The 70742-nt window shown below is 39.2% G+C and overlaps 5 protein-coding genes, 3 long non-coding RNA genes and 1 pseudogene across 15 annotated transcripts; 3 read left to right on the top strand and 6 right to left on the bottom strand.

Annotated features, from left to right (window-relative positions):
- Positions 1-5445: 5445 nt before the first annotated feature.
- LOC133728011 (uncharacterized) lies at positions 5446-9950 on the top strand. 5 transcript variants are annotated; one of them, XR_009855506.1, is made up of 5 exons: positions 5446-5586; positions 5687-5849; positions 6486-6555; positions 6685-7956; positions 8455-9950. It is a non-coding gene; the product is annotated as an uncharacterized LOC133728011 (long non-coding RNA). The 5 variants fall into 5 exon arrangements; XR_009855503.1 differs by having other exon boundaries at positions 6486-7956; XR_009855504.1 differs by having other exon boundaries at positions 5687-6555.
- Positions 9951-16927: 6977 nt separating this feature from the next.
- Positions 16928-17816, top strand: LOC133731681 (uncharacterized). Its single transcript, XR_009856757.1, has 4 exons — positions 16928-17152; positions 17306-17349; positions 17474-17604; positions 17748-17816. It is a non-coding gene; the product is annotated as an uncharacterized LOC133731681 (long non-coding RNA).
- Positions 17817-28328: 10512 nt separating this feature from the next.
- On the bottom strand, positions 28329-30120 carry LOC133733759 (cytochrome P450 71AU50-like; annotated as a pseudogene).
- A 4766-nt stretch (positions 30121-34886) lies between these two features.
- Positions 34887-38584, bottom strand: LOC133732923 (uncharacterized). The gene is made up of 9 exons (XM_062160534.1): positions 38577-38584; positions 38405-38435; positions 37800-38013; positions 37356-37695; positions 36908-37000; positions 36637-36753; positions 36215-36556; positions 35545-35583; positions 34887-35128 (listed from the first exon to the last, which is right to left on the bottom strand). The coding sequence occupies exons 3-9, from the start codon at positions 38009-38011 to the stop codon at positions 35087-35089; spliced, it is 1185 nt and encodes a 394-aa protein (XP_062016518.1). The 5' UTR covers positions 38012-38013; positions 38405-38435; positions 38577-38584; the 3' UTR covers positions 34887-35086.
- A 67-nt stretch (positions 38585-38651) lies between these two features.
- Positions 38652-39837, bottom strand: LOC133732924 (uncharacterized). Its single transcript, XR_009857382.1, has 3 exons — positions 39699-39837; positions 39486-39599; positions 38652-38831 (listed from the first exon to the last, which is right to left on the bottom strand). It is a non-coding gene; the product is annotated as an uncharacterized LOC133732924 (long non-coding RNA).
- Positions 39838-40115: 278 nt separating this feature from the next.
- On the top strand, positions 40116-41919 carry LOC133727761 (uncharacterized). The gene is made up of 5 exons (XM_062155167.1): positions 40116-40374; positions 40482-40793; positions 40877-40967; positions 41055-41622; positions 41719-41919. The coding sequence occupies exons 1-4, from the start codon at positions 40262-40264 to the stop codon at positions 41619-41621; spliced, it is 1083 nt and encodes a 360-aa protein (XP_062011151.1). The 5' UTR covers positions 40116-40261; the 3' UTR covers position 41622; positions 41719-41919.
- A 4738-nt stretch (positions 41920-46657) lies between these two features.
- Positions 46658-54288, bottom strand: LOC133730747 (desmethyl-deoxy-podophyllotoxin synthase-like). Its single transcript, XM_062158281.1, has 2 exons — positions 53733-54288; positions 46658-46752 (listed from the first exon to the last, which is right to left on the bottom strand). Exons 1-2 carry the CDS (start codon positions 54271-54273, stop codon positions 46658-46660), a joined length of 636 nt encoding a protein of 211 aa, XP_062014265.1. The 5' UTR covers positions 54274-54288.
- Positions 54289-55959: 1671 nt separating this feature from the next.
- Positions 55960-57828, bottom strand: LOC133728050 (uncharacterized). Of its 4 annotated transcripts, XR_009855570.1 has the most exons (6): positions 57588-57828; positions 57323-57448; positions 57082-57126; positions 56566-56723; positions 56138-56201; positions 55960-56071 (listed from the first exon to the last, which is right to left on the bottom strand). XR_009855570.1 is itself a non-coding variant. In XM_062155471.1 (4 exons), exons 1-4 carry the CDS (start codon positions 57739-57741, stop codon positions 56692-56694), a joined length of 357 nt encoding a protein of 118 aa, XP_062011455.1. In that variant the 5' UTR covers positions 57742-57828; the 3' UTR covers positions 56231-56691. The 4 variants fall into 4 exon arrangements, 2 of the variants coding, with proteins under 2 accessions (XP_062011455.1, XP_062011454.1); XR_009855569.1 differs by having other exon boundaries at positions 56034-56201; XM_062155471.1 differs by lacking the exons at positions 55960-56071; positions 56138-56201 and having other exon boundaries at positions 56231-56723.
- Positions 57829-67291: 9463 nt separating this feature from the next.
- Positions 67292-70375, bottom strand: LOC133734681 (cytochrome P450 71D11-like). The gene is made up of 2 exons (XM_062162297.1): positions 69091-70375; positions 67292-67969 (listed from the first exon to the last, which is right to left on the bottom strand). The coding sequence occupies exons 1-2, from the start codon at positions 69997-69999 to the stop codon at positions 67322-67324; spliced, it is 1557 nt and encodes a 518-aa protein (XP_062018281.1). The 5' UTR covers positions 70000-70375; the 3' UTR covers positions 67292-67321.
- Between the last annotated feature and the right edge of the window lie 367 nt (positions 70376-70742).

Here is a 70742-nt window from a genome sequence, read left to right as displayed (position 1 = left end):
GTTTGTTAAACGCCATAATCATAGACTAATCCATGACGTTTATAAACGTCATACTAAGAAATAATAAACGGCGTCCGTTAGACGCCATAATTATAGGCTAATCCATGGCGTTTGTAAACGTCATACTTGAAAAAATTTGATTTTTTTTTAAATTGCCCGCCCGCACCCAGCCTATTTTCTTGTTCACACATTCCAATCAACTTTAATTTTCTTTTTCTTCTATTTTCTTCTCTGTTCTCTCTCCGTCGCTCCCTCCCATAACCCTTTTCTTCTCGATCTGGAGCAAGAAGCAGAAACAACTCGAGTTTCATCCTCGGTCTCAATCCATCGTCTCTTGCTTCCTGAAGATGTTACGGCGAGGCCGATCCCCATGTCAAGTCACTGTTCTCTTGCATCAAGCAGAAGAAGAGGCTGACTAGCTCTCTGTCAAAATTTCACAGGTTAAATCTGAAATATCTCTTGGGTTTTATTCCTATTGAGTATTTTCTGTGATTGGGTCTATTTGATTGAAAATTTCTCACATTTTCTTCACATTGAAAATCCCTATGTGATTGGGTCTATTTGATATCTCGTTTGGTATTTTCGAACTGTGATTCTAAAAAGGATTTCGATGGGTTCCAGGTTCAGACAATTTTCAGGTTGTAGAGGTTTTGATTTTGAGTATTTTTGGTTTTGGGTATACCATATTTTAAGGCAATTTTGTCCAGTGACTCCATTAGGATGATTAGGACTGGGAGGGATCAAGTTCAATTACTGCGCACCATGTGTTTGAAGTTATGCCTCAAAGACAGCACCCAAGCTGAACCAGTGGGCTATTCCATGATTTTCGAAAACCCTATACTTCTTGTTTTACTCTCGGTTTTTGATAGCTTAAAATAGACTCTTCAATGATCATTTTGAGCTTGGTTTCATGAAAAACGGAGTTAAAATGAAATACTTATGCCATTTTGAAATTACTGCATTGTTTCAGGATTTCTGCAGAAATCAGTATTTTCTGCTACTTTGGACTCTTGTTTGACCACTCATTTGAACTGCGAATGACCTGAAATTTTGTAAAATAGTAGCTTTACATGTCTACTTCAAATCTGGAGAGTTTTGCATGAAATCACTGAAAGAGTAGTTGTTGGTGAATTTTTCTTTCTTGCTACCGGTCTTATGAAATTTTCTCAAATTTGCAGCAACCTTGTTACAAAACAATCTGTTTGAAAGGCTTTCACACCTTTATCAGTCCTTGAATTTTAGTATGTTAAAATAGACTGAATATTAACATTCTTATCTGGATTTCTTGTTAACATTTAAGCAGGTTTGTACAGAAAACAACAACCATGGGTCTAGAAGAATGCTATTTACATCGATATGTAAGTCTAATATCACGAGTGTAATGTAATTGGTGGAGAGGTGGACCAAGTGTTTGTTCCTGTATTGCATTATTCTAATTATTCATGCTTCTTCTAATGCTTATACATAAGTTTTGAAACTCAGAACTCTAAGCCGGCCGAGATCTACTCCTGTTATTTATTTGTAAGTTTGCCAGGCAACCCATTGTCAATGTAGCAGAAAGCAACTTCGCTACCACATTTTTACTTCTTGAAATATCATGTCAATCTTGTTTGATAAAGCTCTTTGTCTAAAGATGTTATTTGTTATTCTTTAGATTAGCTCTTTGTATATGTGCTTGTTACGTGCTTGTTTCTCTGTTTTCATGTTTTTCAGCATGATTAATATGGATTTTTGGGTTTTTAAGCTGCTGGTAAATATCCTTACTTTCCTGGCCAAGAACCCACTTTGCCTGGGGATATCGATTTGTTGCTTCAGGTATGGCTTTCATGAACCTCCCTATGTGTTTCTTGCTTAATCCAATGTACTTGAAGTTGAAGTTCTATGGTTTTTGTCTTGTCATGTATCTCCACTAGTATTCCAATTATGTCTTACCCTCTAGTATTTTTCTTTTCAATTTTGTTTGTTGCTCATTTAGAAAGCGGTCATTCTCATAAGTAAAATTTTTGTTGTAATTCGATTAATTGATGTCATTCTGTAGGTAGAAGTACACATATTTCAAGTGTAGTTGCTCTTTGAGAAATTATTTACGTTTGACAAATAAACAAAGTTTTAGTTTTCTTTCCTGTACATTGATTAAGATTCAGGAAATAGTCCATCACCAAACTTTGGAAAGAAGCCCAGATATGTTGCGAGTAATGTGTGTTTTCTTTGTTGGCTTTCTTGCCTTGACTATATATTTTGGATGCAGGGGGAAACAAGCTCACTGGGAGAGAACATTTCTTTGTCTGCATCAGGGAAAACTGGTGAATACAGCATGCTATAAATGTCAAGAGCAGTTGCTATTCTCCATTCCATATACTCTGGTTTAGACTAGCTAAAGCAACATGTGTTATCTTTTTTTATTTTTTTTCCCCTAAGCTTACTTGTTTGAGAATTTATTAATAAAATTTACAATGACGGAAGTATTGTAGATTGGATATTTCTGATTTTATTAATTCAGAGTTACATAGTAATAGAATTTTATCATAGTGAGGTGTAATATTCTAGCCAATACTATAATTGATTTTCTGCATTTAATCAGAAAATCAATTTATCTAATTTTTTTTTTAAAAGTTGGAAAAAATTTCATGGCGTTTAAAAAACGTCATGGAAATATTTTTAATGGCGTTTTTGAAACGTCATTGAATATCTTTGATGGCGTTTTCAAAACGTCATTGAATTTTTTTAATGGCGTTTTCAAAACGTCATTGAATGTTTTTAATGGCGTTTTCAAAACGTCATTGAATGTTTTTAATGGCGTTTTCAAAACGTCATTAATTTGCCTAGGAAAAGACGGCGTCGGTTATTACGGCGTCTGGGGATGGCGTTTAAAAACGCCATTAAATGGTTTTAATGACGTTTTTCAAACGTCATTGATGTAATCTTGTGTAGTAGTGTTTGGAGTTTCTCATTTTTAATCAATCTCTTTACCTTTACTTTCTAGATTTTGGAAGGAAGATCATATAGACTTCAGTTCCCTTGGATTGGTGCTGTGAATCGCTCCCAAGCTGATATAAACAAGAGTGTTGATATGATTGCTGCTAGGCGCAGGGAGCGTGAATATTTTGCTAATAGCCCCGAGTACAAGCATCTTGCGAGCAAGATGGGGTCTGAGCATTTAGGAAGGTATATGCTTATATTATAGTTGATATAAACTTTAGTTTAATTATAAATAGCGCGTTTACCCGATGATTATGACTTACATTATGAAATACATTCCTAGTGGGCAGCAAAGACTCGGAAATGATACACCCAACAGCAACTTGACGAGGTGCGCATTGAGGTGGCTGACTATTTGCAAACTTTGCTATAGATGCTGACTAGCAAAGTGATTTTGAGTAAGGCTAGGTAGATTTTTCGTGAACCATTTTGGAGTAGTACGTTGTACTGTTGCAGCAACTGTGAACAAAACTACATGTACACTTATTGCAATGGTATGTTTTAGGCTAGCCTTGAAGTAGGTTGGGTCTTTTTGCCTATTTTTTGAACTATTAACATCTTTGATGTTGGATACAAATTAATGCAATGCCCCATATTCAAATTATTTGGGATTTCATGTTGTCAAATGTGGATTAGATCGATTTTGTAGCAGCAATTACAAAGTTAGTGGACATCATGCTCATGTAAAAGACATGATGTATATACGTCTATTTCAAATCAGTATTACACTTCAAAAACGATGTCATTAAAGAGATGATACATCAGATTGGAAACAAAAATCGAATTATTAAGTAAGAAACGATGTAAAACAACTCAATGGACATCGACTTAATAAGTAAGAAACGATGTAAAACAATCCAATGGACATCGATTTATTAAATGAAAAACGATGTCTAGTATAAGTATGAACATCGATGCCAACCTCAAAAACTGATGTTTAATAGAAAAATGGACATCGCTTCATAAAAGGAAACGATGTTTAATAGATTAATGAACATCAGTCGCGTAATACAAAAGAATATAGATTCAATCTTAAATAGTGTGATATATGGCAAGTACTCGTAAAACTTATAAACAGCAGGCAAACTTCAAAAACACCGATGTGTAAGAGAATATAACACATCGTTTTAGAATGAGTAACGATGTTAAAATGAATACTAGTGCTGTTGGACCTATATTTCGTTAAGCATTAAATGGATAAATATGAAGGTTTAACAATATCTAAAAACACCAATTTGTGATCATAATAGCAGTTTAACATCGATTCTGGAACATAATCCGATGTTTATTATTATATGGGACATCGGTTTTTAACCGATGTATATGTTTTGGCGATCTTTTACATCACCCACTAACACATGTGTACAAATTTTTTTTTACATCGGTTTCTGGCCGATGTATATGAGAAAAATTTTAGTAGTGACCCTAAACCCTAAGTACCACATGCATAAAAATAATATGCTCATAACCGCTCATTTGCAACTTCGTTTTTTCGATCTGTCAACTTTCACACTCTTGTAGGTATGAGCTATAGCAACCAATATAAAAATATCGGGAAGTTTATCTACTCATGATTCAACTCCCCTTAGGGAAGTATAAACATACAAATGGTTGACCGCTTTATTTGATATAGAAATGAAGGCGAATCGGGATAATTCTTTTACAGAGTATCTAATAATATGCTATAAATAGATGAGTAGAGTCAAATTTATCCATTTTTAGTTTCAATTTTTTTGGATCACAAAAAATCCTTATATGCCTACTTATGTGACATAACTTGTTTATTAGTTGCATAAAAAAATATACCTTCTGTAACAAAAAAGGTGGAGGAAATAGATTTTATCAAAATCGACCGTTGGATGTTATCATGACAAGAAGGAATGGTGAGGTTAAAAATTTTAGTCATTTTCATTGTCATTTGGGTCTCGATCTATTAGGTCAACCACAAACTCTAAATATCATATAAAACTAATATGCTCATAACTGCTCATTTGCAACTTATTTTTTTCGATATGTCAGCTCTCACACTCTAATGAGTATTCGCTATATCAACTAATGTAAAAATTTATGAAAGTTTATCTCCTCGTGGTTCAGCTCTCGTTAGGGAAGTATAAACTTATAAGGGGTTGACCACATTATTCAATGTCGAAATGACAGCGGATCAAGTTAATTTTTTTTTCACACAATACTTGTTACTACGCTAAAAATATATGAGTAATGTCAAATTTATCGATTTTCAGTTTTAATTATTTGGATTGCACAAAATCCTTATATGTCTACTAATGTGGTCTAACTTGTTTATTGGTTGTATTGTAAAGTATACATTTCTTGAGCAACAATGTAGAAGAAATAGACTTTATCAAAATCAACCGTTGGATGTTTTCATGATAAGAAAAAATGGTTATTGTCAAAATTTTGCCTATTTTCTTCATCGTTTGAGTATTGATCTACTATATCAACCACAATGCCGCTCATAATTCTTCTTTTCTCCAATCGTCTCTCTCGCAGTTTGCCAACAGTCAGAGCCTCGTGAAGGTTGAAGTGGAAGCATGAAAGAAGCGAAAGCCAACTGTCAGTACCAGCAGCCGCAGCAGCACCAGAACGCCGGTGCCCACTTGTCTCCTTTCAAATTCGCCGCTAAATTAAATATAACGTCTTAGATTGTTTTGGTTCGAAATTTGAGTTTTGCTTTGTGTTTGTTGTGTAGGATCAATTGGGAGATGTCTTGCATTGGATTCGACAAGGCATGGCCCTTGTGTGCGGGCTACTTTGGGGTGTAAGTTGATGACTACCCTGAACTAACACATTTATTGCTGCTAATCGTCTTAATTCAATCAAGTAGATTTTGGGCGCTTCACTCTTCACTGCAAGTATGTTCTTCTTCCTTTTCCGTTTGGTATTTATTCAGGATATAGCTGTAATCAACTTCAACATTTCTGATTTCTGAACTATTTTCTTGGTTGCCACTGAGTTATGTCTTTGACAAAATTAAATGATAGTTTATTTTAAGTTCTGGGTAAGTTGAGATTGCTTGCTGTACGTGGTTGCTCTTATGTGATTGTTGATGTTATAGCCCACCCCAGGTTCAAATTCTGGTTTCATCAACAGGGTCTTTCGATGGGTGTTTATACTTTTGAAGGGGTTTTTGTCAATTTGGTTTTGTAGATGCAAGTATTCTGATGCAATCAAAAAAGTTTTGAGGCATTGCTCTTTTCATTCTGGCAATCAGTTTCTGGTTCTCTTGTTTTGTCCAATCTTTAGTTTTTATTGAAGACATCAGTGCCAAATTATTATTTTCTGTTAATATGTTCACACATGAAAAAAAGGGCACATTTTTCATTTTGTTTGGTGGCAAATTACTGAAATTAGGCTTGATACAAATCGCACATGCATTTGCAGTATTTCACTCGAATGAGTTGAGTTGATTCTACCGTTACAGACAATTGTCTATTTTGGTTTTGCTATTTTCTGATCTGTTGCCTCTCTCTCTTTCTCTCTCAAAATAGATGACATCTCTTGGAGAAAGAGAACCCCAACAATGATACCCTTATGATTATGGATCTTGCTTTAGAACAGGTACTGTTTAGACTTCTCCCAAGTAGGCTGTAATTTTAAACCGTTAGGTGTTTTTCTGATTAATTACTTTCAGTTTAAGAACTACCTACAGGTTTTTATATCGTGGATTGTAATTGGCTTGGATTTCAGGATAGTGAAAATTTGTCTATCCCTGACAAACACCCAATGTTGATTTCAATGATGGACCGGTCTGGTTAAGTTACTGTCTGCCTTTCACTGAGGTTTCTGTACAGTTCTGAGACCTCAGCAGTGCAATTTATATTTTCTAGTCCTTTAATAGTATGATCGAGTTTGTTTTTGTTGCTTATCTGATGTTGTTGGTGCTATTGGTAGTTCCAATAATCTGACTGAGATTTCCTATCAATAAAAGAAATTTCCTTCAGATTCAGCTCTAGTCTTCATGTGGATTGCCTCTCTTTACTTTATTCTGCTTGATATATATATATTTTCCTTCTTATTCTGGTGTTAAGTTTGCTTCCATAGCTGATATTTAACTTCTATATTTCTTACTGCTTTATCTAGGCAAAGCTAGCTTTGGACAGTCTTGAAGTTCCTGTTGGGTACACCATTTGTATATCTTATAAATTTGTTGTGCGTTGCCTTTTAATATTCTATGCACATTTCGTTTTAAGTTCACCTCTTACCCCTTTTCTTTGTTCACATAACTTTTGGATTTATCCTATTAGTCATATAATTCAAGATCTAGGCAAAGCTGCTTGATATGTTTATGGCTGATTGAATGATGTTGTATGATATCATTACTTTTGTTGCGCCGCTTGAGAGATGTAGGTCTGTGAATATTATTCTCCATAGATAGCCCACAGAAAGTTGATTTGGTAAGTCAATCACCTATAGCATTATAATATAGGTCTTCACTACACATATATACGTACTACATTTAAAATTTTCATCAATGCTTTCCATAATTCTGAATACGATTTTTTTGGTACTATGTGTAGCACACAATTTTGCTTGACATCATACCTATAGCATCATAACATGTTTCGGGTACATTTGTAAGTGTTGTACGTTAAAGCGTTCATTTTCTAGAGGAGCTTGAAATATGGGAAAGATCTATACAATCTGCAGAATAGAACAGGAAATGTATGAGTTCATGTTTATATGCAATGCATATCTATTTGTCTTGACTTAGTCCTTAGTGCACATTTCAGTTTCAAACGGCATTTGTTACTAAATAAAAAGTCATTGACATGAAAACTGAGGAATTGAAGCCAATATTTCTGTTGTTTTCATTTGGAGAATTCCAATTCCTAACTGTCTAAGAAGATTCATCAATTTCATCTGATTTGAGTTCTTTTGTATGTGCAGGATTTTTGATAGAAATAATTTAACTGGCAGCTTCCCTTCCACACTTGGACTGGTGCAAAATCTAGAGGCAGTGTGAGTAAATTTTAATCCTCAAGTGAAGCTATACCAAGACTATTAGAGATGTATGAGTTATCAATTTTATTTTGGTTTTTTGTTGTATTTGGAGAAGTCTAGGCATTATGCCCCCTTCTCGGTACTCTTTCTACTAGTGTTTAGTAATAATATTAATGAATATGAATATTAGAATTCTATTGCTTGCCACATATATTTTCATTTTGTTACTTTTCTAGCGAGAAAACTAATCAAAGAAGTATAGATACTGGGTATAGAACTGAGTATAGATACTGGGTTTAAAAATGAGTCGATCTCTCTGCACATCTCTTGAATGATTATGGAATTTGATATTGGTTTGGAACTGTTGTTTGTAACTGTGGTTTGGAAGGAAATATGTTCAAGTTCTGGGTTTAGAACTCTCGAAATTGTTTCTGCTTATGGTTTAGAACTGAGTATTGTTTCTTCCGCTTGTGTACAACATCTGAGGCTGATCTTCTTGTGGATTTTTTTTTGCAGATGATGGAAGGAAGTTAAGGAAGTCAAGGAACTGAAACCGATCCACCCCGATTCAGAAATTCGGTGCAACCGAAAATTTGGCCCAACCTATTAAAAATCTGGTGTTCGGTTTCACAAATAGACTTTCCGATTTTTTCGGTTTGAACTCGGTTTGGGCCTGATAACTGACCCGGCCTGACTATGCCCAGGCCTAGGGAATTTTAGTCAAGAACTCTCAGTTTTGGACTTGCATATGAATAAATTTCGTGGCAGGATCCCTTCAACATTCCCGAAGGGAAACATCTTGAGGAATCTTGACCTTCATTGAAATCAGTTGGAAGGGACTCTGCCAGTCTCTAATCAATTGCAGAAAGATGGAAGTTCTAGACTTGGGAGACAACAAGCTAAACGATACTTTCCAGAATTGGTTGGAGTCTCTTCCGGAGTTACAAGTTCTCATCTTGAGATCTAACAGACTGTGTGGTCCAATTGGCAGTCCAGAAACAAGATTCCCCTTCTAAAAACTGCGAATCATTGACCTCTCCCTCAATCAGTTTGGTGTCCCTTTTCCAACAAAGTACTTTCAGAAATTGGTGGCTATGAATTTGCAAGATGATGAGCTGAAGTACATGGGAGAGTCCTATTACCAAGACACAGTCACAGTGGTAATGAAAGGCTTGTATCTTGAGCTGGTCAAAATATAAACCATGTTCACAACCATTGATTTTTCAAACAATGTGTTCAGAGGAGACATTCCCGGGGTGATCCGCGAGCTCAAATCATTGAAGGGGCTTGACTTCTCTAATAACACGCTTACAGTCCAATTCCAACCACCTTAGTCAAGCTACTGAATCTGGAATGGCTCGACATCTCCTCAAACATGCTTTCTGGTGAGATTCCAAGGCAACTAGCTGATTTGACGTCGCTTGCGAAGTTAAACCTTTCAGGAAACCAGTTGGTTGGACCAATACCTCGTGGAAATTTGGGCTTGTGCGGATATCCACTGTCTAAGACATGTATCAACGAGGAAGCACGTTAACCACCTCAACCACCATCGTTTCAGCAAGATGGTGATATGAATGGATTTGATTGGAAAATAGTATGGATGGGTTATGGATGTGGAATGGTAATTGGATTGGCTGTGGGATATATTGTTCTTTCCATTGGAAAAGTTGATCGGCCGGTAAGGGTCATGGGAAGAGAAATAAGAAGCAGAATGGTGAAAAGGGCCAAGGAGACTAGTGTTGGAACTTGGAACTAGAAAGTGGTGATGGTCTGCTCCTTGTGGTTGGTGTTTTACATTTGGGTCTTCTCTAAATTTGCGTCCACCGGTCCACCCACATATCATATTCTAGCCCATGCTACTATGCTTGTTTCATTTAGTAGTGTTTTTCTTATTTTAGAGTTGTTTTTTGTCTCACTTTTCAGGGAGGGGTTTTGGTCAATGTTCGCCTCTCTTGACTTGTATTTTCTCTTTCTATTTTCAATAAATAAAAGAATGGAGGGACATGTGGTGAGATTTCGGGTGTAATGGTCCTCTTTCTATTTGAAAGAGTTGGCGTATTGCGCGAAGACCGCTATCAAGAGAATAATATCACCTAATCCTCTATTAAAAAAAAAAAAAAAAACCCTTCTTTTCAAAGAAACAAAAAATTTGCAATGGTTTCCTAATAACATAATATATATAGTATATAAGTGTTAGTTATTGTTATCTTGATATTAACTTTTTTTAGTAGATAAAGAAGTTATTGGATAACATGGGTTTCGTACTTTCTAATGGACGCACCCTCATAGTGGCAGGATGAAACGAAGTGTCGTCAGGTATATTCCTGTGTAGCAACATAATAGGAAAGCTATGTTATTTGTTATGATGCTTCTCCTTACTAGAGTTAACTTTTTGTTATGTCATCGCTTTGTCAAAGTAAATAGAGTAGTCAGTCGTGCACTATTTGTTAACTAATGCATGTTAGAATATATTAATTATTGTAATATGGGGCTCAGGCTCTATATCCCCCTCCCCTTTTGTATTCTATGATTTCATTAATCAAAACTTGAGGGCAAGTGGGCAGTTGCACCGGCTATTAAAAAAAAAAAAAAAAAAAAAGTTATCGAAGAACATGGGTTTAAAACTCAGACAAACTCAAGTGTTGTTCATTTCTAAGTTTTGTTCCTAAGAGCTAATGTTGTAATTTTTTCTTTTTGATCCGGAATGTTGTAATTAAAGTAGGGCAAATATTGAAAGGGTCTTTTTAAATGTATCCAGCAAATATCCAAGTCACCCAGCAAAATTTTTACACCCAGCAAATTTATAAAATCTCTAACCACACCCAGCCAATTTCGCTATAATACCCTTTGTTTTTCTGTAGTATTTTGTGTGCGGCGTTAGATCTCAATTTTCATCAAATGTTGTGAAACTGATAAAGAGATGAAATTTGTTTCATGAAAATTACTTGGTGTTTGGTACTCTTCGTCAGGGTGTATGAGTTTTCTGGGTTTAACTAAAGAAAATGGTATTATAGGAAAACTTGTTGGGTGTAGTTAAGATTTTATAAATTCACTGGGTGTAAAAAATTTGCTGGGTTTACTTAGTGTACTTACATGAGCATTGCCAAACATAATTAGCTATAATGAGCTACGCTCACACTACCGCCAGCGGTACCAATGACCATCAACGGTGTGACCCACGGAAACACAGCCAAGCAGGCTACAGCCTGAGCCCCGGCTCACCCCCAGATCACCGCTGAGGCGCCGCGCCAAAATAGCATCAGAAGCTCCTGAAGCTGGGAACCTGAAGCATATCAGTCCCACATCGAAAACATGGAAGAGGTCAGTCTCTTCTCTACCTATAAAAGGTCCATTCTTCTCTCCTCATTAACTATGCATTAACTACTTGTCTACTGTTATTCTGTAAACATAAATACATTGACTAACTTAGGCATCGGAGAAGTGAAGACCACCCAGCGCGGTCTCCCTTTGACGCCCTTTGTATTTCATTTGACAGATAGCGGAAGTCACCAGATCATCTGGGTAGCGGTCCACCCATCGGACCAGCGTTAGTAAAGATTTGGCCATCGCCAAATCTTAAGCATTAACATTGGGGCCGTCTGTGGGAATCCTTGAACGAAAGGCCACCCCACCACAACAATCACCATGACTAACGGTAGCGGGGGAAACGTCGAGGAGCAAGCGGATTAATCTGCCAACCCCCATACCACCAACCCCGCGACCAGCATTAACCTAGCGGTTAATGTTAACCTTGCATTATTCAATACTCCGGTCAACCTTAGCGTGGATCCCTAGGGCTCATCCCAGGTCCCGCTGACCCAAACCGCAGCGGAAACCCGACCCGGCAGCAGTCGCCCACCAGGCCAAGATCTCGCCGCTATGTATGAACTGGCACTGGCGGACCTCCACAAGGAAAACAGAGAGCCCGAACAAGAGCGCAGAGAGAAGGCCGACACTCAAAAGCAAGTGGCCACACTAATGACAAAATTCGACGAACTGAAAAGGGCGCTGGAGGCAAACGCTAGCCCAGTGCAGAGCGGGCAATCGCGGAGCACCAGACGTAGTCGACCCAATACCGGCGGATTGGTACCCGCATCAATCATACAGATGCAGGTACCGCTGAACCCACCATAACTACTGGGAATGGGCCCACCTCCGCCACCCCAACTAATGTTAGAGCAAGAAGCGGAATCCGAACCGCACACTACTTGTTCCGCCACCAGGGCTAGAACAGAAGGCAATCCACCTGCTCCCAGGCGAGAGATGGTCCAGCGGAACCTCCAGGCGGAATCCGTTGACGGGACAACCGCCCTAATCCTCGAAAAAATGTAGCAACTCGAGCAAAGACTAGCCAGGACAGAGGCAGGCGCCCCAGCGCCAACTCAAAATCCGCCTCAGTACAGAGGCAGGCGCCCCAGATGCAGAACCCTGAACACTCGGGTCGCCTCAGTAATTGGGCCATCAAGCTCAGCGAGTTCGACATCAAATACAGGCTGACCGCCATGAAAGGCCAGGCAGTGGCAGATTTCATCGTTGAGCTCACCGAGTGTCAGGATGAACCCAACCTAGGGGCGCAAGAGGCCAGCACAGAAATGATAACCACTGAGGAACCAGCCCCCCAGCAGCAGTCAGACTGGAACCTCCACGTGGACGGCTCCGCATTCGCCCAGGCCTGCAACGCCGGAGTCATCTTGACTGGACCAGGGGGACTAAACGTGGAATATGCGCTGAAGTTTAATTTCACAGCCTCCAACAACATGGCGGAGTATGAAGCACTCATTGCAGGCTTACTCCTCGCCATTGACTCAGGCGCTGACAACATCAACATATTCAGCGACTCCCAGCTAGTTGTCAACCAGGTCAACGACACTTTCCAGGCCAAAGACAAACAGTTAGCGGCATACTTGGGATACGTCAAGACACTTCTCAGGAAATTCAAATTCCACACCATCACACAGATCCCCAGGGAAAAGAACGCCAAGGCTAGCTCATTGGTAAGATTGGCAACGGCCCAACCACACCAAAGCCCGGCGGACACAAGAGTGAAATGCCTTGACAAGCCAAGCATCACAAAAACTCTAGCGGAAATCTTCAACATTGAGGTCAATCCCAGCTGGATGGATGAAATCATCGAATACAAGCGCAATGGGACACTCCCAGCTAATAAGGTCGAAGCACGACAACTCAAGCGAAGAGCAACCCGCTATAATATCCAGAATGGCAAACTCTACCACCAGGGGTTCACCCATCCCAACCTCCGGTGTCTGATCCCAGAGGAGGGAAAGGTCGTGCTGGCAATGATACATGCTGGGGAATGTGGAAACCACTCGGGGGCCAGATCTTTGGCCAATCTCACAATGCGACAAGGCTATTTCTGGCCCACTCTCGGCGACGATGCCAGGAAAGTCTCCAGGTCTTGCCACAAGTGTCAACAATACACTGACCTTCCCCATGCCCCTGCAGAACCCCTGTCAATCATAATTGGCCCATGGATCCACTCCATGTGGGGCTAGGACTTGCTTGGCAAATTCCCAACCGCTAAAGGCCAGTTCAAATACATCATTGTCGCCATCGGCTACAACAGCAAGTGGATAGAGGCGAAACCACTGACGGCAATAACTACCGCCAAGGTAACTCACTTCCTTTGGAAGAACATCTATTGCCGCTACGGCGTCCCCCACACAATCATCACAGACAACGGCACCCAGTTCAACAACAAGGAACTCATCTCTTTCACCGCCAACCTAGGCACCAAGATGAGTTTTGCATCTGTCGCTCACCCTCAAACCAACGGCCAAGTCGAAGCAGCAAACAAGATAATCAAGAAGCTGCTAAAAAAGAAGCTCGACGACGCCAAAGGTTTATGGGCGGAGAAGCTCCCAGAGGTACTCTGGGCCATCAGGACTACCCCAACATCTGCCATCGGTGAAACACCGTTCTGTATGATGTTCGGAACTGAGGTCTTCCTACCCATCGAGGTCACTCAATCTACCGCTAGGGTTGAGGGCTACCGCTCCGAGACAAATGGCGAGGGTATCAGCCTCGACAAGGATCTCCTCGAGGAGAAACGCCACAAGGCTCATTTGCTCAATTTGCAAAACAAACAGCGGGTATCGCATTTCTACAACGCCATAGTAAAAGCTCGGAACCTCCAACTGGGGGACTGGATCATGAAGGAAGTCATTCCACCACCAACGGCACTTCGCCCAACTTGGGAAGGACCGTACAAAATAGTAGAGGTCGTCAGCCCTAGCACCTTCTACTTAATGAACAAGGATGGCGTCACAAGGACCCACCCTTGGAACACCGAACACCTTCGGTATTATTACAAATAGTCATGCCGCTACCCAAGAGTATCTTGACTTGGCTAAAGTTTTGTTCAATATTTAGCTAAGGGAAGCTACCCAACGGGTACAACCCCGCTTTTGTAAACGCTGATCTCTCAGCTATCAATGAAACGAGGAATTATTCAAACCATTGTCACCAATTCCAGCACAAGTCAAATGGCAACGCCAACAATATTTAGCGGACCACGTCCGCTACATCGTGCACTTGGAACAATTATAATTCCTTTAATGTTTCATTGATTAGCAAAAGCACACGTCAAAACTCTAGCGGTATACCAACATTCAGACAACAAAATCATGCAAAACTTCAAAGGGTAGAAATACTTCTATATATATAGGGTCGAGACTCCCCGCCCAAAAATATTGTTAAGTACATGCAGCAAAAGGCCTCAGCGGCAAAAAAAAGAAAAGAGAAGCTACAACAAGAGCAGCGGCAGTCTTCAGGGATTGTCTTGAGCGACGTCAACATTTTCGCGCTCAATCGGCGGTGGAGGAGCCAGGCGGCTTGTTTGGTCAGACCCTCGAGCAGTTGGGCTTGGCGTCTCGATAGTGCCATCCGCTCGGGTGTGGGCCCCCAAGACATTGGCCCGGGAGACTTCAGATTGGGAAGGCAAGAGAGTCCGCTGAGAGTCTTCTGCCAGGCCATGCCCACTCTCTCCGCTACCAGAGCGCGCCCCACCCCTCTGATCAGCAGCAGGCCCTCCCGCTTGCGCTGGCTGCTGCCTCGACGAGCTCGCAGGCTGGGATGCTTTGACCCAGTCAATGGCACCCTTCTGCTTCAGCAGGTCCAGGTTGGCAACGGAACCAGCCTTCGCCGCCTCCGTCATCGCTTGCTTGTATGTTGCCGACTGATTGTAAGACTCCACGGCGGCGGCCTCAGTGCGACCCCTCTCAGCACCCAACCGGGCTACCTCAGCCTCCAATTTCTTCAGCTCCGCTGCCTTGGTGGCAGAATCCCGTTGAAGGATGTCGACCTTCTTACCCTTGGCCGCCACTTGCTCCTTTAGCAGAGCTATATCTTGCTCGAGCCGGTTAATTTTGTCGTTCCGCTCAAGATTCTGCTCAATGGCAACGCTCAGCTTACCGTGGGCATCCATCAAGGTTTCAAATTTCGGTTTCGGTTTCGATTTCGGTACTTCAAATTTAAGGAAATTTCGATTTCGGTTAAAAATAAAGAAATCACATTAATTGCTTTTATAAAATGATATTTTTGAATGAAACTTTTATATAGACTAAACTAACGTATAATAAACCTATTTACAATATAACCTCTCTAAAATTATACATAAATAATAGAATTGTGATATTTAATATAGACGAGTAGTTAACTAAAACTGTAGTAAGTTGCTAAACTAGTGTTTTTATCTATATGTAATTATAAATGTTATGTATATTGACAATGTGAATGTGATTTTTTTTTTATGGCTAGAACCTAGTGGGAGGCTTGGTCATCACACATTTTTCACTAATAATTAGAAAAATACAACCGGGGTGGGGACGTAATACCAAAACCCCGTGAATGAAAATAAACAAGTACAACAAAAACAATATAAAGTATTAGTAATAAGAGCTACTATGATGTGGTTCGATCCATGTGGTTGAACTGCTCCCATTTAGTATCATACAATACTGCAATACTGGCATACTGCTCCCAAGTACACAAATTTTGGAAATGATTTTGGTACTTCATCACATGGGTAATGTATGTGTGTTGATCTCTTCTCACACTACACCAATTTTTCAATCAGACAACACATATCAGACGACAGCAAACATTTTAACTGTCGTCTGAAATAATCAGACGACAGCAAGAATATTTCTGTCGTCTGAATTTTGGAATCAGACAACAGTTGTTACATTGCTGTTGTGCAATTGTAATTCAGACAATGGTTATTTTTTTGATGTTGTCTGAATCAATCAATTCAGACAACAGTTATTACATTGGTATTGTCCAAGATTGATTAACACAATGGTTGAGAAAAGATGTTGTATGATTGTTTTAATCACACAACAGTTATTACTTCTCTGTTGTGCAATTACTATTAACACAATGGCTGAAATAGATGTCGTCTAATTGTTAATTCAGACAATGGCTGAAATAGATGTCGTCTGATTATTAATTCACACAACAGTTTTTAGTTGTCTGTTGTGCCATTCTCCATCAGACAATGTACTTAAATTGATGTTGTCTGAGTTTTAGGATTCAATATATATATATGCTAGCGCCCTTCTTAAAAAACGCGGAAAACTCTAAGTTGAAAATTTTCACATACGCGGGCACTTAAGTCAGATTTCCCACTTTTATCTCGTTCACTTTATCTTCAACAATAGCTCTTCCCCGAAACCCTATACCTTTCCTCCTTCCTCTCCCGCTCTCTTTCCACGGTCACCATCGCTTCCTTCTCTTCCGAGCAGAAAGTCGGCCACCTAGGCGGCCTAGGCGGTGCTGGGCGGGTCGGCGTCTCAGTCTTTTTTTAAATTTTTTTTTATAACTCTTGTCTCTTGAAACTTAAAACCCAATCTACCCAAATCGAAGATGAGTTCTTTTGGTTTTGTGGGTTAAACCAAATCGAAGATGGGTTCTGGGTTAAACCAAAACATGAAGGCCGGCTCTCTCTCTCTCTCTCTGCGGACTCCGGCACAGCCGCACGACCTCTCTCCTTGACTTACTCTCTCTGTCTCTCATGAATTTTTGGGTTGAATTGAATTTCTGGGTTTAATGTTTTCAATCGATCTTTTCTGGGTTTACAATCGATCTGTGTCTCACTCTTTCATTAATTTATGGGTTTTCAGTTGAAGTATCGGGCTCGTGGTCAACTGATCTTGCTCTTGGAGACTTGGTTCGATTCAGAAATTTTCAAGCTTGGGTAAGTTGCTGCTTTCCTCTTGATTAAATGAATGAATGTTCTAATTGCTCTTGCTGCCTTGCTGTTGGTTCGATTTCATTATGTCAGTTCCAATTGGTTTGGATGCTGAGTCCTAGTTATTTCGCTTATCAAGTTGTGCTTGGATCTTTGCAGATACAAGAGTATGTTGAAGCTGCAAGCTTCTGTCAATTCTGGAGGTAAGGAACAGAAAATTAATGTTGAGATTTATGAATAATTTTCAGATGGGTTTGTTTTGATTGTTGTTGTGTTCTTGATTTTATTTGGTCATTTTTGTTTCCTGGTGGGTTTTTGGGAGAGAAGGGGCTTTTGGATGGCCAAGTTTTGCAGCTTTAACAGCTTTAAGATGAGAGCAACCCAGATTTTGTTGTGGAAGTGGTGTCTTTGTTCTTTGATGATTCTGAGAAGCTTCTCAATTATATCACCAGAGCTCTGTGAGGCCCCAAGATTTTTCTTTTTCAATCTGTCTTTATATCTTTTGGATTGGGTTGCTTTGTTTTGTGCTGATGCTTTGCTTTTGGATACTTCGATTTTGTTGTTCATGAGGTTTTCCCTTTTTTGTTTTCATTGCACAAAGTGCAACCAAGTGTAGACTTCAGAAAAATTGGTGCCCATGTTCACCAGTTCAAAGGTAGCAGCTCCAGGTACACATATAATTCCCTTTTTTATTTTTATTTTTTTTTCTTGTAAATAGAAAATTACAGAAAGTAATGTCAATTACTCAGTCTCTCTCTCTCTCTCTCTCTCTCTCTCTAAATGTAGATATACATAGAATGTGTACTTATGGTTTTATGATTCTCAAATGGATTGATTTGGTTTTTTTTTTTTATATATGGTTTTATCTTCTCATTTATTTTCACTTTCTTTTCAATCTTCTGAAGTTATAACTTTAGTATTCGCTAGTGTTCTGTTTTTCACTTACTCTACTTAGTAGCAGCTGCCATAAGGTTGTTTGTAGCAAGACAATCCTCACCATCTTCACCATTTCTAACTACATTTCCTTTTGTGAATCTTGAAGGCAGTGAGAGATAAAGAAGGGATTCCTGCGTTGGAAGATGTGCACTAGGGTACTTAGAGATATTACTGCTGTCCACCTCAGAAGATATTGTGTTAATACCTAGACCTTTTCAAGTCCCTTGTATATGATACTTTGTCTTTTCAGGTCAAACTGGATGAACGAGTAAACCCCAAGAAAGAAGTTGCTGATTACAGAACTGTTATTACAGGAATGTATGCTGCAGATTTGGCTGGTGTTACATGTACTTTAGCTGATATACAGGTATAATGGTTGTTTATTGGTTTCAAGGGTTAAATCCATTAACATTTTTTCACCTCAATTCTTGGTGTGTATTGTAGAAATCCTTCAAGAAGTTGTTGTCAGATGGAACTATTTTAGTTGGACACAGTTTGAATAATGACCTGCAGGGTAAGTTGATTGTTGTTTCTGTAAGTTGGTTTTGAGTTGCAATCAATCCATAATTTTTTTTTTGCCTTCTGGATTTTCAGTCTACTTATACATTTATGTGTTCTTTTTTCAGATCTGTTTCATTTGTTTGGTTTTTTCATTATGACGTTTTTCTTGTTTTCAGCATTGAAGATAGACCATATATTAATGGTGATTGATACCGCATATGTATTTAGATATTTGGATGGGCCTATTTCTAGAAACCTTCCTTGAATAATCTGTGCAAGGCAAGTTTCGATAAACCTGTTAATTCACTTTTACATTTCCTATTTGCACCATGGAATCCATTAATTAGTCCATTACAATGATTTGACTAGAACCTGTCACATGCATGGTTTATTGTCGCATATATCTCTTTTTCTTGCGTCAGACTGTGTTAGGCTATGAAGTTAGAAAGAAAGGTTCTCCACACAATTGTCTAGATGATGCCTGTGCTGCAATGAAACTTGCACGTTCTTGCTAAGGTAGAGCGTGAAGTTGGTGACTAGAGATTGCAATCTACTTTTTATAAGAGCTTTAGTATTTGATCATGATGCTCTCAATACCTTGACAATTTATTAATTGCATCTACTTTTCTTTCCTTGCAGTGATTTTGCTTACAACTATCTTAGTGGTACAACACCAAAGGAATAGGCTTCAAGCTTGCAGTGATTTTGCTTACAACTATATCTTGAGAGATCGAGCAAATTGTATTCTTTTTTATTATCATGTAAAGCTCATGAAACTTGAAAGCTTGTTAAGCTAATGAAAAAGATATAGGCAGTTGGGCAAGGTTAATTCCTGTGTAAATGTTGGGACGAATACTGGAATGAAATGGTTTTTGGAATCAAGGATATGTTGTTCAATTGTGTATATCTTCTTTTCTATCTCAGACAATTCAATACCAATCGCAAACCATTGTCTAACAAACGAACATAAAGAAAAAAGAAAGAAAAAACTGTTGTCTGAAGCAATGACACACAATAGCTTTAATAGTTTTCCTGTTGTCTTGTTCAAAGTCAGACAATAGTATTCAATTACATTGCTGATCTACAAGCTTCATTCAGACAACAGTTTTTGTACAAATCAATGTTCTCTAAATATTCATTACACGTCAACATTCTTCCAGGGTCTGCCAACTGAAATTACTTTGCACAAGAGTTCTGGTACAAATTGCTGTTGTTCTTTGTGGTGTTCAGACAATAGATAATATAGTAGTCGCTGTTGTAGTAAACTTTATCAGACGACAGTTTTTAGTATTATTGCTGTTGTTCTTCGTGGTATTCAGACAACAGACAATATAGTAGTCGCTGTTGTAGTAAACTTTATCAGACGACAGTTTTTTGGTATTGTCTGATTATGTATCAGACGGCATTGAGATAGACAACAGCAAACTCTATAATCAGACGACAGTGAAAAACTGTCGTCTGATTGAAAAATTGGTGTAGTGTCACATGCAATCTATATATCAGATATTGTGGAATTACCCAATATGGTGTTTCATTGTATGAAGCATACGGCATTTGGGACGAAGAATGATAAAAAAGGCCATATGTGCTTCCATCTTGTGAGCTTGATCCAATTCCGTAAGTATTTTCTGAGGTATAACTCATTTCATGATGAGGATAATGAGAATTGAATGGGTTAGGGTTATCACACTACTACAAAAAATGCATTTAAGGACGTCCTAAAAAACTTTAGATGACGCTTAAAAAAAACGTCATCTATCAAGGAGTCATTGTAAGTCATCTTTTAAGACGTTGGAAAAACGTCCTTAAATGTCTACAAGGACACTGTAAAAGCGTCATTGTTTCTATAAATAAACGTCTTCTAATATTTACAAGGACACTAGAAAAACGTCCTTGTAATTCAAAAAAAACGTCATCTGATATCTATAAGGACGCTATGAAAACGTCCTTGTATCTCATAAAAACGTCCTCTCAAATCTATGAGGATGTTAAAAAAACGTCCTTATATGTTTTCCACGACACAAAAAAAATATATATACATATTTACATAAATGATTACGAACCATTATAAATTAATAGCTAAAATATATACAATATCAATGAGCACATTCATTTTCATAAGTTTACTAAACTAGAAATTACAATCCAATCTAATAACAACTTTACAAGTTCAATCAGATCATATTCATCATGAGGGTCCATGAATGTCTTTAACTGCAAAATCAATAAAAGAGTAGTAAATAATAGCAACAGTCGACATATGTTTGCCTAGAATTTGTAATAATTAAAACTTAGAAGTAGTATCAACATATAAGTGTTTCAACTTTTATCACAGAAATTTAGGCAAAAGAATCCACCAATATTGAAAATCATAAACTTGTACAAGTGCCAATAAATCAAGGAAAAACTAGACAAAATTTACCTCATTAATGTAGAAGGACCGTGTGTCTTTATATTTCTATCAAGCTTTGGATCTTTCATTCCCTGTAATTTACATACCCAAAAATCAACAAATGAACTCAGCATCCTTACGTTATCACTCAAATAACAGAGAATTATAAGAAAATATTGAAACTGAAAATATGGTACACGATATTAATTAGATTACCCTTATTGTGTTCACAAGTCCATTCAAACTTCAGCACAAACATAAAGATGTATAAATATATCATTCATCGACATAGTGAACGTTGCCTAGCTACCACATTGATTCAAGCTATTTTCACCAACATGGAACAAAAAGTTTCAAAAGGTCAATACAAAATATACCTCAAAGCCAATGTAGCAACCTCAGAAGAAATGAAGCAACCCTTCCACCTGCAGATAAAAAAATAACAAAATAAGGTAGTATATACAAGGAAATAGAAAACAAAAATCATATCCCACAAAGAGTGAAGTTGCTTACATCAAGAAATTTCTAGCGACCATCATCACCCTACACAAACAAATCCCAGTCTTATTTAGATTCTGCATCCAAACCATTGAAATTGCCTATTCTTTTTTTTTTTTTTGGTTCAAAGAAATTACCTCTTAACAATATATGATACCCAAGTGCACAGAGTAGAGTGCGTACAAGACATCTCAAATAAACAAGAGGGAAAAAAAAAAACAAATTATACAGATGTAAGAACAAATTAACATGATAAAATTAAAAATGACAGTGAGGACCCACCTAGTTGCTATACTTTGAATCTTCTGATTCTTGCCGCTGTTGGTCAATTTTTCAATGAATCTCACAAAATCAACAGACTTTCGGCCACCTGACAGAAGTTAGAGAACTATACAAACCCCATATCAAAAATCCTTTTAGCTAATATAAGAAATTGTTGTGATGCACAAAGTGGGTACCTCTCAAATTAGAAACTTGAGAAAAACAATGAAGCTTCTGCTCGGGATGTGTTACCCTATTTTGAGCTCCTTAAAACATAAAATATAAAACAACATACTCAAGAAAGAAAACTCATTTCAGAAACACAAGACAACATACTCAAGAAAGAAAACAGTCACCTACACTTGTTCAAATACTAAGAAAAGCATAAATGGACAAAATGAGAGATCTTGGCTAACTTGCAGAAGATAAAAGGACTTTACCTCTTCCATATCTCCAGCCAGGACCTTCTTATGAACTATGTAATTTCTTCATTTAAGTTCGAAGCCAAAACTGAAAAAAGAGAATCTTCCAAGTCTTTCTCTCTAGAGAATAAAACTAACTAGAGTTTGTAAATTTAAACAACAATTCCAAATAACACAGATGCAAGCATGTCTTGAATCTCAATTTGAATTACATACTTACCCCTCTGAGTTAAAGCCAGCCTCTGGAAAATCAACCTCTGAAATCGATCTCAAAACTCAGAACCACTTCAGACACGAACCATCTGAAATAATACTCATTAATGAAAGTTCATACTATACAATCAAACAGATAATCAATCAAGAATCTTACAAGTTTCAATTGCCACTCCAACTGTATTCAATCCAAAGTACATGAACAACATATTAGAATTTTAATTTCAATTAAAAACTACCCCAATCTCTATTAGTACTGCGAATTGGAGGCAATTAATTGATCAAATAGATGTTAAAAGGAGATCAAGATCAAACTTTGATCAAATTGAATAACAAGCACAACTAAAAACCCCAAAGTCCAAATTTAATGATTCAATCAGATGTCAAACAATAAAGACAGAATAAAGTTCCACACTTGAAGCACATGATATCGATTTTAGAGAAATATAACAAAGAAAAGAGGAAGAAATTTTTACATATAAACGGTGACCCAGTTGAGAAGAAGCTGCAGAGAAGAGTTTTGGATAGACGGCTGTAGAGAAGGTGCCAAGAATCGAGGCCAAGCTTGCACTATGCCATCATCACCCACAAAGAAATCTGAATTAAGCTCAAGCAATATGCAATAAACTATGAATTTAAAATATCCACTTCAGAATCAGCAATATCAATCCCAAAAACAAACATCTTACAAAGAAACTCGAAGAAATTATTTGAGAAAAGAGAGAGAGAGAGAGAGAGAGAGAGAGAGAGAGAGGAGTTGGTACCTTTAGAGTAGAGAACTATATGAGCATACTCGGATCAGATCCAGCCTATCTTCCATAAGCACTTAAGAACAGCAGAAGAAGACTATGCAAGGAAGAAAGCTATAGATCGCGATGGTGATTGAGCATCAGAGCACATCGAATAAAACTCGGTTTCTTTTTTCTTTTTTCTTTTTTCATGTTCAAGGTGAAGATACCTGGGTTTGAGTAAATGAACGGGGGGAATTCTGAAGTGAATTTGGCAAGATTCCATGGGAAAGCTAAAACTCGGAGAGGGAAAATTTGGAGAACCCGGGAAAGTGAAAATTTTAGGTTTTCGTTTCAATTTTGCTGCAAAGCTAGTGCTGTGATTCTGTGATTACTGATTTGCGAGATTTATATTTATACCAATAATCTCTCCATGTTTGGGTTTTAAGTGAATCGAACCCGTGACCTCATATTAAACTTGGAGGCGCCTTTGTCTTAATGATGTCCTTGTTTAGCTGAGGGTTGCACATGCTTTTCTCTCCGTGTTTTGGAAAAAACCTTGAACGTCCTAAGCATGATGCAAGGACGCATTTTAAATGTGATGTCCTTGTATCCAAAACCCAGGTGTCCCCAATCTAGATTTCTGTAGTAGTGTCACTATATTGAGTTCCTATGTCCATTGAGTCAAGACTTGAAGAAAGTGATTCAAACTCTATTAGAGACAAATGGCTATTGCGTCTTCCTTGTGCATCCCTAGCTCTAGAATTGTATTCACGATTTGCACCAGGATAAGTAGTATGATCATCACTACTATATTAGTTGTAGTGCCATGATTTGCCACTCCCCCTGTCATTTCCATAATTTGTCTCACGATTGCAAATAGAATCATGATGTGGTTGGAGACTTAAAGCAAAGAGGGTTTTGTTGTATCCAATTTCAACTTGATTGGAAAAAGAAAAGAAAATTCAAAATTACATATTTTGTCAGTGACAAAGAATTTCATAGAAATTTCAGAGAAATTTCGGACAAAATTTCGGTGTGAATTTTTTAATATATATTTTGTGTGTAAATATTTCGGAAATTAAGAATTTCGCGGAAATGTACGGAAAATTTCGGAAAATTTCGGGAAACTCCTGACGGAAATGATATAGCATATGAATTTCGTTTCGGTACTTCAAATTTACAGAAATTTCGACGGAAATTTCGGCAGTTTCGGAGAAACTTAAAACCTTGGCATCCATGCCATCACATTCCGCCTTGGTCAGGCGCTGCTCTTTCTCCGCCAGTTTGTCCTAGGCATCCCCTAATTGCCCCCGTAGATCTCCAAGCTCCTCCCGCAGCAGCCGCTCAATCTCGGGCTACTTGGACACCGCCAGGAACAGCTCATGCAGCCCAACGGACAAGTGCCCAAAGGCCAAGCTGAACGACGATTGCTGTAGGGCCGTCGGGCGGGCGGTCCCATCCAACCCACCAAACCCTGGTCTCTCGCAGAGATGGAACAAGAACTCTCGCTCCGGCTCTGTCAGAAACTCAGCGTAGGCGACGAATGAGTCTAGACCGCCCTGCGGCACCTCCCCAACCACGGCCATAGTCACCGACTGCGCAACTTGCTTGGCTTTCTTCTGCTGGCGGGCCCCAAAGGTGTCCGTGTCGGCGGCATCATCCTCCTCGTCGGAGTCATTCTGCCGCCGCTTCCTTTGCAAAACTACTCGTGTGGCCCCAACGGCAACAGGCCTCGAGGCTCCCTGTGGCTCCAGCCCAGCAACAGTAACTGTCTCCTTCGAGGGCGCCACCCTCTCTTTCTGCGACCCACGCCGGTTGGTGGGCGCTCTCTCTCTCGGCTGAACAGGGGCGGCAGGGGCCTTGCTCCCGCCGGTGGCCCTGCGTTCGATGCCAGTGCCCGCCTGAACCACCTGTAAACCGTCGGGGCCAAGGTGCGAGTGCTGAGGCATCGGCAACACCACCTGAGCTTCGGACTGGCTCACCGCCAGTGTCTGTAGGTCGACTGTCGTCTGCTGAGCCTCCATCCCAGCGGCGTACATGCTCTCCAAAAAATTATCTATCTCCGCAAGGTCTATGGCTTTTGTAAAGGCGTCACGGCTCGCTTTATTACCCGGCGGAGAATCTATACAAAAGCAACGGGTCAGCCTGATACAAACTAGGCTAGGACACAACTCAGCGGCAATTACTTACCAAGGGCGCGAGTCAACGCTTGGTCAACCAACAACTCCCAACCGGTGAGAAGGCGTAGGTCAAGCAGATTGCGATTTCGCCAACAGCCCCTAATCCTGGCCACGCGACACTCTCCCTCGCGCGTCAAGTTATAATGCAAGCCCGCTGCACAAAAGAAAAACAATGATTAGAACAAGTGCAAAAACGTATCATACAAGCAAAACCGGCAACTTTGATCGGCGGAAGCTAGCGACAACCTCGGATTGGTTGGAACTCCAACTTAATCCTGAACATCGGCGCCTCCTCATTTGAACCCGCTTGGTATTCCCATCCCGTCATAGCAACACAGAAGACCCCCCCCGCCAGGCAGACATGGAATCCTTCAAGTTCTCGATTAGCTTGGGCACCCCCTGGCGGCGGCTCAAGTTCACCTACCTGCTGCAACCTTGGCGCTTCACGCACACCAACTCATAGAAATGTAGCACCTCCGCCACAGTCGGACCCTCACAACCGGACAAGCGCCATAGCGAGTTGACCGCCATCAGCAACCGCCACATGTTGGGAAAAATCTGCCCAAAGGCGACGCCAAACTCGCACACCAGGATCTGGAGGTTGGGGAGTAGCGGAAAAGTGACACCTTGGCGGAAGATGGCCTCGTGAACGGCAGCATACCCCGCCGGCAAAACGAAGGCCTTCTCATCAGCGGTTGGCGGATGCAACTTCACCACTCCGGGCAGGCGGAACACCCGCTTCAGACGGTTGACGGCAGCTACAGTCATCGGCCCTCCCGCCTCATCAACCGCGGTACCGTCACTTAAAACCCAGGCGGACTCTATCTCTTCGTCGCTGATCTCTTCCCCACTAGCCGAACCGCTGGCGGCGCTATTGCTCGCTAGCTTCTCCTCGCGCATATTTCGAGCGGCGGTCTCCTCCCTCGCCCTAGAACTCTCTGGACGATTGGTGCGACCCATGGGAACTTCCCAAGGTATGGTCTGTAGCGGGATGATGTCTAGCGGTTCGGACAGTGAGGTTCCTGCAGGGGCAAACGGACGAAGAATCGGGCGTGCTGAGAAGACATTTGTGCACACGCTAACGAATGGTGGCCACGTGTCGAGTGCTGTCAGACGAAGCGTCTAGCCGAAGTAACCATCAACGACAAGGCCAAACACACCCATCGTCGAGACAGTATCCGCTACGCCCAACTCCGCTAGCAGAACTTCTCCCTTTTCATCTTGCAAGCGAGACAGTCTCCGCTATGCGCAACTCCGCTAGCAGAACTTCTCCCTTTCCATCTTGCAAGCAAGACAGTATCCGCAACGCGCAATTCCGCTAGCAGAACTTCTCCCTTTCCATCTTGCAAGCGAGACAGTATCTGCTACGCGCAACTCCGCTAGCGGAACTTCTCCATTTTTTCATCTTGCAAGCGAGACAGTATCCGCTACGCGCAACACCGCTAGTGGAACTTCTCCCTTTTCATCTTGCAAGCGACACAGTACCCGCTACTCGCAACACCGCTAGTGGAACTTCTCCCTTTTCATCTTGCAAGCGAGACAGTCTCCGCTACGCGCAACACTGCTAGTGGAACTTCTCCCTTTTCATCTTGCAAGCGAGACAGTGGAACACCGCTAGTGGAACTTCTCCATTTTCATCTTACAAGCGAGACAGTATCCGCTACACGCAACTCCGCTAGCGGAACTTCTCCATTTTTTCATCTTGCAAGCGACAGTATCCGCTACGCGCAACTCCGCTAGCAAAACCTCGGCACCTCCGAGCTTTCACGCTCTCGCCTCAGCGGCACAGCCGAACTTTCACGCTCTTGACTCAGCGGCATCCCACGAGTTTTCACTCCTGCCCCAGCGGCACCGCCGAGCTTCTCGCTCTCTATCGGCGGAGGAATGTCCGCCAACGGCGGTTCCTGAGGCAAACCCTTATTGTGACAACGACAGCCACGCGGCGTTGCAGTTAAGAAATGTTCCTCCGGGACAAGTAAGGGGACATGTCAACAGTCTTCGACGGCCCTAATTAGGCACGTTGATCCCCGACACTTGGGTATCAAAGATTGGGCTCGGTACCCAACACCCTCTGCTCAGCGCAGCTTCCCCTCATCAAACAATTTACCGGCCAAACGACGGTCTATCTTAGCCGGGGAATGGGGGACTCCCTGGGGGGCCTAGCAGGGGCCCACCCGAAAGGGTGTAAAGCGTTTGCTCAGTAAATCCATGGTTGACAACGCACTGACGCTAATTATGCTTTTGCAAGTCTAGCGGAGGCAACGCTTCAAACCGCTAGGTAACTCCCTAACCAAGATAACCCTCCTTGACTGGGGACTTGGGGGACTTGTACTTACATGAGCATTGCCAAGCATAATTCGCTATAATGAGCTACGCTCATACTACCGCCAGCGGTACCAATGACCATCAACAGTGTCACCCACGGAAACACCGCCAAGCAGGCTACAGCCTGAGCCCTGGCTCACCCCCAAATCACGGCTGACGCGCCGCGCCAAAATAGCATCAGAAACTCTTGAAGCTGGGAACCTGAAGCATATCAATCCCACATCGAAAACATGGAAGAGGTCAGCCTCTTCTCTACTGATAAAAGGTCCATTCTTCTCTCCTCATTAACTACACATTAACTACTTGTCTACTGTTATTCTGTCAACATAAATACATTGACTAACTTATCAGAGAAGTTAAGACCGCCCAGCGCGGTCTCCCTTTGACGCCCTTTGTATTTCATTTAACAGATAGCGGAAGTCACCAAATCATCTGGGTAGCGGTTCGCCCATCGGACCAGCGTTAGTAAAGATTTGGCCACCGCCAAATCTTAAGCATTAACACTTAGATATTTGTTGAGTACATTTAGAAAAACCCGTACTAAAAATAATGTACTGTACCACAGATTTTTCTTTTGGTAATTGGTAAGACCTATTCAATGTGACCATCACAGGCTTATGCTTGCTTACGAGTTAATTATTAGCAAAAGTAACATCAAACTTGTAATTGTTCAGAAACTTAAACAGTACATAAACATTCTGATATGATTATGATGATCGATGGTATGTTCTTATTTGTGTAGGCGATAAGAAGGAACAGCTAGCAGATGCTTGGCTAGTGGAACAGTTATACTAAACTCCTCCGTCATGTCCAACTTAATGGGCAACAAACAATCTGGAAGTTCCCAATCGAAATAATGCAGAAGTTGTGCCAATACTAGCTTGACCACAACTAGCCTTAATTCAATTCCAGGGCAACGTCTGCGACCCGACCCAAATGGAATAAGCTGAAGTTGTTTCCCCTCAGGTCTATATTACTCCCTGCAAACCTTTCGGGTATGAAGTTGTCTGCATTGGTCCAAGCATGCTTGTCTCCCGATTTCCCACATGTTTATAATAACGCGCGATTTTTTGGGTATGTGGAAGCCATTAACAGTGCAATCTTCAGTAGATGCATGGGGAAGCAACAATAGTGCCCCTGGATGTAGCCTCAAGGTTGCTTTCACTATCATGTCAAGGTACTCCAACTTGTCCAAGTCTGATTCCTTAACCATTCTCTCCATGCCCACCACATGCTCTAGCTCTTTTTGTACCTTCTTCATTAGTTGTGGATGTTTTATGAGTTCAGAGAGGGCTCACTCAATTGTTGTTGCTGATGTGTCCATTGAGGCCATAAGCATGTCCTGCCGATAATTAGTCATTGTTAAATCAAAGAGACTTTTTATTGTATTTTGAAGTATTATATATCTTGAAAGGGCAAAATAAAGAGTATATCCTAGTCTGAAATGCTATAGGATTTGCGAAAAAATTATAAAGTCATGGCTAGAGTGAAAATATTGCAAAGAATTTCTATGATACTGTGGAGCAAAAGTTAAAATACTGTAGAGTATGAAGTAGCAAGTCTATGCGCAAGTACTACTTTAATGCATTACTGCTTGGACATCAAGCAAGTCTAGCTATGCCAAGCTAGTTACTTACCAAAATGATTGCTTTGATATTGGAGCGTTCAACAAGGTATTCAGATTCTTGAGTCCCCATAAAGCTGAGCATTACATCAACAAAGTCCTTTGTCTTTCCCTCATCCCTCGATTGGAGATGTTGTCAATAATCTTCTCGAAAAATTCATCAAACACCTTGTTAACGGCCTTCATGCGCTTAGTGAACCCTTGGAGGTCAAGTGGAGCAATACAAGGGATGTAATCCCCCAAGTTAGGTGCAGCTGTTAATTATTGCAAGCCTTGTTGAATCACGGACTTGAAACCCTTATCATCGAATTCCTTATCCGCGTACTTCTTCCCAAACACCATCCTGCAGCTCATATCACTAAGAGATGACACCTTAGTGCTGAGATTGACTGGTTCGTGACTGGTTGCAGCTGCCTCTTTAATTAATGGCCTCTATGAAATAGCAACTTCTTCTCTCCTCATTTCCTCGAAAGAATTGATTTTGTGGTTGCTGAGCAACTCGAGGGTGCACAACTTGCGCATGTCTCACCAATAAGAGCCATACTTGGAAAAGCTCAGGTTCTTCTGCCCGAAAGAGATGTGCTTTGCGCCTTCAAGAGGTGGCCTGCTTGCGAAAACAAGGTCGTGGGTCTTGAGGAAGAGCTCGGCTGCTTGAGGGGAGGAGACGATGATGGCAGACACGAGGCCTAAACGCATGTGCATGATGTCACCATACTTTTGAGCCAGTCTGTGTGGGTCCTTGTAAGGAAATTCCCCTAACAAGTTGAGGCTTCCGAAAATAGGAAACCCTCTTGGACCAGGAGGTAACCTCTTCTTCTTGCTTCTCCATGGTTCCAGAACTTAAACAAACACAAGCAGTGCAATTATTACTGGCCAAATCCAAACCATCATCTCTCAATTAAAGATTGAGCGAGGATCTAGCAGCTAGCTAGTAGTTTAGTGCAAGTGTTTATATAGAGATTTGGATGCCGATCAAGTATAAGATTCAAGCACGCCTTGACTTAATTAGCCATATATTGAAATTTGGATATAGTTGTAGCAGGTTCAAAGGATGTGGCAGAGGATAACACGTACGCACTTGTCTTGGTGCATGAGACGTAAGATGATAGCTAGAAGAGTAGGCGATTCATTATCCACGGCACCGATCGAGTCTGATGAGTCATGAGTTTCAGGTCGATCTTGTTGTGTTTTTTAATTACACAGTAGCACCAGACCAAAGATGTAAATACAGAAAACCCACCTTCAAATAGATTTATACAAATAAGGACACAAGCCCAGACCTAAAACCAAATGAAGCAGACCTAGCTCCGAATTTTAATGAAAAATGACCAAAACGCTCAGTTTTCATTAAAATTTACGCTCATGCCACTAACTTAAGACGCAACAACCAAAAACCAAAATCCCAAAATGCAAACCCCAAAACCTCCAGCTACGGATCCAATGCAGTAGCAGAGTAAGTTTTTCTTCAATTTCGAACTTGGTTCATGAATTTTTCTTCAATTCCATTTAAAAGCAGTAGCAGTATGTTAATCCGAGCTCAAATTTCAGCTTCCACAGGCCTAAATCTGCAAAATCTCTGAACCGGTAGCAGCTAGGATTCAAATCCATGCTCAGCTCGAATCTGGCTTCAATGGAGGTCGATTAGGTAAGCCCTTACTCCAATTTCGCTGCCTTCGTTTATGTTTCTTCGAATTAGGATATGAAAAGATGAGGTGGTAATGAGACTAGAGTGGAGATGACTTATTGGGTTGGTTTCAGAGAAAATGGAGGAAGCAAAGCAAGAGTGAAAGAGTGAGAGGAGGTTGGAGTAGTAGGAGAAGGAGTAGAGTTACTTATTGGTTGGTTTCGGGTAGTTGGGTTGGATGGGAAGTACAGCAAAATTTGTAGTTATCAATAATGGCGGAGGGTCAATAATGGTCTCTTGATGTGAAGGTTAGAGTTGCAATCTTTGAGTTGGGTTTTGGTTTTCAGCTGCATTTGGTAGTTTTAGAGTGGAAATTTGCTTGATTTTGATCCCATTTTGAGTCTGTGTTACTATATTTTGTTGTACTGTATGCATTTTGAGTCTTCGTTGCAGCTTCCATTATTAGGAAGAATACTATTAGCTAGCACTAATTCTTTTCCCTCCATCATAAAGGGAGCAAATTTATTAGCAGGGGAGTTTACTTGAGATGTTTTGTAATAGACATTTTCTTAAAATTTGAATTCGGATATTCATTGTTGGTTGACATTTAAATTAACCTTATACTGATTCAAGGAGCATTGACCAACCCAATTCTAAACTTTGCTTGTTTGGGAGGTCCCCTGGGAGTCTTGGCTTGGACATCAATTAGTACTATAGCAAGCAAAGACTTCAACTAGGTAGACATACATATGGTAAAGCTGGTTTTGAATTTGGGTGAAGACTCCAATTTGCAGTACATGACCTAGAGAAATATTATAACTACTGTCTTCAATGAGGTTGTTGTTATACAAAACCCTTTTGTATATTGCATGAGTTGTACACTCCGATAACTCATGCACATTAGGTGTTTGATGAAAGTCCTCAATGAGGTTGTTGTTATACAAAACCCTTATGCTTTGGCATGTTGATTACTATTACTAATTGCTACTGGTTTGGTAATCTTGCTGTGGGAATAATTTGATTTTCTATGTTTTCAATTTCATTCATGGATTGACAGATCTAATTGCTACTGCTCCTACTACTGCTACTGCTACTGCTGCTGCTTCTGCTCCTGCTACTGCTTTTGCTCCCGCTACTGCTATTGCTTCTGCTCCTCCTACTGCTACTGCTATTGCTCCTACTCCTGCCACTACAAATGAAGCTGCTGCTGAACCAAGGACAAGTTCAGCAATAAAGAAGAAGAAGAAGTTTGACGAAGAGCTCTGAGATTCTCTCTCTTAGCAACTTGTAAAAGAAAGGAATTTTTTTCTTCTTTAAGAAGTAACATAAAAGGATTATTCTCAGGAAAAAAAAAAGTAACATAAAGAGATAGAAGTCAAAAGAAGTAGTTACGGGTAAAAAAATAAATTAACTCATGACATGTGGCAAGTGGAGAGCAGATTGTCCTTATTTGTAAGATTTAATCCTTATATGTTTAATTCAATCTTTAAAAGATGTATCTGTTAAGTCATCTTTTGTCAATAACTTGTATGTAATTTGTTATATGTAATAATTTTGTGATATTGTGTACGTAATTAGTATATAAGTTGTGTGGGGTGGGATCAACTGCCAGATTATATGAAAGTGTAAAATATCGATCTTTTCTAAAAACCCTAGAGAGCGGCGCTCTAGCACAACGACAACTTTGATTGCTTGAGGCCGTTTAGGTTACCCTAGAGAGCGGCGATAGTAGTAGTGAAGGGATGGCTTTTCGCATACTCGCTTGGAATTGCAGAGGGATTGTAGGTAATTCCCGGCGACGAGCTTTGATTGACTTGATCAGGCAGGAGAAACCAAAGATTCTCTTTCTCTCGGAGACTCTTTGCGATATAAAACAATTGGACACTCTACGAATCAAAGTAGGGTTCGATAACTGTTTGGGATGGCCTAAAGATGATGAGAATTCAAGGGGAGTGGCTTTTTTATGGATGACCGATGTGCCGGTCAGGATTAGGAATTATTCTGCAAGGCATGTGGACGTAGCCATTGGGGCAATAGGAGCACCAGATGAATGGCGTTTAACAGGCATATATGGTTATGCTCAGACCGCTGATAGGCATGAAACTTGGAATTTGATGCGCCAGTTGGCATCCCAATCCTCCTTGCCATGGCTTATTGTGGGGGATTTTAACGAAATTGTTGACAACTCAGAGAAAACGGGCGGAGTCCCTCGAAAACACGTGCAGATGCAAGGTTTCCGTGAGGCAATGATGGATTGTTCTCTGCTTGATATGGGGTTTTTTGGGAGCCCTTACGCATGGTCAGACTATCAGACGAAGGAAAGGTTAGATCGGAGTTTATGGACTGTGGTATTAAGGAATAAGTCCTATGGTGGGCCCATGTCATGCATCAACCAAGGTTCCATGCAAATAAGGATTCATGGACGTGGTACAATTCAAGAAGTATGCAATCATGCTTAATTGCAATAAACAAGGCTTTCTGATTGCATGCCACTATGCTACGGAGTCCTCGCGACGATATATTTGCAAGTAAGATAAGTGCATATCCAAACAGTTTGCATCCAAGAGGAAGATTACATCCAGGACTCCAGAAGGTAATTAACCTTGCCTAGAAGATTGCTACGACAGAGTTAATCTATACGATAGTTATCAAAACTATTAAGAGTTTTGATTTGATTCAAAGGCCAATAACTGTGGCCTAAAATATAGTATTTCATTCCTATTAGGAAACATAATCTACGAGAAGCCTATATATAGACGCTAAAGACGAACAACAAAAAAAAAACTCTCTCCAATTAATCTCTACGATTATCAAAGCCTCCCCGGAGCAACCTCTCTTACCGGTGACCACACTCCAGTCCCAGTCTCTTCAAGAGCCGACTGTCAGTGCCACCAAACCAACCCGGTTACCGTACTTCTAGTCTCAGTCTCCCTAGGAGCCGACTGCCAATACCACTGCCACCGATACCATCTCGACCAGCGAAGCAAGGGTAACGCCCTCGCAACCCAGCGAAGCTAAAGTCACGCTTTAGAAAAACCCGTGCTTTCTCCAACTTCCCAGTGATTGCTCTGCTTAGTCTACAACACTAAGTATCGATTCAGTGAACGCAAGAGACCACAACCAAAGCCCTTACCCGTAAGGCAAGAAGTCCTTTTCTGGAAGGCAGAGAAAAGAGCCTTGTGACGAGGTTGGTGCTCTCCTCGTTCACATCGTTTGAGAAGAAGTCAGGTCAAGGGACGCCCCGACGACTGCACCCCACGGTGCTGGCACGCTCGCGCATTCAAAAGAGACAGTTTGTACCAGACTGATTTTCGTGTCAAACAGATATATACGACATGTACTGTTGTTATGAAGAGTTGTTACCTTTGTCGTATGATGGCTAATCACTACAACACAGACCGTAATTTCCGACGACGAAAAATGGTCGGAAATACCGCATTTTCGTCGGAAATGCCTCTTTCCGACGAAAAGTCGTCATCGGAAAGTCGTCGGAAATGTCATGGTCGGAAATAAATTTCTTCCGACCAACCGTCGGAAATGCTTGACCATTTCCGACGAATATCACCGTCGGATTTGAGTCTCGTTTTGATCGGAATTAATGTTTGTTTCGTTCGAAAAAAGTCGACGGAATTAGGATTTTCCGTCGGAAATAATTGCATTTCCGACGAATTATTTCCGACCATATTTTCGTCGGAATAACTATTTCCGACGACTTAGTTTCGACTACTCGTTCGGTCGCAATAATATTTTCCGACGCATTTTTTCTGACCCCAAGAGTTGTCGGAAAACTTTTTCCTACGACATATTTACGACCAATACCTTCGTCGGAATAAATATTTCCGACTAACGAATTTTAGCGGGAATCATAATTTGAGTATTTTCAATGACATATTTGCTTTGTGGGATATTTCTCTCTAACCAATTAACTTTTACCGACGAATATGATTTATTCATAAAATGTTGTCGGAAATGGCTCACCGACAATCGGAATAAATATAGTAAATGCGATTACATTTAATTTTAAATATTAGAATTTTCTCACAAATAAAATTTTCTCACCAAATAGATACATAGTGAAGATTTGAGTAATTTATTGAATTCAAACTGCATAGTCTTAATACATAGGAAAAATAGCATCATCCATTACAATAGAAATAGTACGAGAGCAATACCAAACTAAAAACAAATAAAAGTTTCTTCCAGAACCTTATAAGTAGTAGCTAGTAGTAGGGATCAAGGTGCATGTGTTTCAGAATCTCCATTAGTAGAAGCAGGCTGCAACACACAAATACAATATAGGTTATATATGAATAAAACAATAACAAAACCTAACATACGCCCAACAACACTTTGAAAAAAAAGTGCAAGTAGTATACACTGCTGCTGCAGCTAGAATAAGAGCTAGAATATGATTGAACGACATCATTTTGAGGTAACTAGTGAAAGACAGAAATTAATGTACCTCTCTTGCACGTTAACTATTATTTTGAAATCATTATCATGTTATAAAGACGTCAACAATAATGTCCTCTAACAGAGTTACAATGCAAGATCACATGACACATCCAAACTTGATAGATAATCTAAAAAATTGCAAATCATGGGTTGAAAACTTGAATGATTAAGCCCAGCTTAAGATTCCAAGAATTAAGATTCTAGTCCTACATTTTTCTCAGAGCTCAAACATGTACCTGAGCAGATGAAGCCCCTGGGAAGCCTGAAGTTTTATCCTGTCAAAATAGCAAAACAGGAAACATAATAGAGTATAATAAGATGGGTGCTGCTGGCAGTGGTGTACAATGGCAGAGCCAAGAGGAAAAAGAAAGAGAAAAAATAAATGTGTTAAGTGAGACAGAATATGAAGGAGACAATGGGAGAGAATATGAAAGCTAGAAGCTTTGCACTGAGAAACAAACAGATGTGGAAGAGTTATATAGCAGCCTTTATTTTATGGTTGCCATACTTGAGAGGATGTTAATTTATATAATGAACTGATGTGATGCAATTTTTTTCTTTCTTTCTTTTCAATGAAGTGATGATAAAAAATAAATTAAAATCAAGGTATTGCATAAACTAAGACAACTCTTGCAGCCTTCAATTACTGAACATGCACAAATATATGCACAATGTAATACCAAAAGAAGACTAATCAATTAGATATGCAGAGAGGTGATACAATCATACAAAATCACACTTTAAAAAGTAGGGCACATACAAAATCGATCAGAAGCTATGTTTACTTGCAACCATATGTTTCACTTAGCAAAATCAAAATCCCAAAAGGACAAAGCAGAATATGCAATCACTTAAAAGAGGCATGGAGTTTTTGAAAATGACCAAAGCAGAATATGCATCACTTACTGAAAGTGGTGATTGTCTCGCAAATTGAGAATGACTTGAACTATTTGCCATGAAAGCTTGAAGGACTTGTTTCAAATCAGCCACCATATCCGTAAGAGTATGAACTTGTTGTTCCAATTGTCCAAACTCTTTGTCACGTTCCAAACACACGCGCTTATTGCAAGTTTGGCTGCTACTCGAACCGCACACATCTTCCGGTGGTTCCATTCCGTCACCTAAGCCACGAATTTTGCCATGTTTAGACCCACCAACCACCTCCTTGTATATGTCCCAATCATCCAATTCGTCTTCGCCATCACCACCCAAAGTCTCCTCTATACGTTTTTGCAATTCCATACATTCCTTCAAAGAAAACATATATAACTAATATAAGTACGTACTATAATGTCAAGGAGAATTATAAATAAAATACTAAAACATACATAAAGATCCTTTGCCTTCTCACTCTGCCAATGTTCCGGTTTTCCATCTTTAGGCTTAGAAATATGAAACCTTCTAAACATCTCTATTGGACTCGGTTCAACTCCAGTCTTATCAATCTGCAAGATTTAAATAATAAGGTCAAAGCATTGGTAAAAAAAGAAATAAAGTGTATAGGGTAAACCGACAATAGAGGCAAGGTGGAAGCTAAACAATCATTAATGAATGAAAAAAATAAGGCAGATTCTATCCGAAACTATTTGTTGTACATACCTCCTCTTTTATGTACTTCGCCATTGGAACTGAACCCGTTGTATGCACCATAGTTGATTTGTCACGATTAATTGCATTCCGCTCACTCTTCTCCTATACATTTCATTAAAAGAGGTAAATAATGAGAAACACAAGAAATATTAATCAAATGTCACTAAATTAGTTTAAAATACTCTGCTGCACAGTTCAGAACTAAATTATTTAGCAAACCTAGACTCAATGGAATTTTCTGAAAATTTTACAGAACACCATAGACACATTGAATAACATGTACACAAAATTTTATAGAAATCGGATTTGTTTTGGCATGGAAAATAAATAACAGAAAACAGAAACTTAAGAAAACAGAAATATATTTTGGGACTTGAAAACAATTTCAAAACGAAACTAATGACTCGTTAGCTACCACCAAACTCATTCTATCATATATATTTAGTTATGAAATCACCTGCCACGTTTCTTTTAGCCATTCATCAACCATTGGTGTCCATATTTCTGGCTTCAAATACGACGGAGTGTTGGCATATCGAGCTGCAGCAGTCTTGTGTTTGCGGAAAACACTATTCCGAATTTCACTCATCCAGTCACTATAACGAGTCTTGATATGTTCCGTGAATACATCTTTCAGTTCTTCCTCGGAGCAATCAAATTTGAAATTTTTATTCCTCCATAGGTCAAACAACTTATCCAATTGATCTTGCGGATATTCTGCCCATGTTATGTATGGGCCTTGCAGCTCTGACTTGAAGAGGGGCCAAATACTTCGCAAAGCTTGGGGAGTTATAATCCTAGGCATTGTAAACATAATTAAACTTAGCATGAAAAACATATGCAATTTCAATAATGGAAGAGGTGGCACGTTCCGACAAAAATTGACTGACTTTAAACATACCTCTTTCCATAAATCTCTGCATTCATGCCGTAGCCTTTTTCTCCTTTGGCAGGGCCTCTACCTTTCCTCTTGGTAGCCTCAGTTTCCAGCCCTTCCACCTCTTCGTCACCATGTGTTGATTCATTGGGAATGTCTTCAGACTGTGAACGTGTGGAAGACTTGAGATGTAAAGTGCTTGCTGCCCTTTTCTGTCCTTTTCCTTTCTTTGTCATGACTGCATTATAATATGAAGATACACACAAAATTATATTCAATAATACTGAACTGTAGGCATAAATATCAACCACGACTTAAAAGTCTGCTACATAGCCCTTTTCTCTAAGTTATGAGAAAGATAAGCTCTAAGCATATAAGGAAGTCAAGTGGGAACAATTGGATGTACACTAATATTTTCCGAGCTAGGATGGCTAGCAGAAATTCATATATATCCAACAACAATTTGATACACATATATCCTTGTAGACCATGCAAAAATTCATATCTTAAGAAGAAAATGAAACATTGGTTCAGTTGAAAAAGTTTCTATTACACGAAATTAGCAAACAAAAGGTTCAATGATACACATATATCCTTGTAGACCAGGAAACAAAGTTTCTATTACCAACCAAATCTTCTAGTGAACCAACTGAACTGAAGCTGCAAAAGAGGGAACTCATCAGAACAAGAAAAACAAGACTTCTTTGGTAGCTTATGTATCATATTAGACTTTTTTCCCACGAAATAATAAAAGTATATCCAATTATTCTATACCTAATTCACCAAAACACAGGGCATTACCCGGAAACAAAGTTTATATTACCAACCAACTCTTCTAGTGAACCAACTGAACTGAAGCTGCAAAAGAGGGAACTCATCAGAAGAAGAAAAAAAAGACTTCTTTGGTAGCTTATGTATCATATTAGACTTTTTTCCCACGAAATAATAAAAGTATATCCAATTATTCTATACCTAATTCACCAAAACACAGGGCATTACCCAGAAACAAAGTTTCTATTACCAACCAACTCTTCTAGTGAACCAACTGAACTGAAGCTGCAAAAGAGGGAACTCATCAGAAGAAGAAAAAAAAGACTTCTTTGGTAGCTTATGTATCATATTAGACTTTTTCCCACGAAATAATAAAAGTATAGTGCGTATTTGCATAACTATAAACGATGACTCCAAGCCATGAAAACTCCAAACAGAAACTGAACCAAAATTAACAAAGAAAATGTATCAAGGCTTAAAGTATTGAATAAAGGTTCAGTACCTAATAAACATTGAAACTTTTTTCCGTGGCAGCTTATAATGAAATGTTTATTAGGTATAGAATAAAGGATATATGTGTATCATTGAAACTTTGTTTATTCTATACCTAATAAACATTGGTTCACTAGAAAGTTTCCTGATTCTCTTTTGAAACTTGTTCAGAAAATCAAACAAAAGGTTCAGTACTCCCAGTGAAATAAAAACAAAACTAAATACTGATTTTTAAAGTAAAGGGTTTCTCCTCCTTTATGCATTCTATATGAGATGAGATTCCAGTAGGTGAAGCAATTCAAGGAAGAGTTGCAATTAGACCCAGATCAGAAAATTAAAGATCTACTAACTATGCTTCTGTAAAGCTAGCTATCGTAATGAAAAATTCCCATAAAAAGCAAAGAGCTCAAAATCAGAAAACTGGTACAACCAGTCTGGGTTTCTCACCTCAAATCCTAAACAAGACCAATCATACAATCGAAACAAGCCTCTTGTACTATTGCCCAACTGCCAAACTTCTTTCAATTTTTGTTTCCGAGCAGCTCTGGAATGGAGGCACACCTGTAAAGAAAGATCAAGAGGATTAGAGCTTAGATTAACCAGAAGATATAGAAGAATAAGAGGTGCTGAGACAGAATAACAGGGAAAAAGGAGAAGTACGCGAGAGAGAGAGTGATGGGCGATGGAAGAGAAGGCGAGAAGTTTTCGATCTGATAGGTTTATTGGAGTCGAACTTCTGGAGGTAGTAGAAACAATGCGTGTAGAGGCACCACAATTTTAGGGATATGGGCAATTTTAGGGATATGTGCAGGATGATCAAATATTTGAGGCAGCGGGAAGAATTTTAGAGGCGGCAAACTTAAATTTTTTATTTTATTTTTTATTTTAATACAAATTTCAAATTGTTATTTTGTATTTTTTAAAACTTTAGTACGTTTTATACACGTATCCGTTTTGTACGGATTTACTTGGAATTTGGAAAAAAATTAAAGCGCTAGTTAATTAAAACGCGTATAAAATTTTAGTATGCGTATAATTGAAGAAAAACTTCTGCCTAGCATATTGTACTTCCGCTTGTGGTGCGAGAGTTACTGCCCAAAAAACCTTGTGAAGCATTGATTGAGCTTTCTTACTTTTTTAGAGAATTGTGTGCTAAAGTACTGAGGGTCTCGGATTTGGAACTTCTGGAAAATAAAATTGCCATAACTCTATGCAAGTTGGAAATGATATTTCCTCCTGCATTTTTTGACATCATGGTTCATTTGTCAATTCACTTGGCGTGGGAAGCAAAAGTATGTGGGCCTGTGCAGTATAGATGGATGTATCCCATTGAAAGGTACGTAACTAATATAATTTTAAATAATAAAACTTTTACAAACTTTTATTATGTGATGCTTAATTCACACTTCTCTAATATAATATATCTGATTTCTTGATGAATAGGTACTTGCATAAGTTAAATACTTATGTTCGTAATAAAGCCTGTCCAGAAGGTTCTATTGCCGAAGGTTATTTGGCAGAAGAGTGTATTACATTTTGTTCACGATATTTACGTCAAGTTGAGACTAAATTTAACCGAGTAGAAAGAAACTATGATGGAGGTCAACCATTGCAAGACAAGACTCAATTATCTATCTTCTCACTTCCGGGTAAAACTATTGGCACAGGTGTATTGACAGTAATGACTGAAGAGCTTCATCATGCTGCCACCCATTATGTCCTGACAAATTGTGATGAGTGTTTGCCTTTTATTGAGTACGTAATCCTATCACCATAAGTATTTAAATTTATATATATGCATGTGATATTAATTAATTTATAAGGTGTTCTACATGCAGAGAACATAAGGACATTCTTCGTATACAACATGGTGATGATCGGGTGGATGAGTTGCACAAAAAAAATTTTGTGGAATGGTTTTCTAAGAAGGTAACCACCATTTTGATTTGAGATATAACTGTTAATAGCTATATTTAATATTTTTTTATTAAAAAATATTACATTCTTCACATGCAGATCCAACAATTGTATGTAGATGGAAAAGTGAGCGCTCAAATGCGTTCTTTGGCCCAAAGTCCTGGAAAGCAAGCTGTCTACTACAAAGGTTACAATATCCATGGATTTCGGTTCCATACTGTACAACATGACGTGACGAAGAAAACACAAAATAGCGGAGTTATGGTCAAAGGAGAGAACCAAATTAATTGTGTGCCTTGGTATGGAACCCTTACAGACGTCGTTGAGCTCTGGTATACAGGTCACAATAAAGTTGTCTTGTTTCACTGTAATTGGTTTGACACAGCTACCAAAGGCAAAGGTTATAAGGAAGATCGTTATGGCATACTAAGTGTCAACAATAAGGGTAAGTTGAACACCCAAGAGCCATTTGTGCTGGCATCCCAAGCAACCCAGGTTTATTATGTTGAAGGAATAAAAAACAGTGCTTGGAGTGTCGTGGTGGAAACCAAACCCAGAAACGTTTTTGAAATGCCTACTAATGAAGAGGAACCGTATCAAGAAGAAGAATCTCAGACGAGTCACACATATGCAAACCGTAACGAGGAAGAAGATAATGAAGAATGAGGTATTGTGCTTCAAGTCCCTACTGATGATTTGTATGTGTGTATTCTCTTTTTTCACATATAAGTCAACAAAATAACGAATTGTTTTGTGATTGCAGTACTGTCCATTTGGCAAGGTTGAAGTCTAGACATCTGAAATCAATTGGCAAAATTTAGGCCTATTAATGTGCATTGTAATGTATATGTTGGTGTTCACATAAATTTGAATTGTATCTCTTTGTTGTTTTGTGTTCCTTGGGAGTGGTTTTGGTCTAGTCCCCCTTCCCTTTTGTATTTTTTTTTTATCAATAAAATTTCGAATAAGGGCAAAGAGTTAGCTCTTAGTTCGCTTCTTTAAAAAAAAAAAAGGATTACTACTTACTGTGTACTTTTTTAATATTATATGACCTTTCTAATAGTGACTATACTTTGTTAAATTGAATGATGATGAACCTATTTCTGGTTTTTCATTATATATGTTATGACCAAATTTGCAAGAATATGAAGACAAAAAATGCAGGAATCTATATATTGGCCACTTTTAACACTCTTTTTTTTTTTTTTTTTTTAAAGTATTTCCGACGGTGAATATGTGGTCGGAAATAAACCCTATAATTTCCGACGACTTTCCGACGAAACAAAATCTTATCGGAAAATGACCATTTATTTTCCGACGACATCACACTTGGTCGGAAAAACAATTAGCGGGAACTTTTGCCGCCAAATTATAATTATTTCCGACCCCACTCTAAACTTTTTCCGAGAGGTTGTTTGCCGTCGGAAATAATGGTCATCCAAAATTTGTATTTCCGACGGGAAAAAATTTTCGGTCGGAAATACTGTCACTTCCGACCAAAAAAGGATTTGGTCGGAAAAATTCGGTCGGAAAAGGACATATTTTTTGTAGTGAATATATGTCAAAAAGACCTTGAAGTAAACAAACAAGAGACCAGTGTCATTGCTTGTTTGATGTTTTAGCTAAACCAGTGTGTCCTTTTTTCTGGTATTCAGTAATATTGTCATTTCTGGTTAACTTCAGGAAACCAACCAAATCCATAATTAGAAACATAAAAAAACCAAGCATAACTGATTGTGCAAATATATTCAGTTGATCAATGAAAATTGTTTAAATGATCGAGTATTGTTCAGCTTTGATAAAATTCTTGATTCAGTAGTTTGCAGCTTTTGCTCTGTGTTTCTTCCAATTTTCTCATTATTCTAATGAAAGTACATCCAATAATATGGTTCTCAAGAATCACAACTCATATCAATGCAAAGGGTTTGATTTTTATTTTGCAACTAGGCATTGGATATAATTCTGATAACAACAGGTGAAATAAAAAAAACAAGTACAATTGCTTTTGCAAGAAAAAAAAAAAGAACGTATCCCTGTTAGTATAAGTATATAATTGGCATTCCTTCTTTTAACAAAACTCTACTCATTAAGAAGCTCAAGTTAGAAGGCAGAAGCCCAAGACCATGATTGTTTAATTGCAATCTTCTTCTCTTTTGTGGAGTGTCTTGCTGTCGAAGACTAAGTTGAAGATCAGTTCTATTGTCGAAGCTTCTCCTTGCTGTCTCTTCGATCATCCTCGTGGCTCAAGTAGCTCATGCATTGCATCTCTTTTCACAAAATCATGGGGTTTTCAATTGCTCCCATTCTTGTGCCAGCCATGATTAAGAGATATGGGTATTGGCTTCTAGAATTGGTTTTTCCAATTGAAATTAGGCGTATGGGTTTTATCTTTGAAATCTGAAATTAAGGGTATGACTTTACCTACTCCAACTGATGAGCTTAAGGGGTTGTTGTGTGAAGTGATTTTCTTCCTCCTATATATATAGATATGGGCCATAAACAATTAAGGGTGTGACTTTACCTACTCCAATTGATGAGCTTAAGGGGTTGTTGTGTGAACTGATTTTCTTCCTCCTATATATATATATATATGGGCCATAAACAATTAAGGGTGTGATTTTACCTACTCCAACTGATGAGCTTAAGGGGTTGTTGTGTGAAGTGATTTTCTTCCTCCTATATATATAGATATGGGCCATAAACAATTAAGGGTGTAACTTTACCTACTCCAACTGATGAGCTTAAGGAGCTGTTGTGTGAAGTGATTTTCTTCCTCCTATATATATAGATATATATATGGGCCATAAACAATTAAGGGTGTAATTAACTTTACCTACTCCAACTGATGAGCTTAAGGGGTTGTTGTGTCACTTGTGTGAACTGATTTTCTTCCTCCTATATATATAGATATGGGCCATAAACAATTAAGGGTGTGACTTTACCTACTCCAACTGATGAGCTTAAGGAGTTGTTGTGTGAAGTGATTTTCTTCTTCCTATATATATAGATATGGGCCATAAATAATTAAGGGTGTGACTTTACCTACTCCAACTGATGAGCTTAAGGGGTTGTTGTGTGAACTGATTTTCTTCCTCCTATCTATATATAGATATGGGCCATAAACAATTAAGGGTATGACTTTACCTTCTCCAACTGATGAGCTTAAGGGGTTGTTGTGTGAAGTGGTTTTCTTCCTCCTATATATATATGGGGCCGTGACCACTTACCCAATTTCAGCTTAAAAATTGTTCACTTACTTCACTAAGAGTTTTTTAACCCCACTTACCCAATCTAACATCTTTTGACAATTTTGCCCTTATTATTAAATGGGCTAATTACTGTTTAGTACCCTGTGCTTTTGGTCCAACATCAATTCAGTCTCCCGACTTCCAATTTCATCAAAAACACCCCCACACTATTATTTCTCCATCCAATAGGTCCATCCGTGATAAATCAGTCAATTTCAGCCGTTTAGGTGCTGACGTGGCGATCCAACTCAGCCCAGGTGGGGCCCACACGGAAGTGAAATTTCCAAACTGACCCTGGCCAACCAAATATGAAAAAATCCAAAATAAATTCCAATCTTTGAGGTTGGGGAGACTCGAAACCACACCAACACTTTTCATTTGCAAAAGCCCAACCACCAGACCACTTGCATGGTATTGCAATATTACAAACGAAAATAATATATGTATAATAGTTTAAAAAACTCTCCTTCTCCACCCACCTCTCTCCTCCTCTCCTCTTCTTCTTCCTCTGTCGTCGTTGCTTCCCAACCTTTGTCAAATACCCAGTACGACGCCGTATTTGTCCAATGTCTGGTCACGGCGGAGTTTCGATATGTCGGGCTCGGGGCGAGAACCGGTTCTACTACCCGCCCCCGATTCGAGAGCGACAACACCAGCAACAGCTTCAGCGGCAGCAGAAGCTTGAACAGGAGAAGCAGCAGCATCAGAGGCGGCCAGTGTCGGTGGTGGAGTCCGACGACTGTGCTACGTCGCATAGTTCTTGGTCGGGTCGGGAAGCGCTCAGCGAGGCCGCCAATTTAGATCGTTTCCTTGAGTTCACAACGCCCCTGGCTCGAGCTCATTTTTGGCCCAAGGTATTGGAAAATCATAAATACTTTTGGAAGAAAAATCCTTGTCTTTGAGGCAGTTTTGGTTTTGTTAGAAAACGACAGTTGAATTAGACTAGAACATTCTCCAGATAATGGAAATTTTAGGAAAAGTAGATATATAATTATGTGGCATTGCTGAGAATTTTGAAGTTTCTGAGGGAACTAGAGCCTCTGCCCAGCGCTGCACACCAGACGCAGAAGCAACGACGACATGAAAGAAGGAACCAAAGCAAGCCCGGCAAACTGGGAATGCACAGAGGAAGAAGAAGAGGAGAGGAGGAGAGAGGTGGGTGGAGAAGGAGAGTTTTTTAAACTATTATACATATATTATTTTCGTTTGTAATATTGCAATTCCATGCAATTGGTCTGGTGGTTGGGCCTTTGCAAATGAAAGGTGTTGGTGTGGGTTCGAGTCTCCCCAACCTCAAAGATTGGAATTTATTTGGATTTTTTCATATTTGGTTGGCCAAGGTCAGTTTGGGAATTTCACTTCTGTGTGGGCCCCACCTGGGCTGAGTTGGATCGCCACGTCAGCACCTAAACGGCTGAAATTGACTGATTTATCACGGATGGACCTATTGGATGGAGAAATAATAGTGTGGGGGTGTTTTTGATGAAATTGGAAGTCGGGGGACTGAATTGATGTTGGACCAAAAGCATAGGGTACTAAACAGTAATTAGCCCTTATTAAATTGAAAAGTTTTATTGAGTAGTTATACATGTCTATTGTGGGGCAATAATATGAGTATTGGGGGGCAATAATATGCATATAAATTGATCAATTGTGTCTGTAGTGTATTCATTTTGGTTTTGGGAGTTTATGCAATTCACTGGAGGGCAATAATATGATTATTGGGAGGCAATAATATGAGTATTGGGGGGAAATAATTTGATTACTGGGGGGCAATAATATGGTTACTGGGTATTATTAGGGGGCAATAAATTCAGACGCCGGAATCCGGTCACCAGTCCTGTAGCCGGATTCCTGTCACCGGCGTCGGGTCACCAGTCGCCGGAGTCCGCCACCGGAGTCAAGCAAGGTCTCCAATGACTTCTTTCTCAAAGTGACAAAGAATGAGAGGGCAAAATTGTCCCAAAAATCCATAAACAATTAAGGGTATGACTTTACCTACTTCAACTGATGAGCTTAAGGGGTTGTTGTGTGAAGTGATTTTCTTCCTCCTATATATATAGATATGGGCCATAAACAATTAAAACAAAAAAAAAACTGATATTTGTGAGACTCGAAACCTGAACTTCATGCAAGGCACAATAAAGCCTTACCACTACACTATGATGGCAGCTCATGATTTTCCATAACTACACGTTATTTATATAATTATATGTAAAAGTCTAGTAGGTCCCGTGAACCACTATGCCCCAATGTGGCTCCGCCACTGGATATGGGTACTCTGTTCCTTCTCAATTATTGAAAATAGTTTTGGTTTTCAATCCCTTTGTTGTTAAAGAGTTATATATTCTCTTCGGTTTTCTATTTTTCAAAGTGTCTTGTACCATGTTGAAAACAATTTGAAAAACAACAAACTATTCATTCATGCATATTCATTTCTTGCATTCCATGAGGTCAATTGGGTATTTCAAGCTTCAAAGGTAAAATCTTCAAGAAGAACTTGCTACGTTCATAGCTTATGTCTTTGTTGAGATTTCTGAGTTGTTCACCTGTGTAAACAATTAGCAAGGAAGTGATTACAAACAGTCTAGTGAGTTAGTCTAGAAGGGTTGCTACGTCAGTGCACTCTCTGTTTTGTAAACTTGTAATTTGTTGTTCATTAGTGATTTGGTTTTGGTCTTTTAAGAGTTAAAGACCACGCAGATGTTTTCCCTCGATAGGGTGTTTACTGCGTTAACAAAAACTTGTGTTCTTTACTGCTTTAGTTGGTTTGGTTGATGCTACTTTCATTCTGTTCATTATCAGTATCAGGATTGAAACTCTATTTGCAGTCCCTAAGAAAATAAACTTTGAACGAAAAAAATTGGTTGTGAGCTTATTCACCCCCCTCTAGGCTCCTTCTAGGATCTATCATACCATTAACTTAATTCTACTTTCGAATTTGGCGCACCAGGCGGAGGGATGATATGGGGTGGGAATCAAATGAATGTTGAAGGAATATCGATTTAGTGTGCCTTATCAAACTAGGAGTAGCAATAGGAGAGAAGGTTCTAGATTTCCCAATCCTACACGGATTGGTATTCCTTGTAACATTAGAACTAGTACTTTGTAATCCCTATATATAGGGCTCCTATTCTCAATAATAATACACACATCTCTCTCTACAATTCTCTCTCGAATCTATTTTACTTAAACACGTTATCAGCACGACTTTAGCCACAAAAACCGAAACCAACTATTCTGCCTACCTGCGTGCCTACTGCCCCAGCAGCCCCTAGCCCGAGCTAGCCAAGCCTTCGCTGCAGCCTGCTCCTTGCGCGCCCAGCGCTACGCGCCCCTGCGCCCCGTGCGTCTGCAGCCCCGCGTCGCTGCACTGCTGCTCCTGCAGCTCTGCCGCACATCTGCTGTCCCTGCAGCACCTACGCGCCTCTACGCACGCATCCCTACTGCCCCTGCAGCACCAACGCACACCGACTGCACCTTTCCCTTTTCTTGTGCACGTCCGTCTGTTTGCAGGCTCCAAAACATCTAGTTTGGAACCTCGGATCAAAATCTTTTCTTCAACAAAGTTGTTCATCTCTGTCTCTTCCATCTGACCTCCGAATTTCAGCCTTATCGGAGTTATTTTGAGACCAGTACAACAATCAAAGTGAAAACTGTTCAGAAGAGAATTTGCTTCGAATTTCAACAAGCTTGACCTTATAAACATTCGCTGCACGCCTCTACTCGGATTGCTTCGCTCCGTCACGCCTGCATCGACACGCGCGTGATCCAAATACAAGTAAGTATTCAAGAGTAAGTTTTGAAGTTCCTATAATTCAAATATTTCTTCTTTTCTCGGGGACTTGAAAACCTCCCTTCTTCTACATCCCACCTTTCTTATAACGTGGGTTCGATTCTTGAAAAGCGGAATCGTGGGGATTCACGCAATTAAAGAACTAAGAGCGTTCGTAAGACTTCGGACTAAGAGCGTCCGCAAGCATCGATTAACGACCTTATAAACATCATTGTTTCGGTCTAATCCAATTATTCTTGGAAATCGATTTCTTGGTAGCATAGCTCGGAAATCTTATTTATATTAGTTTTCGTGGAAGCATTGACTCCGAAACTAACTTGTCCTTGTTTTATCTTTCAAGATGTCAAACATGAACAAACTCGATTTTGTTCCATTGGATTATGCAGGCAAAAGGTACTTAATTTGGGTCACTGATGTCGAGATCCACCTTATTGCCCGTGATTTATTGCATACAATCCAAGAGCTTTGTCCTATAGAAACAGCTCCAGACCCTCAAACTGAGAAAGATAATTCCAAGGCACTTGCCTTCATGAAACGTCACATGGATAGTGACCTACAGTTTGAGTTCATAAATGAGGATAGCGCCATAAAGCTTTGGCATGCGCTTCGCGAACGATATGGCAATGTTCGTGACTCCATACTTCCGAATACAGAAGCAGAATGGAAAGATCTTCGCTTCTCTGAATTTGACACTGTCATGCAATTTTATTCGGAAGCTCTCAGCATCAGAGCAATGATGCGTCTCTGTGGAAAAACAATCACAGAAGACCAATTGATTGAGAAAACCCTCAATACCTTCCCCGCCTATGCTATGAGGTCCTCTGACTTATTCCAGACTCATGTAAATGCAAGACGGATCACAAGTTTTCAACAGCTTATTGAAGCTATGACCACTACTGAAAGACATGGCAACGAACTTGTGCAAAGAAGATTTGATAGGCTTCAAGATAGTTATCAAGAGCATCGTCCGATGGGTAGAGAAAGTTGCCATCGACGTCATGATCCATATGAACAAAATGCTCAAGAAGGTAATCGCTCAAGGCGACAATCACACGACCATGGAGCCAACGTTGGCCATGGTCACTACTTTCCAACGCCACCAGTCCTAGGGACTATGCATATTACGCCAATGCGCCTCAATCAAGGGAGAATCCTCTTTATGGTGTCTATTTCTGATATGGAACGTCTGATCAATGGACCTGAATTTGCAATGTACCTACGAAGGTAGTCGCATCATGGTGATCAAGACATCGAGTTCACAAAGACTTTAAATCTGGCGATGAAGACAAAATGCCGCAGATTTTTATATTTCCAAGAATTATGTAATGGCAATTATGCCTTAAATCAATAAAATGACTTATTGTATTAACTCTTTCCCTCTAGGCGTACTCAAGAGTAATTGTGATGTCTAGGAAAGGTTTGATCTGAGAGAACGGTTTTAAAAGTGAGCAACGCTCCACCAAAATCTCGCCTTACCTTACCTGGTCACAACCAAATTGAAATTACCGAACGGATTGAGTGACTACGATTTGTCTACGGTTTGATTTTTATGTTGGATTAGATTTTGGTCAAGAAACTTTGATGTAATCATTGGCTATTATTAATAAAGTATCGATTGATTTTATCTCATGTCATGGACATATTTTTCCAACTTTATTACTTACAAGATGTAAGTGCCAATGATTTTCATGTGGAAACACATTGTGAGAATGGACAAGAGTTCCTTTGCATCACCTCTAATGACTACGGACATAAACGAGTCTTAGAGAAACTTATGTGTCGCTCTAGTGGGTTGTATGCAACCACTATTCGAGTCATTGAATCCAACCATGTCATGAGAGATGATTTATGGGATTCCGACACATATAGGCTTTGGCACGACCGTTTGGGACACCCAGGTCGTGACATGATGATCAGTATATTAAAGACTTCACACGGACATCCCTTTTTCAGAACGAAAAGAAGTAAAACTCGGTTTTTGGACACCGAAGGAGCCCCTGCGCCTCACGGCGCCGTTCACCCCCAAATCCGGCCATCCTTGGCCGGCGCCGCCTTCCCCCTGCGGCCTCAGGGTGGCATTGACGCCACCAAGGCTCCTTTGACTCCAACTTTTACTTCTAAAGTCACTTGTGATTTTGTGGCTCAACCAAAATCCTCATTGGTTGTTTCTAAAGCCCATCATTCGTTCTGCAAAGCCTGCTCTTTAGCAAAGTTAGGATCGAGGCCATCCTATGCAAAGGACACCAAAGAAAATATACCATTCTTGCAAAGAATCCAAGGTGATATTTGTGGACCTATTCAACCATCATGCGGACCATTTCGATATTTTATGGTATTGTTTGATGCATCGACACGCTGGTCACATGTCATGCTATTGTCCACAAGGAACGCTGCATTTGCTAAACTCCTAGCACAAATAATTAAGTTAAGGGCTCACCACCCTGATCATCCTATTAAGTCTATAAGATTAGACAATGCTGGAGAGTTTACATCAAAGACTTTTGATGATTATTGCATGTCCATTGGGATTGATGTTGAACATCCTGTTCCTCATGTTCACACCCAAAATGGTCTCGCAGAAGCCGCCATTAAACGACTACAAATGGTCGCTAGGGCATTGGTAATGCGCACCAATCTCCCTATTTCTGCTTGGGGCTATGCAATATTGCATGCAGCTGTGCTTATTCGTTTGAGGCCCACTGCCACTCAACCCTTTTCTGCGTCCCAGATGGTGACTGGGTATGAGCCTAATGTCTCACACTTACGCATATTTGGGTGTGCAGTTTATGTGCCAATTGCGCCACCACAGCGCACCAAAATGGGTCCTCAAAGACGATTAGGCATTTATGTTGGATATGATTCTCCAACGATTATCCGCTACATAGAACCCTTGACAGGCGATCTCTTTACCGCTAGATTTGCGGATTGTCACTTCGATGAGACAGTCTTCCCGTCGTTAGGGGGAGATAAGAACATCAATGTTCAACAGGAACGACAGGAATTGTCGTAGTCTGTCCCCACTCTGTCTCATCTTGATCCCCGAACCGCACAGTCCGAAATTGAAGTGCGGAGAATTCTCGATCTTCAGAACGTAGCAGAATCGATGCCTGATGCGTTTTCTGATATCGCTAAAGTGACGAGATCACACATACCTGCTGCAAACGTGCCTGCAAGGATTGATGTCCCTAAAAGTAGAGGACATGACGCCAACTCAAGAATGCATGAGCATGGCGCCAACGTCCCATCTCTCAAGGATGGTGACGTTTTGGCTAGGCCCACGACTCCTGCCAGGAAGCGCGGGAGGCCCATAGGTTCGATGGATTCTCGCCCAAGAAAGAATGCGAGTTTGGCACAAAATAATCCATTAATCATCGATGTAAATAATCCATCTCATGAGAATATTCCGGATTATGGTTATGTCCAAAAGACATCATTGGGGGACGCTCCAATGTCAGAACCAACTCCAGAGAATAGAGAGATCTCCATAAATTACACTAGTGTACATGAGATGATGAATAGAAATTCTATGGCGATTGATGATGCATTTGCATATCATATTGCAAAAGGAATTATAGAATATGATGATATCGAACCTCGCTCTGTTGAAGAATGTCAACGAAGAGCAGATTGGCCTAAATGGAAAGATGCGATCCAGGTTGAATTGGATTCACTAACAAAGAGACAGGTATTTGGGTCTGTAACGCAGACACCCCCAAGTGTAAAACCTGTTGGCCATAAATGGGTCTTTGTTAGAAAGCGTAATGAGAAAAATGAGGTGGTAAGATATAAAGCCCGCCTTGTGGCGCAAGGTTTCTCACAACGCCCTGGAATCGACTACGAGGAGACATATTCTCCCGTAATGGACGTTATAACGTTCCGCTACCTTGTCAGTTTGGTAGTTTCTGAAAAACTTGACATGCAGCTTATGGATGTGGTTACAACATATCTCTATGGGGATCTAGATTCAGAGATATATATGAAGGTTCCAGATGGACTTCAATTACCCAAATCAAGTGGCTCTAAACCACGGAGCGCGTTTTCAATAAGATTAAAACGCTCACTATATGGATTAAAACAATCCGGACGGATGTGGTATAACCGTCTAAGTGACTACTTGATTGGGAAGTGATATATTAACAATGAAATATGCTCATGCGTGTTCATTAAAAGAACAAGTTCCGGATTTGCAATCGTAGCAGTTTATGTCGATGACATGAACCTAATTGGAACTCTAGATGAGTTGAAGGAAACTGCTAAATATTTGAAATCCGAATTTGAGATGAAAGATCTTGGGAAAACACGGTTTTGTCTCGGTTTAGAACTCGAGCACCGTAGTGATGGGATTTTGATCCATCAGTCTGCATATACTCAGAAAATTCTAAAGCGCTTTAATGAAGATAAAGCGAAGCCTGCGAGTACTCCCACGATCGCCCATAGTCTTGAGCTAGGAAAAGATCCGTTTCGTCCAAAGGATGAGGACGAAGAACCATTAGAGGCCGAAGTGCCCTATTTAAGTGCAATAGGCGCATTATTGTACTTAGCTCAATGCACAAGACCAGACATCTCATTCGCAGTGAACTTGTTAGCTCGACATAGCTCTGCGCCAACACGCCGCCATTGGATTGGTGTAAAGACAATCTTTCGATACCTAGGAGGTACGATTGATATGGGCCTATTCTATCCCTACAGAGAGAAAAACGGAAATTTGGGATCGGACCCCAAGAGGCAAAGAGCCACCGTTCAAGAAGTAGCCGCCGCCAGCGCTGCCGCCGTCCATGGTGGCCGGCCCCACCCTACTCCCCTCCATCAAAACGACAATCATGTTTTGATGGGATTTGCTGATGCAGGGTACCTCTCTGACCCTCACAAAGGTCGCTCCCAAACTGGTTATGTCTTTACCATGGGAAGCACTACGATATCTTGGAGGTCTACGAAACAGACCCTTGTTGCTACTTCCTCGAATCATGCAGAGATTATTGCTCTACATGAAGCCGTTCGTGAATGTATATGGCTAAGGTCTGTGATTCGACATATTCAAGGAAGTTGTGGTTTGAAGTCTACCACAGATGAACCTACATGTATTTATGAGGATAATGCAGCTTGTATTGAACAAATGAAGTTAGGTTTCATCAAAGGCGACAACACCAAGCATATATCGCCTAAGTTCTTTTATAATCAGCAACAACAATCACTTCTAAAGATTGAAGTGAATCAAATCCGATCAGAGGATAATGTAGCGGACTTATTCACTAAGTCGTTACCTAAATCCACCTTCGAGAAACATATGAAGAGCATCGGATTGAGAAAGTTATCCGAACTCCCACGATTGTAGCAATCAGGGGGAGATATCGACATCAGGGGGAGTTATGATGTCTACATGTTCGATCTCGAAGAGTGAAGGACGTGTTGTGCTCTTTTTGTCCTTCGACCAGGGTTATTTTTATCCCACAGGGTTTTTGTTACCTGGCAAGGTTTTTAACGAGGTAACGAATGAAGCGTTACCACCAAGTTTGAAGCGGCACAAGGGGGAGTGTTGAAGGAATATCGATTTAGTGTGCCTTATCAAACTAGGAGTAGCAATAGGAGAGAAGGTTCTAGATTTCCCAATCCTACACGGATTGGTATTCCTTGTAACATTAGAACTAGTACTTTGTAATCCCTATATATAGGGCTCCTATTCTCAATAATAATACACACATCTCTCTCTACAATTCTCTCTCGAATCTATTTTACTTAAACAATGAAGATCTTCTTTTCTGCGGACTGCAATGCCAAAGTCCTCAGTCATGTCCAAGTCTTCATTCTTCATTCCATTGGGGAGTTTCCAATCAAAATGATATAACAGCAATGCTAGTGGGATCTCAACATTAGCGAGACCATATAATATGCCAGGGAAAATTCTACTTCCACCGCCAAATGGTATATACTCAAAGGTTGTTCCTCGGTAGTTAGTAGAGCTATCAAGGAATCTCTCTGGATAAAAGGTCTCGGGCTCAGTCCAGTAACTGGGATCTCCTCCAATTGCCCAAGAATTCACAATTACCTTTGTTTTGACAGGTATTTCATATCCATCAATCTCACACCTCTCTCCACATTCTCGTGGAAGTAACAAGGGAACAACAGGGTGTAACCTCAGTGTCTCTTGAATAACCAACTTTAAATATTTCATCTCTTTGATGCTCGTTTCGTTCACCTGTTGTGTTTTGTCATACACTTCCCTCACCTCATCCGGTGGCCTCTGCATGATTCTCGGATGTTTTGTCAGTTCTGACATTGCCCAATCTACAGTTGTAGCTGATGTCTCACTGCTCCCACCACTAAAAATATCCTGAAAACACTATGTCAATATACTCATCAGACAACAGCCGAGGGCTGTTGTCTGATTCAGAAAATTTCTGTTGTCTAGTAGCCTGATATCTCTTAGGCCTTCAGACGACAGATATTACCCGTGATCTATATTTCACTCAAACAACATAGGCTGGCCAATAATCTGTTGTCTGATTATGTTGAGATATGTCAAATTATGACTTTCTGTAGTTGAAGATGTAACGAAACGATAGTTATATGTTGTTATAAAGGATTCTACACAACATCTTTTCATAAATCTCTATCGTTTGTATTTCATTAAGACGACAGAAATCTGTTGTGTGAATATATGGAGATTTGAACTATCTTGGATTTTTTCTGTTGTGTGAATCAATTGTGGACAACATATATTTTTCATGTTCTGTTGTTTCTTTTTTATTAAAATGACATAAATATGTCGTCCGAATATATAGAAGCTTGTACCTTCTTGGGTTTTTCTTTTGTGTGATTCAATTAGAAACCACAATTATATGTCGATGTATAAGACTGTTAACAACAGGCATTTGCTTGAATTCTGTTGTTTGATATTGGTTTGGATGTCAGCTTTATTTGGTTTGTATGTCTTAGCAAGAGCAGTTGCACAACACCATATTAAGAAATCTGGTCTGCAAAATTTAGTTGTAATTTATGAAAGAGAAGCACTTCAATCAAATTATCATTATAATTAATTTCATTTGAAATTGTACAAGTATCCAGATCCCATTACATCAATCAATCAAACTATAATTCTACAAGTTAAATCCACATAATATGAAAATACCAGATCATCTAGTGCTCTAAACTGCTCTCTTGACCAGCCACACTTCATCTTTTTTTTTTTTTTTGAATCCAAGGAGGTCAGCTATTTATTAAGAAAAGAAGAGTTTACAAAGTACAAATATCAGCTGCAATTGCAGCTTGTAAAACACCTGGGACTGAAAAATAAAATTCATTCTCTGTGAGAGAACAAGCATGGCTAGCTAGCAAATGGGCCACCATATTTCCTTTCCTACCTATGTGACTCACATGTAAGACATTCTGAGCCTCCAACAGCAACCTAACATCTTCATATATTCTTCCAAGCAATGATGTGTTAACAGAATCATGAGCTGAGAGTTGACTCTGAACTTCCATTGCATCAGTCTCCAGCATAACTGGCCCAAAACCATGCTCCACCGCAAACTCCAAAGCCACCTTGCAGGCCAAGATTTCAGCGTGTTCTGGGGATATCAAACCATGCAACCGACAAGCACCACCTCCCAGCATGGTACCTTCCTCATTCCTGAAGACAAAACCCAGTCCCCCTTTCCGAGAAACATGATGGAATGCCCCATCAACATTGATCTTCACCCAACCCACCGGAGGAGATCTCCACACCACCCTGCCTCTATTTCTAGGCTGGGACGGTTTCAAACTGTGGAATCTAAATTCCTGCAGCCTGGACGCAAGTCCCACACTGACATCCACAGCCTGACACTTCTTCTGATTCCAAAGCCGGTCGTTTCTTTCCTTCCAAATCCCCTAAAGAGAGAATAAAAGTTCGCCAAACAGAGTTAATGACAACTCTTGAGCACATTGGTTCAACCAGCCAATAACATCACTATGCATATTGACACTTCATCTTTCTTAAGCTCTCGACCAGCCACATAATCCAATACCTTTGCTAAATAAAGCTGATATATAATTGGCACTTTCAAGTCTCCTCTGAAGCACTGCCTGAACCTTGCCTGCATGCACAAAATTGTTAATGAAGAGCAGCCCCCTGGAAATAAATATATTATGTTCCACAATACCTTGCAATTGCAGAAAGCTGGCTCTGATCTTCCTTTTTATTCATTAACTTTCCAAGGGCAAAAACTGCAAGTACAAATAAAGAGTTATTGGAAACACATCCAGACACATGTACAAGGTTAGCATAAGAGAAGGAAAGAGTATAAGCTTGTGTGTACTACAAGTAAATGCGGGTAAGAAGACATAAGAAACATCAAAATGAAAGAATGAACAACAGAACTTGCAATTCCACCGAGGAAGAAGGGACCGGACTAGTCAGTAATAATAGGGGCAATATTTACTTTTACACTATATAGTGATAATATATTTGACCACACAGAAGTCCATGTTAGCCATTCCATAATATGATCCCTGGGACAGACTTATGCAGCCAAATCGAGCCAAAATAAGGCACATCATTCTATGGGAGCCACTATATGCAAAACCTTACTTATCAATAAAGTGGCCAATCCCTTTTTTCAAAGGCCTCCTAAACCCAGATATGCTTTGCAGTTCATGGTAGATTTAGCAATATGAACATAAGCTCGCACCACTGAATAGCAGCTGAATGATGCCATCAACAACAAGCACTTTTCCATATGTTGAAGACTGCACAGAAAGGAAGCCACATTAAAAATGTTGAAAAAGAATGAACACAATGGACATAAACAGCCAGAAGTAACCTAAAAAGGACAAACAAACAAAATACTACGCCAATAGGGCAAGATATAAATCAAGCAACAACTATTCATCAGTCTCTTTTTCCTTTCCTCATTACCGGAAAACAGTATAAATATTTACAATGGGTTCTCTAATGTGCAGTTTTCAAGAACTTGAGGATTGTGACCATCAGAAATTGTTACAACCTCAACCATAGTATAACTGAAATATGTGCCGCAAAGTATAACAACTACTAATGCAAACATGAAAAGAAGCGGATTAATAGATGCATCAAAGTAATGCCTACCAGGCCAAATCAGGTTGTTGAAGTAAGTCTTTCTACTAGCCTTATCTGTGATACAAATAAAAAAGAAAATAAAGGGGGTCAATGTTTGTTAATTATGAGTCTTTTCTTTCAGAAGTTGTTAATTATGCAGTGTTTGCAGAACAGGGTACTCTCATTTAAAATATAGTCTGCTGCTGATTATAATAGGAGTCATCTGTTGTATAACATATTAAGCTAACAAAAGTTAAGAACTTTGACTTACAAAATTGAAAGAATTTTCTAGAAACCGAGTAAATCTTGATAGGATACATCTGATGATGTCTTGTTGGAATATTGTGCCTCTGGGCTTGAGTTGAAGTCAGGTTCAATTGCGTGGGGAATATATATTCTGTATCACAATTCAGAAGTCTATAAAGTGCATAAATGTTTAACATAATTTTTTTCCTCTATCAACCCAATTAGAAGGGTTTGTACAAGGAACTAATAATGATCATTGGAAATATTTAAATAAAATATCTTGCTCTTACGTTTGAAGATCTCCCTAGGCATGCCTTGTAGGAAACAGTGATGCAGTATCTGCGCAATAGCACAATCAAGAGAACAATTTATAAAACAAGAAACAAACCAAACCATGTCATATTTAGTCAAGCCAAACTCTCTAAAAGCTACAAGCAGCAACATTTTCCTTTTAGAACCTCAAACCACATCACACTAAATCACACAATTCTCTCTAAAGACTCGTCTGCAATTAAACTCAAGTTAAACAAAAATTACACCTACATTGCAAAGAGATTTATTTTAATCCATTCACTGGGCCCCAAGTTTTAATCAAAAAGACAAAGGAGTTAAACTTCTGGTACCCAGCATTATCTCAGCAACAAAAATAAACTATCAACACAAAGCTTTCTCCTCAAAAACATACAACCTTAGAATTCATACCTTCTGCACCGACAAGTACCAAAAGCAACAAAAAATTTTAATAAATTATGTTTCAAATTCCAGTTGTTCTTCATCCCCAGAAACATAAAAAGATCTTTCCTTTTTTTTCCCCCTGTAATCCTGTATGGTTGCAAAGACGCCATTAAAGCTTTCTGGCAACAAAAACTTTCCGGGAACCAAACAAGGTGTTAGGATCAAATTGATGCACTGAGACTAATCCTCTGTTTCTACAAATTGGGCCAATTAAAATTGAAAGAAAATCCAGCATTACATTCATAACTCGCAAATACAAAATCCCAAAGTGGCCGAACGCATAGCATACGTATACATATAAGCCAAAAACATATAGATACATATAGAGAAAGTAAATAAAAAGGTGATCTTGCCTGACGTTGATGAGAGAAAGATTAGGTTTTGCTGTGAAATTTGGAAAATCTGGACTGAACGAGACTCTGGAATCCAGTCTGTGTTGTCAGAGTTACATAGTATGAGTTTCTCTCTCTCTCTCTCTCTAGCTTTGGGTTCTGGCTATCTGGCCTTTGTGTTCTGCCGAGACTGGGTCGTCGCCGGGACTGGGTTGGAGGTCGATCCGCCTATCCTCCGTCTAAACCGCCTAGCCTCCGCCTAATGCAATCGAAAAAAAAAAACCCTAAAACCCCAATCTTGAGCAGAACACTTGATTGAAGAAAAAAAAACCTAAATCCCCAATCTTGAAGAAACCCTAAATCTATTAACACTTAACCGAGGGGCTTATCAGCAACACGATAGGGATTGAGACCGATATGCTTTGGCTGGAATGAGGTTTTCTATATATGCAAGGCGACATGGGAAAATTTTTTCTGGGTTTTCAGTTCGATATTGGATTAGAAGAGATTGATGTTGGATTAGGACCTGGATTGATGTTGGATTAGGACCTGGATTTTCAATTCGATGATTTTGGTTTGAGAATCAGAAGAGAGACGTTCTGTTGTCGGGTTTTGGTTTAAGAGAAGATCGATATAGTTTGAGAGCGAGAGCGAGCTGAGTGTTGGGTTCTGGTTTCGATCAGTTTGATAAATTTGTCGGGCTAAAATTTCATGAAGTGTTAGACGGATAGGTCTTTACGTTGTGCCAAAAAATCAAACTGAAAGGAAAAAAAAAAAAACAAATCCTAACAACTGATCTCAGTTTAATGCACAACAGAAATTTGTTGTCTGAAACAAAACCATTTTCAAATAGTTCCTTTCAAAAAACCAAACAACCAAAACTAAATTAATGCACAACAGAAATCTGTTGTCTGAAACATAACCTTTTTCAGAAAACTGATTTACCATGGTATATCACTATATTCAGACAACAGAATTTTTTCATTCTGTCGTTAAAATTATTCAGACAACAGAAAACACATATTCTGTCGTCTGAGCTCTGTCGTCTGATGAGTTTATTGACATAGTGAAATGATTAATTTGTCAATTGATAAAAAACCAATATCCAGTTCGAATTGCTTACAGTTCTAAATAAAGAAAAGGAAACCTGTCAAAACAAACTCAGTTAAAGAAAAAACCATTATATAGTAATGTGCTGCTAGGTCACCAGAGTCTCTTCCTCAGAGGACATGGCAGCTGCTGATTAGTAAATCAATTTTTGGCCCACTCTATGCCTCCTTTATTTCTAGCAAGATAGATGCTACTAGTATGTACATTGAGACATCCGTTTTTGTATTCCTCAACCCAAGTAAGCAGATTGACAAGTCATAGATATTAACCATTCACTTTCAGCAGGTAGCAAATGTTTCGGTCCTGACTTTGGGTTTTCATTGGATAATCTGTGCCTAAGCACTGGTTTGACAATATGTCAAGCTTGTGTTACTGGTACATAACTACATATTGGTGTCATAGGATGCTAATTGTGAAGCCTTTGTAAAACCATAGTTACATGCTCACAACATATGCACAACAATCATAATAGGATTAAGGCTTACCTTCAGCAATAACAGTCATGGATTCCATCTTATGCAACTGCTTAACTCGATCACTGAATATAGTCTTCTGTTACTTACCAACTTGCTTCTCAATGGACAGAACTTATGCAATAGTCGTGGTAGTAATCAGGGACCAATTCATCTGTATATATATGAGACTTAAACCTCAAGAAGCTTCCCATTAAAGCATTCCTTGTCGGTTTAGGTTTCACTATTAGATTCCTAATGTATCACAACTTATAGCCTTTCTTGTCGACTAAGCAATGGATTACTATCCTTAATGAATTGATACACTATTCATTAAGTTACTAGTATTGATTTACTGTTTGTATCCATGTTAAACTAGGATTGATATTAAGCTAATCATCAATTACTTTATGATGATATGTGTTATGTCCATATTTGATCTTACAATCTCCCCCTTGGACTCACACATATCATGCTCGATGATTTGCACCAGAGAACATCAAAACCTACTTAACTTACTGAAGTGCGCGCCAGATAACAAACTCAAATCGAAAATCCATTCCAACATGGTCAGATCACAGTTACTTATGTAGAGCAAGAAACAGTATACATTTTAACAAAAATGCAGAGTTTCAAAACCACTAACACAAGCTTCTGCAATCTACATATGTTCAACCAGAAGTGATACAATATATGTTAATGTGTATCAACAAGTAAACATATATTAGGTCCTACTTTATGTTTCTAAAACCAGAAACTCAAGCAAATTTACTGAACACTGATGGCTTAAAAAATATTGCTTGAACCTTAACATCATGCTTCACATGATTTAAGTCATCTGATAGCAAGTATGATATTCAAAACAAGATGATAATTTCCAAAATAAAACAATAAAGCTGCAGCAAAATCATAACTGGAAATACCTCAAAAGTTTATTGATAATAATAAAATCTGTCATTACAAACAAGTTGTGATAAATAAAGTCAAAAGACCACAACTAAAAAATACAAGAACTCAAAAACCTTAGAAATTTAAATTGCTCCAACTGGATTAACTCTCTACTGAACCTAAGCATCTAGACTAGCTAAAACTCCAATGTTGGCTGTATGCTTCTGGAATGCTGCTACTGACAATGCCTTGGTGAAGGGGTCTGCTAGCTGTGAATTCGTGTCAATGCTCAAAACAGCTATCTCACCATGCTTAACCCTTTCTCTAACACTGTAATACTTTAAATCAATATGCTTAGAATTATTTGATCTTTTACTGTTCTTGCTAAAGAAAACTGCAGCTTCATTATCGCAATAAATCACAAGTGTGTCTGCCACAATGTGACTTAACACTTTGGTCTGCATCAAGAAATTCCTGATCCAAAGTCCTTCACACACAGTTTCATATACTGCAATAAATTCAGCTTGCATGGTGGAGGTTGAAACTAGAGTTTGCTTCATGGTTTTCCAAGCAACTGCACCTCCTGCTAGCATATACACGTATCCACAAGTTGACTTCTTGGAGTCTGGATAATTCCCTGCGAAATCAGAATCTGAAAATCCAACGAGGTTCAGATCCTCCACTTGCCTATAAACTAGCATGTGACTTTTAGTTTTCTGCAGGTATCTCAACACTTTCTTCCCAGCTACCCAATGTTCATGGCTTGGATTAGACTGAAATCTTGATAAAATCCCTACTGCAAAAGACAAGTCTGGCCTAGTGCAGACTTGTGCATACATGAGACTTCCTACAAGTCTAGCATAAGGCTTTGACTCCATATTTTCTTTCACAACATCACTTTTGGAACTTTGCTTCTTGGTTAGTTTATCTCCTTTGGACATGGGGACTTCTCCAGTTGCACACTTCTCCATACCAAATCTCTTCAAAACTTTGGTAATATAATTCTGTTGAGACAAACCAAGTAGTCTCTGTGCTCTATCTCTTTTAATCTCAATGCCTAGTACATAGGATGCTTCTCCTAAGTCTTTCATGTCAAAATTCTTTGACAGAAAGCTCTTGGTGTCTTTAAGCAGTTTAATGTTACTGCTAGCCAAAAGTATATCATCAACATAAAGTACTAGGAAAATAAAATTGTTCCCAACTGTCTTCAAGTAAACACACTCATCAACAAGATTCTCTGTAAATCCAAAAGTAGAAATCACAGAATCAAATTTCTTGTACCACTGTCTAGAAGCTTGTTTAAGGCCATAAATTGATTTTCTTAACCTGCATACTAAGTTTTCACTTCCAGCTTGCACAAAACCTTCTGGCTGCTTCATATAAATCACTTCATCTAGTTCACCATTCAAAAAGGCTGTCTTAACATCCATTTGGTGTAGCTCCATATCAAAGTGAGCAACTAAAGCCATGATTATTCTAAATGAGTCTTTTGTAGAAACTGGAGAAAAAGTCTCAGTAAAGTCAATGCCCTCCTTCTGTGTAAAACCCTTGGCAACTAATCTTGCTTTATGTCTCTCTATATTGCCATTTGCATCTCTTTTGGTTTTGAAAACCCATTTACAACCTATAGGTTTCTGATTTGGGTCAGGTTCAACTAATTCCCAAACTGCATTTTGACTCATGGAATTAATTTCTGCTTCCATTGCTAGCTGCCATTGATGAGATTCACTACTTTCAATGGCCTGGTTAAATGTAGTTGGATCATTGTCCTCTGCACAATCTATTTCAATTTCTGCTTCTTGCAGATAAACAATGTAGTCACTATCTTCCCCCCCATAAGTTGGTTTTCTTGCTCGCTGTGATCTTCTAGGCTGAGGGTTGTCAGTTACGTGGTCAGTTACCTGACCAGTGACAGTTACTTGGTCAGTTACATGGTCAGTGACATGACCAGTGACAGGTACTTGACCAGTTACTTGGTCAGTGACATGACTAGTTACAGGTACTCGACCAGTGACTTGGTCAGATACTTGACCAGTTACATGGTCAGTGACTTGTCCAGTGACATGGTCAGTTGCTTGACTAGTTATAGGTACGTGATCAGTTACTTGGTCAGTTACTCGACCAGTGACTTGATCAGTTACTTCTTGTTCTAAAGGCAATGCTACGCTTATATTCTCATCCGACACAATTTCCTCAAAATCTGAGGATAAATCCTCAAGGTTTGTATTGTGAACTTTTTCACTTAGAAACTTTACTTGATGTGTTTCAAAAATTCTAGGTGAATGATAAGCAGAATATAATTTATAGCCTTTAGATTTATCTGGATAACCTATAAAATAGCAACTAACTGTCTTAGGATCAAGTTTATTCAAGCTTGGATTATAAATCCTAGCTTCTGCATGACATCCCCAAACATGGCAGTGATGAAGACTAGGTTTTCTGCCACACCAAAGCTCAAAAGCAGTATTTTCTATGGCTTTGCTAGGTGTTCTGTTGCAAATATAATTTGCAGTTTTTAAAGCCTCACCCCACAGAAATTTAGGCAAACCTGTTGTACACATCATGCATCTAACCATGTTCAAAAGAGTCCTATTCTTTCTCTCTGCAACACCATTCTGTTGTGGGTTATAGGGTGTTGTATATTGAGCTTTAATTCCATTGTCTTGTAAAAACAAGGCAAATGGACCCTTTTGTTGGCCGGATTCAGTGTACTTGCCATAGAACTCACCTCCTCTATCTGATCTTACTGTTTTGATTTTCTTTTCTAGTTGATTTTCTACTTCAGACTTAAAGATTTGAAAGGCTTTCAATGCTTGTGCCTTTTCTGAAAGTAGATAAATATAACTGTATCTAGAAAAGTCATCAATGAATGTGATAAAATACACATTTCCACAGATAGTTTGATGCCTAAATGGTCCACATATATCAGTGTGTATGAGTTCTAATAAATTTTGGCTTCTATATGCAGTCTTCTTTCTAGTATTAGTTATTTTTCCCTTAAAGCATTCAACACAGTCTGTTAGATCAGAAAAATCAAGTTCATTTAGGATGTTGTTTTTCACCAAAATTTTCAGTCTCTCTTTTGAAACATGGCCGAGTCTTCTATGCCATAAAAATGCAGACTTTTCATTTAGTTTGGTTCTTTTAACACCTGTTAAAGTGCTAGTACTGTTAGTGTTATTTTCAACAAGTAAAATTTCTTGTTGAGCCATTGAACAATTTAACTGTAAATAATCATTCATAATAACACCAGAACTAATTTGAACAGAATTTTTAGAAATAAGAATTCCATTACTATCCATAACAAGTCTACAACCAGATTTTACTAAAAGAGAAACTGAAACCAAATTCCTTCTCATGGAAGGTACATAAAAAACATTGTCCAGAACTAATAATTTTCCTAATCCTAAATCGAGCTTTAAGGTTCCAATAGCCTTGACTGCTACTCTCATGCCATTTCCTACACACAGGTTCACTTCATCACTTTTTGGGATTCTCCTCCTTATGAATCCCTGCAAAGAATTAGTAATATGAATAGGTGAGCCTGAATCTATCCACCAAGACTGTGGTTCAACATTTATAAGATTAATTTCTAAGGAAAAAACTGTATTAGAAAAAATCTTACCCTTTTTGGCTAACCAGTTCTTATAGCCAGTGCAGTCCTTTTTCATGTGTCCTACTCTTTTGCAAAAGTAGCACTTGAACCTGAATGGCCTGTTTTCCTTGGCCACTACAGCTGTTGAACTCTTAGTTATGGCTTTGGTAGGCTTGAGCTTATTCTGGGGCTTTTTCCTTTTAGGCTTCTCAATGAGGTTAATGGTTGTAGCAGGTTCCTTTTCTTCCTTGATCCTAGATTCCTCATCCACACAGATGGATATAAGTTCATCTAGAGTCCAGTTTCCCTTTTGAGAGTTGTAACTGGTCCTAAGATGACTAAAACTGTTAGGCAAGGAATGTAGTGCATAATGCACTACTTGCTCATCCCTAACCCCCATTAAGAGTTCCCTGAGTCTGCCATTTATATTGATCATCTTCATAATATGTTCTCTAACTCCCCCTGAACCCATGTACTTCAAATCATGAAACTCCTTGGTTAGCCTAGCTGCTTCTGCTTTTTCACTTTCTTTAAACTTAGCACCTATGAGTTCCAGAAAATCTGATGCTAGCTCAGGCTCTTCTATACTTCCCCTGACAGTCTTAGACATAGATGTTCTGATGAGGTTCTTAGCCATTCTATTGGATCTATGCCACTTCTTGTAAAGGTCAGTATCTTTCTTGGTGCTCTTTTCATTTAACTCTTCAGGCTTATCCTCAGTAAAGCAGTAGTCTATGTTCTCATGCATTCCCATATAATTTTCCACAGAGTCTAGCCAAGCTCTATAGTTGGTTCCAGTTAACATCAAGACACTGTTCAAGTTCATGTAAGAGTTACCTAAGGAGCAAAACAAAAATTCGAGTGAGTTCTCAGTTTGTAAAGAAAATATATTTAAGTTTTCTGTGTTTTATTTAGCTTTAAGTAACCAAAACAAGAACATACAGAAAACCTAAACAACCATACTTGCATTCATGTCAGTCCATAACAAAAACAATATTAAGCATCACTTTTGAGCAGAAACTTAATATCCTGGAGTTCTTTATCAATATGCCATGTTCAATGAAAACAAGTTATCCAAAGAAATTTATCCACATCTTTAGACAGAAGAAAAATTTCTAAGTATCCGTATTTATTTTCATCAAGCATGCATACTGCTGTTTTGTATTCTAAAACCATACTTAACCACTTCTTTGGAAGATAAAACTGAAGCATAGTTTTAAAACACAAAACACAATTTCAGTTTTGTTACTCGATCAGGTACAGTTACTTGGTCAGTTGCTTGGTCAGTTACTTGACCAGTTACACGTACCTGATCAATGTTTTCTGCCAACATCAATGAAGGATGCTTTGTGCATCATAATCACTTATGCCAACAGAAAACCACAAAACATATGAGCTCTTTTACTTTACATTCTATCCAGATTCATCCTTGTAAGAAAATTAAGCTCTTGTATCTGTCAACTTTAACGTGTAAACAAAATCTGGGAGATTTCTGTTCTTCATACAATTTTACACAATCACAGATACAATACCATATCATCAATCAATTCAACATGCATATTCAAGCATAACCAAAATTGATTCGATTCCAAGAAACCACAGAATAATCAAGAAATTGTAAATTTCATCCGGTCACCATCTACTCTAGCCTAACGCACGCCGGGAATGCAACTAGGGTTCTTGAGCACAATCAAAACTTAATTATCATGCTATGAATCGAAAACAATTTTCACAGAAAAACCTGTTTTTGCTTTTTCCCCAATTTGCTGCTAAAAAATCATAGCGGAAGCGTGAATTTTATAATTAACCAGATGCAGCAGTCGACTTAAGTAACTTACCTTGATCAGGTACCTGACCAGTTACTTGGTCAGTTACCTGGTCAGTTACTTACTTGGTCAGATACCTGACCAGTTACATGACCAGTGACTTGGTCAGTAACCTGATCAATTACTTGACCCGTAAAGCAAAAAACTCTTAAAAAATTTTATGTTTGTTTTTCAAAACCCTAAAACGATTTTTCATATTTGTGAGCCTATGCTCTGATACCAATTGTAAAACCATAGTTACATGCTCACAACATATGCACAACAATCATAATAGGATTAAGGCTTACCTTCAGCAATAACAGTCATGGATTCCATCTTATGCAACTGCTTAACTCGATCACTGAATATAGTCTTCTGTTACTTACCAACTTGCTTCTCAATGGACAGAACTTATGCAATAGTCGTGGTAGTAATCAGGGACCAATTCATCTGTATATATATGAGACTTAAACCTCAAGAAGCTTCCCATTAAAGCATTCCTTGTCGGTTTAGGTTTCACTATTAGATTCCTAATGTATCACAACTTATAGCCTTTCTTGTCGACTAAGCAATGGATTACTATCCTTAATGAATTGATACACTATTCATTAAGTTACTAGTATTGATTTACTGTTTGTATCCATGTTAAACTAGGATTGATATTAAGCTAATCATCAATTACTTTATGATGATATGTGTTATGTCCATATTTGATCTTACAGCCTTGGGAACTAGTACTGCATATCATATTATGAGCCGTAAGATCCCCTATCATGATAGACAATAATGTCAGTTTAGGAGAGCATAACCCAAATATTGTGCTAAATTTTAGGAGCTGGGTAATATATTCAGTTTGAATGAGCAATATTCAGCGATAATGAAATTCTTGATTCAGTAGTCTGTAGCTATAATGTTTGTGTTTCTTCCAATTTACTCATTATGATAATGCAAGTATGGTTCTCAAGAATCGCAGCTGTTATCAAGGCAAGTGTTTGATTGTTATTTTGCAACTAGGCTTTGGATAGTTATGAACTTCTGATAACATCACTTGACATAAACAAACAAAGTACAATTGCATTCACAAGGAAGAACAAAATAAACACTTGATTAACTTATTTCTATTTTTGAATTTGCATCAGTTGGAGGAGGATGATATGGAGTGGGAATTAAATGCAGATCTTCTTTTCTGTGGACTACAGCGCCAAAGTCCTCAGTCATGTCCAAGTCTTCATTCTTTGTTCCATTGGGGAGCTTCCAATCAAAATGATATGACAACAAAGCTAGTGGGAGCTCAACATTAGCCAGACCATATAATATGCCAGGGCATATTCTCCTTCCAGCACCAAATGGAATATATTCAAAGTTTGTTCCTTGATAGTCAATAGAGCTATCAAGGAATCTCTCTGGATAAAAGGTCTCGGGCTCAGTCCAGTAACTGGGATCTCTTCCAATTGCCCAAGCATTCACGATTACCTTTGTTTTGACAGGTATTTCATATCCATCAATCTTACACCTCTCTCCACATTCTCTTGGAAGTAACAGGGGAACAACAGGGTGTAACCTCAGTGTCTCTTGAATAACCAACTTTAAATATTTCATCTCTCTAATGCTTGTTTCGTTTACCTGCTGTGTTCTGTTGAACACTTCCCTCACCTCATCCTGTGCCCTTTTCATGATTCTCGGATGTTTTATCATTTCTGACATTGTCCAATCCACAATTGTAGCTGATGTCTCACTCCCACCAGTAAAAATATCCTGAAAATGATTAATTTGTTAATTGATAAAAACTAATATCCAGTTCGAATTTCTTACAGTCCTAAATAAAGAAAAGGAAACCTGTCAAAACAAACTCAGTTAAAGAAAAAACCATTATATAGGAATGGGCTGCTAGCTAGGTCACCATAGTCTCTTTCTCAGAGGATATGGTAGTTGGTCAGTATATCAATTTTAGTCCCACTCTGTACCTCCTTTATTTCTAGCAAGATATATGCTACTAGTATGTACATTGAGACATCCGTTTTTGTATTCCTCAACCCAAATAAGCTGATTGACAAGTTACATATATTGGGCATTCACTTTCAGGAAGTAGCAAATGTTTCGGTCCTGACTTTGGGTTTTTATTGGATAATCTGTGCCTAAGCACTGGTTTGACAATATGTCAAGCTTGTGTTACTGTACATATTGCTGTCGTAGGATGCTAGTTGTGAAGCCTTAGGAACTAGTACTGCATATCATATTATGAGCCATAGGATCCCTTTATCATGATAGACAAGGTCAGTTTAGGAGAGCATAGCCCAAATATTGTGCTAAATTTTAGGAGCTGAGTAATATTTCGGAGAGGGTTTGATTCTGGGGTTCTTTTATGAGATTCAATTTCTTCAGAGTTTAGGAATACTCTGTCTTTTGCTATATTTTCAATTGAGAGCAGCTATTAATTGTTTTTTTTTTTTTTGAAAGGACAGCAGCTATAATAGTTCTAGATTGTTCTCTTTTCTGGCTTCTTAATTTGTAGCCTTCCAATTTTATTGGATTTCTTATATTCACTGTTCTATATGGTCTTTCTCTTTCTTATTCTATGTCTGATTCTAAAAAAAGATTTCAAATCTCTTGCATATTCTATCATTCACAGTAGGGGTTACATATTTTGATGATTGGGTACTTTACTCTCAGTGTCGACCATTCTTATAGACATTATCATTTTTTCTATTCCTCAATGCACCTTTAATAACAATAAAAAGTTAATAATTATACTATATCAGACAACCCTTGATATTATAGTTGTTGAATTAGGGAATGAAAAGTTGAAAAGTTGAAAATTCGAATTATTAAAGCAAGATATATATCTCAAGTATGTGTATGTGTATGTCTATACTTACCAGGATCACTGCTTTGATGTTGTCAATAGTCAAAGAAAACTCATGGCCACCACCATGGTCGTGAAATTTTAGGAGAACATCTACCAGATCTTCCTCTACTTCAGCCTCTTCACTTTTCGTTGTTGTGGTAGCTTGTATATGTTCTTTGATGATGTTTTCCATTATTCTGTCAGCTTGTTTCTGCAAACTCTCAAGTTTAGGCTGCACTCCACTTATAATATGAAGTAATTTGAAAGAAGGAAAAACATCTGCCACATTGAAGCCTGGTGCTACTCTGATAACTTCCTTCATCACATATATGAAATTTTCTTGATCTCTGCACTGATTGCCAAAGGCTGCTTGTGAAGTGATGCTATATGTGGAAGATAAAACTTTCTGAGTAAGATTAATAGGTGATTCTGCTCTTGAACCAATCCATCCGATGAGATTCAGTACCTCTTTTTCCCTAATAGGCTGGTAAGATTGAACCCGCTTTGCACTTAAGAGCTCCTGCATGCAAATTTTTCGTAATCTTCTCCAGTAATCACCATATGGAGCAAAAGCAATATTTGTAGAACCATATGCTAAGATTCTTGAAGCTAGGACCTGAGGCCTTGATGCAAAGATAATATCATGGGTTTTCATCACCTCTTTGGCAAACTCTGCTGATGAAACAACTACGGTGGAAACTTCTCCGAGCCTCAGGTGCATAAGTGGTCCATGTTGCTTGGCCAAGTCTCTGAGTCCACGATGGGGTAGAGCGCCAACGAGTTGGTGTATGTTTCCAATAATTGGTAGCTTCCATGGCCCTGGTGGTAGATTTGAAGCAGAGGAGTTGTTGTTTTGGCCTCTCTTCCCTATTTTCAGTACCACAATCACAAGGAGGAAGAAAGTAAACAGGACTTGGAAGGAAGGGCATTGTAGTTCCATGAGCAAATTACAGGTGAGTTTGGATTGCAATGGCTTATTGGTGAAATTGCAAGCATGCTTCTTCTCTTATACATCAGACAGTGTTATGTCAAATTGTGATGGTTTATTACTGTTAGGTGAGCTAATGTCAACATGAAGGACAGAAGTAGCAGAGCAAATCTTGACTTCTGCTCCAGCAAATCCTATGTAGTTAATGCAGCCGTATTGCATGACTTCTGTATTTATCTTTCACACTTAGCTATAGGAAATCTGTACTGCTATATATATCCTCCAATTTGGAGAAGAATACACCGGCAATTATACCATAGATCTCTATAATTGACATGGTATCAGAGCAGTTTTGCTCTTGAGACCGATATCCATATCTAGAAGGGAAAATGTCTATTTACCCAAATTTGAGCTACACTAACCCCACTTATCCAAACATCTTTCAAGATTGCCCACTTACCCAACAAGTTACATTTTTTTTGCCCTAATACCCAATTAAGTATTTTTTTTATTGTTTTTTGTTTACTTTTGAGACAATTTTGCCCTGCATCCCTTTGTCACTTAGAGAGTGAGAAATCATCGGACACTTCACCGGAGTCCGATCACTGGTCGCCGCCGGTCAACTACCGCCGGATTCTGATCACCGGTAGTCGGACGCTAGAAATCTCGCCGGAGGCTGCCAGATGTGCCCAAAAATATCGCCGGAGATTTCATAAGTCAACGCAGAATATTATTGCCCCCCAATAAAAAGTTTA

Source organism: Rosa rugosa, chromosome 2 (assembly GCF_958449725.1).
Source record: "Rosa rugosa chromosome 2, drRosRugo1.1, whole genome shotgun sequence".
Lineage (NCBI taxonomy): Eukaryota > Viridiplantae > Streptophyta > Magnoliopsida > Rosales > Rosaceae > Rosa > Rosa rugosa.
The sequence above is the reverse complement of the archived record's forward strand: the minus strand, read 5'-3'. Positions and strand labels throughout refer to the sequence as shown.

Excerpts from the sequence above, each read along its gene's own strand:
- LOC133727761 (XM_062155167.1), top strand. The coding sequence starts at position 40,262 with ATGATATTTCCTCCTGCATTTTTTGACATCATGGTTCATTTGTCAATT. Across the intron at positions 40,794-40,876 it reads GAGTGTTTGCCTTTTATTGA|AGAACATAAGGACATTCTTC; the intron begins GTACGTAATCCT and ends TTCTACATGCAG. Across the intron at positions 40,968-41,054 it reads TGGAATGGTTTTCTAAGAAG|ATCCAACAATTGTATGTAGA; the intron begins GTAACCACCATT and ends CTTCACATGCAG.
- LOC133732923 (XM_062160534.1), bottom strand. The coding sequence starts at position 38,011 with ATGACAAAGAAAGGAAAAGGACAGAAAAGGGCAGCAAGCACTTTACAT. Across the intron at positions 37,001-37,355 it reads GGCTAAAAGAAACGTGGCAG|GAGAAGAGTGAGCGGAATGC; the intron begins GTGATTTCATAA and ends TGAAATGTATAG. Across the intron at positions 35,129-35,544 it reads CAGGGGCTTCATCTGCTCAG|CCTGCTTCTACTAATGGAGA; the intron begins GTACATGTTTGA and ends TGTGTGTTGCAG.
- LOC133728050 (XM_062155470.1), bottom strand. The coding sequence starts at position 57,741 with ATGTTGCTGCTTGTAGCTTTTAGAGAGTTTGGCTTGACTAAATATGAC. Across the intron at positions 57,449-57,587 it reads GCCTAGGGAGATCTTCAAAC|AATATATATTCCCCACGCAA; the intron begins GTAAGAGCAAGA and ends ATTGTGATACAG. Across the intron at positions 57,127-57,322 it reads TAGAAAATTCTTTCAATTTT|ATAAGGCTAGTAGAAAGACT; the intron begins GTAAGTCAAAGT and ends TTTGTATCACAG.
- LOC133734681 (XM_062162297.1), bottom strand. The coding sequence starts at position 69,999 with ATGGAACTACAATGCCCTTCCTTCCAAGTCCTGTTTACTTTCTTCCTC. Across the intron at positions 67,970-69,090 it reads ACATCAAAGCAGTGATCCTG|GATATTTTTACTGGTGGGAG; the intron begins GTAAGTATAGAC and ends AATCATTTTCAG.
- LOC133730747 (XM_062158281.1), bottom strand. The coding sequence starts at position 54,273 with ATGTCAGAACTGACAAAACATCCGAGAATCATGCAGAGGCCACCGGAT. Across the intron at positions 46,753-53,732 it reads AGAAGATCTTCATTGTTTAA|GTGAACAACTCAGAAATCTC; the intron begins GTAAAATAGATT and ends TTGTTTACACAG.